Here is a 67,096-nt window from a genome sequence, read left to right on the forward strand (position 1 = left end):
AACAAGCAATTGAAAGTAATAACAATTCTATCTACTCATTTTATTAACTAAGAAAAGGAGTATGTACTAGCAAAAAGACAACAACTCTAAAGAGAGAATGGTTAAGTAATGATTAAAACAAGAAAAGGTATGACTCTCTAACAAATTAGAAAAAGAATTAATCTATTAAATTTTTAAATGAAAATGGGATTTCTAAATTGAAGTTGCGATGATAGATTTATGCATATGTCATGAAAAAGTTGGTAGAACAAGAAATGGATGTATGAAACTAAGTAGATTAAACAAAACACTTGCTAAAATAAAGATCCAAGGAATGCCTAGGTGGATGGTGGTATGCAACTTGAGAAGATGTTGTCTTTTTTATGCATATGAGATAAAACAGATTCGGAGACTCTGAAATGGATTTTCAAATGGTGAGAATAAATGAGCTTACAAAATTATGTTAAAGTCTAAAAGAAAAGAAGATGTGCAAATGAAGACTACATGTTGCGACATGAAGTGGTAAAGGTGTATTTGAACATTATGAACTTTTTCCTAATTTATTTCTTCGGATGCCTTCCTAGTAGAACAACTATAAACATGCAACTATCTAAACCTTGTAAGCCTGACTACTCTAATGCATGAGGCAAGAAGAAAACTGAATTCAGATGATTGAAATTAAAGTGCAATTTTAATTTGAGAGAGATATCGAGTGATTTTCTATGAAAAAACATCTAAGTGGTGTCCTAATGTAAGTTAAAAGTGAAAGTGCCTAATAAATATACATTTATAGAAACAAATTAATAGTGTGTGATCAAAGTGAAATCCTAACAAATTGACAAAGGCTCAAATTACAAAAAGAGAAGATTAAAGAAACAATATAGTAAAATATTCTAAGAAATCTAAATTAACTAATTAAGGCTCAAATATGCTACATGCATGTGTGGTAGGAAAAACCAAAAAGAAGAGTGCTAGCAAGGTATGATAAAGAGCTAGATGGTAAAGCATTGAGATTGGCTAAAGAAGGGGACACTCAAACTAAATAAATAAATAAACTTGAACATGCAACTAAAGAAGAAAAAAAAAGGTGCTGGAGTATTTGTCTTTAGACACTCAGATTGACTAAACCTACTAGACAAATTTAAAAAGAAAACAAGAAACTTAGAAAGAGAAAAAAACAACAATAGCAGTAATCATGAATCATGTGCTGGGTATGCTAACGGGTGTACCTTATGGAAGATTTTAACTAACCGAAATTGCTTTGATCTCCACCGATGCATTCTCTTATGATAGCAGCTCATCTGGAAACACAATGCTTCAGGCATCTATACTGTTAATTCAACATATCACTTCTCCCAATTAGAAAGCTCTAGCTTCAATCCTCATTTCATCTGGAAGTTGGTTTGGAAACTCCAAGTGCCTTTCCATTTCCAAATTTTCCTATGCAAGGTACTATGGGATGGCCTACTTACCAAGGATAAGTGTTCAAAATGGTTAAACTCTTCAAAACAGCTCTATGATCTCTGCAATCTCGACAAGGAGTCAGCCTTCCACCTATTTTTCCAATGCTCTTTTTCAAGAGATATATGGTGTGAAGCGCAAATTGGTTTAAACCCACTATTTCTACAACCCCAACCAGTGCACTTCACTATTACAAAGTGCTAGAAAACTATATGCACTCACTCTTGTAAGTCGCAAGCTCAAGTCTGTCTGAGCAAATTTGCTCTACTCATCTATTTCATCTAGAAAGCACGCAATAAACTGCTCTTTGAGAACCTCATGCCAGATCCAATATTAGTTTCCCTTCAATTCTCTACCCAGAAAATGAACTCTCTACCGCGTGCCCAACAACACGCACACATCACTCCTCACCATGTCACTCCTACCTTGTACATTGATAGCTTGTTTGATTCAGGTATAGGTCATGCAGGATGAGGGTTCATCCTCAAACGCATCGGCACCAATCTTCTCATTACAGAAAACCATGATGGGCCCTCAACAGTTGCCGAAATACAAGCGCTTCTAGTGGCACTTCAAGCTACAGTCTCACATGGTTTTAGTCAATCATCTTTTGACTTTTTCTGACAACACTACCTTAGTGGATTTTGTAAATATTGACCACAAAACTACCCAATGGATCGAGTAGCTACATCGAAGCAATATCATAAGGCTCATCTCCACTTTCTCCTCTACACATTTTGTACATATTAATAGGCAGTACAATTGAACAGCCCATCTTTTTGCTTATCTAGCTTGTAAAGGGCAGCTAAATATATACTACAACACCTCTACCGATGCGCATTTAACTTTCTCTATTATTGAATGAAGTTGTGCCTTTAAAAAAAAATTGAACGGTCCAAATTGACAACTGATTGCCAAAAATGGGAAATGGGTGTGAGCTCCGGGAAATTAATGGCCGGGTCAAAGAGATGAAGTCGCCTCCCATTTTTTAGAGAAAATGGACCCTCATTTTTCAGGTTTGAAAAACTTGATTTAAGTCTTTGATAGTGACTCCGTCCTCCATGGGAAACGCACAAAACCAAGAGATTTCGGGTTCCAAGGATTAGGAGAGGGAAGGTGTTAGGCACCCCTCTATCCGATCTGTTGTAGCAGCCCAATATGAGAGTTATTCAGGCTCAGTTTCCTTTAGAGAAAACATAAATGGTTGCAAAAATTTCTTAAATATGGAGGAACATGCTTTCAACTTCTCCCAAGACCGATTTTGAGGTGATGTTATCGGGTCTTAGGTACTGATTTCCCTAAGACCCTCGCCTCTCTGCCTCTACTCTCAGTGAAGAAGAAATTGAAAATGATGGTTCTCTAACATTTCAGAACGTCAAGCAACCTAGAAAAACTAAACAAGACACTTACCTTTCGTATGTTCCGTGATGGGAGTTTTTCCAGCAGCTAGGGATGCGACAGAACGAAGTTTAGATGGGTTATGAAGCTAGGGAGTGTTTATAGTTGCAGCAATCTCCGCTTGAAGGTGGAGGAGACGAGTTTAGAGTATGATGTTTAGAGCACTTCCGGATTTTGGGAGAAGAAGAGGCAACATATGGTTTAGGAGAAAGCTCTCTTCTCTCTCTCTCTTTCTCTCTAGGAGCCTCTCTTGGGTTTCCTTCCTCTCTTCTCTTTTTTTTTCCTCGTCCCCCCTTGTCCCCCTCTTGGTTTTCCTCTCCTCCCTCAAGCTCAAGCTGGGCGTCTATTTATAGAGAAAATGGAGGGAAATGGGTCCAAAATTTGCTCAGCTACAATGTTTGTGACTGAGTATAGTTCTTTCACTGAAATAGGCAAAGATTCTTCAAAGAAATAGGTGTCCAATCAAGCTTTCCTGTTTGGTGAAATGTTTTCTTTGATTTGGGGGTGGCTTTCATGGGTTTTGTACGACCAATGGGAGCTTGGAGCATGCCAAATGTTGCAGTTTCGTATTTGGGGCTGATAGTGGCAAAAATCATAAATTTGATAAACCTTTAAATGTGGTTTCATCTTTTCTTAGCTTTAAGTGGGGGTCTCTTTGGTATTTTGAGTTTTTTTTAAGCCTATTAGGCATTGTTTCATTGGTCCATATGTTCTAATGGGTTTGACATCAGCCATCACCCTTTTAAGGCTTCAGGTTGGAAGGTGTTGTATTGTCCTAAGCCTTGGAAGGCAATTGCAACTATCAAACAAACACGAGAAAAACATAGTAGTGCCATCCAAAAAATAGCTAGAATTAGTTGGTGTTTGATTCTTTGATATTTGCCTACATATGTTTTGAAGGATTTGATGTTTTTTAATATGGAATGAAGCTTGTTAAGTTTTTTTCATTTTATGGATTTCTAATTTGTTATTTGTTGGATGTCTATAGGTTAGGTTTGTGTGTGTTTGACCTTTTTTCTGTTGTAGCATTTGAATTGATGATTTGATGAAAGCCTATAAATTTTGAATTGATTTGATTTTTGTTTTACTTATTTAGGTTTTTGAAGATCGAATGGGTTATTTGATTCAAATGTTTGATGAAATTTTACTAAGTTGATATGGTTTTTTATTTGAGTTTTTTGTAGGTCTTGATTTTGATTTAAATATTTGATGAATTTTGAATTTTCACAGGTTTAGATTTTTTGAAAATATTTTATTTTTTTTGCGGGTTTCATTTAATTTAAATATTTGATGGACTTTAGCTCTCAATTTTGATTTTTGAAATTGGCTATTTGATTTGAATATTTTATGGTTTTTGAATTTTTATGGGTTTTGATTTTTGAAAATATTTGATTTTTATGGGTTTTATTTGATTTAAATATTTGATGGGCTTTGGCTTTTGATTGAATATTTAATAAATTTTGACTTTTGATTTGAATTTTTATGGGTTTTGATTTTTGAAAATATTTGATTTTTTACGGGTTTTATTTGATTTAAATATTTTATGGTTCTTGGATTTTGATTAACTATTTGATTTGAATATTTGATGGTTTTTTACTTTTGATTTAAATTTTTATGGATTTTGATTTTTGAAAATATTTGACTTTGGCTTTTCATTGGCTATTTGATGGTTTTTTACCTTTGACTTGGATATTTATGGGTTTTGATTTTTGAATTTGACTTGAATATTTGATGAATTTTGGTTTTGATTGGCTATTTGACTTGAATATTTGATGGTTTTTTGCCTTTGATGGATTTTGGATTTTGATTAGTTATTTTATTTGCATATTTGATGATTTTTTAACCTTTGATTTGGATTTTTATGGGTTTTGATTTCCAAAATTTGATTTGAAATTTTGATGGATTTTGACTCGATTTGAATTAGTTGTTTGATTTATGGATTTAAAACATTTGATGGAAATTTACCAACTTAATATGGATTTTGATTTTTTTTTATTTGAATTTTTACGGGTTTTAATTTTTATTTCAGTTTATGGGTTTTTATTTTCCTTTTTTTTTAGTTTGTTTTGATTTTTGAAAACATTTGATGGAAGTTTAATATGGATTTTGTTTTGGGTTTTTACGGGTTTTGATTTTTTTTTGTTTTTTTCATGTATTTTGATTTTTTTTTGGATGGATTTTGATTTTTGTTTTGGGTTTTTTACAGGTTTTGATTTTTGAAATTAGTTATTTGATTTTGAGTTTTTACAGGTTTTGATTTTTGAAAATATTTGATGAAAGTTTAATATGGATTTTGATTTTTTTGTAGGTTTTGATTTTTTATGTTTGATGTTGAAATCATTTTGAAAACTTAATAAAGGTCCTATGATTACTATAGTGCGTGTTGTCATTCTTAGAGGTAATAAGATCCCTTCAAATAAGAGTTACTTGCACATTAAAACTTCGATAATTCAGGAGACGAAAACTGTGTGGTGCAAAGAGTATGATGTTAAAGTAAGTCCAATGTCCCCAGCAATGGTCTGGATTTCATAAAAGGTGGTTCGAGGATGAGGTGGTTTGGTCATAACTTATCAAGCTTTTTGTGCTCCTGTACATACTGCCACACATCGGGGGTAAAAGGATTTTGAGCTCTACAATTGATTTTAGGAGTGATCGAACTAAAAGTTTTTTTTCTTCTTTGAGTGATTTGCCCGAAGGTATCTCACATGAGATTTTTTTTTGGATTAGGCCAAGTGACTGCTTTTGATTGACTCCAAGATTTTACACGAAGGCAAGCTACACAAGGTGATAAATTTTGATGGTAAGAGATTATGCCAAAGAGATTTTGATGAATTTTGATGGGTATTTGATTATGCATGGAGGCGAAGTGCACAAAGTGAGAGATTTCAACGGGTATTTGATTATGCCCAAAGACGGATCACACAAAGCGAGAAATTTCGATGATACTTGATGGGTATTCGATTATGCCCGATGGCCAATCGCACAAAGTGAGAGATTTTGATGATATTTGATGGGTATTCGATTAGGCCCGAAGGCAGATCGCACAAAGTGAGAAATTTTGATGATATTTGACGGGTATTTGATTATACCCGAAGACAGATCGCACAAAGCGAGAAATTTTGATGATATTTGATGTGTATTCGATTATGCCCGAGGGTGGATCGCACAAAGTGAGAAATTTTGATGGTATTTGATGGGTATTCGATTATGCCCGAAGGCAGATCGCACAAAGTGAGAAATTTTGATGATATTTGACGTGTATTCGATTATACCCGAAGACAGATCGCACAAAGCGAGAAATTTTGATGATATTTGATGGGTATTCGATTATGCCCGAGGGTGGATCATACAAAGTGAGAAATTTTGATGATATTTGATGGGTATTTGGTTTTGATGATTTTTGGATGAAAAAAAGTTGGATGATTAATGACTTTTAGATTTGGACGAAAGCAACTTGTTAAGAATTTATGATTAGGTGCATGCCAAAATTTTGGATTTGATGAAAGATTTTTGGATGGTTGGGATGAAAGATTTTGGATTTTCTAGAAAACTTTTGGATGATTTGAAAACAAATTTTTGGATGCTTTAGATGCAAAAAAAAAAAAAAAAAAAAAAAAACAGGATGCTATGTGATGATGAAAGATTTTAGTGCCACGAGGGACTTTAAAACAGATTTGATGATCAAACATTGATTTATATGCCATGGTGTAGAAAATGATATGACTATCTAGAAGATGGATGATTTTAAAAAGCAATGTAAATGGTGAGGACCATTTTCTTCTCTTCCTGTGATGATTTTCCATTTTGAAACATTTGGGCAAGAGAAGAGGATAATGTGTATGATGCCGACTGGGAAGACGATGGCAAGAGGTTGACAAGGATTAGGTGAAAGGTGATGGCTTACTTCCAACAAAACAATGACACTCAAAAGAGCATACTTACACTTAATGTGGTGTGAGATTTGATGACAACAACATTGTTGGTTTCAAAGATATGCGTCTTAGAAATGTTAGATGCCAATTGGAAATTCACTTTGGGAAAATGTTTGAGCAAGAGATAGTTGCCCCTTCACACAGAGATTGAATCTTCACAATTTTACTAAATCGAACTTCTTGTGCTTTGATATGCTTGCCTCGAGTTTGGAATGTATTTTTTTTGTTCTACCATTTTTGCCCTTGGTTTAGTGTTTCCAAGTCTTTCTTTTTTTTTTTACTTGGGGGCCTACACTTGATCCAGTTATTGTTAGCGAAAAAAGGCATGCCCGAGGTCAATTTGCTAATCTCTCAAAGATCGAGGAGGTCTTATTAGATGGGATGAAATGTGGCTTAGGACATGGTTCAGAATCGAAAGATAGGAGGCTCAAATATTCTTTTGACATAGGTTTCAGATGCTTGAATTGACAAATGGGGCCCTTAGCATTTTCTTTTTTGGTTCTTCTTCTTTTCCTTGTTCTCTCTCTCTCTCTCTATGTCTCTCTCTCTTTATTCCCTTTGGATGAGAAATGCTTTTCATGTCATTCAATGCCATGAGCCATACATCTTTCTTGATCCAGAAAGACTTTTTGTTGGTGAAGAATGAATTGGGGTTAGGATGAAATCTGAAACAGATGTTTAGCTTAGCTGCCCCAGTTTTTTTTTTCTCTTTTTTCCTTCGAAATTTCACTTTGTTGATTTTGACTTTATTCTCTTTTTGATTTATTGTAAGGGCACTTGAACATTTGACATTTGTCTCTTGAAACATGGAATTTAGTCAAAGAAGTGGTTCGGAGAATTGGTTAGTAGAGCAAAGACAAAGTGAAATGATTGATGAATGGCCTCCATTCATCTCTTGATTGTATGTATGACTTATGAAATGAAATACATGTTAATTTTGTCCCAAATTGATCATTCAAGGGAGAAGTATTAGTCTTTGACCACGTTGGGGCCCTTTAGTGAACTTGCTCTTAGTTTTTTTTGCCTCTTTTTTTCATGCTCTTTTCGTACTTTTTCTTTTTTTTTTTTGCTTGTTTTTTCTTTGTTTTTGCCCTCTGATTTTTCCTTTTGATTCAAGCACCTTTGAAAACTTGTGGGGTTTTGTCAAAGAAAGATTTAGATGAAAGGCTCAAATGGGCTAACTATCGTCTGAATGAATGATAAGGGACCGAGGGAAATGATTGATAAAAAATGGCCTCCAATACTTTCTTTGATCAATGAGCAATTGCCAGTGGTTTTGATGCCTTGATTTATGCTAACTCAGGAGTAGCTGTTGTAAAGTCGATTTAACGCCCTATTGCCTTTAGTGCTTAGGGTTGTTCCCTTCTCTAAACATTTTCCTTTTTTGAATTCCCACTCAGCAGCCAACTTTTCTCAAGAACATATCAATGAAACTTGTTGCAACTTTTCGATCACCAAATTTGGATAACACTAGAGGGATAAATTGGGCCTAATTGAATTTATTGTTTTGTCGGGAGTAAGAATTTGGGGCACGAACATAGATTGATAAAAGACACAAAACAAGATTTCAGTAAGTAAAAATTGAGTACACTGAGATTTTAAGGCATAAAGAAAAAACAAATGTTAATGCAAATGTTCTTTAGGTGGCAATATGTCCATAAGCTTGAGCCCCAAGGTTGTATTGGCCACCATCGATGAGGCATTCGATAGCATACTTCAATTGCCAGTATCCATTAGTCTCATGTCCTGGTCCTTGATGATAGGCACATCAAGCCTTCTGGTTGAAATTCTTTGGATCCGTAGGCAACTTTCAAGGCAATAAATGAATGTATCCTTTCTTGACCAAGATGGACAAAAGTTGGGAAGGTTGGCAAGGTAACGGGATGAACTTCTTAACTTCTTTCTTGGATGGTTGAGGCGGTAGCATAGGATTCGAAACAAAAACTGGTGGTGTTGCCCCTGTGCGAGAGATTAGCTAATCTACTTTGGAGGTTAACGGATTCACTATTTTTTTTAAGTTCTTCGATCTCTTATTGGATTTTGACTTGATCTCTGGTAGGTGTGGTCATTTTTCTTGCCAAGAGCATTAGACTTTAGATGGAATGCAGACATGCATGGAATGAATGCAAAGATGATGCATGCAATGCCTAGACTATTCGGGTTGGTACCTAGAGGGTGTTTGGGTGAAAAGTTTAAGGTTTTAGGTGTAGGTGCTAAAAGGTGTTTACTTGAGAGTCTTAAAGTTTTATTATTTTTATTTGGTTATCTTAGTTGCATCCAAGTGCCAATGCCTAGGCTGCCTACATACCCCTTGTAAGGGATCAAACTAGTCGTAGTTATTGAATTTGATTACATATTTTAGTTATGTTTTAAGGGATATTCTCTCGTATTGATTAGATTTTGGATGTTGAACTTGAGAACTATGTAATTGTTCATTGAGTGCCTCAGTCCTTGAAGCTCTTCGGTTGGGGATTGGGAATTGGCTTAGGTGATAAAGGTGTTAGATATCCGCTCTCAATCAGTCGAGGAAATAATTGATATTACAGAGGGAGGGGATCAAATTGTCTCTTGATTCTTCTAGTTAAAGTTCAATGTTTCTATGTTAAAGGGGGAGATTGATGTATGGTGGCAACTACAGTAGGTTCTTTGATCTCAACTAGTGGATTTGTTGATGCTAAATGAATTTTCTCATCCTTAACTCCCCATTCGATGCGTGCACCAGCCTTTTGCAATTGATGAAAGTCTTGGAGAGCTTGTCCTATGTTGTCCTAAGGTGTTCTGGATCAACAAAACTTTTGATAAATTGTTCTTCCAATTTTCCCCATGTCCTTTGAGTGTTCAGGTTGAGTTGGGTATACCAATCTAAAGCAGTTCCTAAGTGGTTGGGCTAGAAATAATTCATTAGATTCAGGTTGTTTGTACAATAAAAAAGTATGTGAGCTTTGGGAAAACTACATCCATCATACTTGTGGAATTTTGGGATTTTAACCTAGGAAGGTTTAGGTTAGGGTGAGGGCACTTAATTATTATTATTTTTTTTGCTGTGATGTTCGTATGTCCTTTATGTCCTCCTTCATCTTGGCCAAATCTTGCTAGATGGGAGATTGGTTATGATCCTGAAAGGGTTCTTTTTAGTTATTGGTTTTCTAAAAGATCTATGGGAGATTGGCCAAAATTGGTTTTCTAAAGGATCTATGTTATTGGTTCTACAAAGGTATCCATCTAGGTTGTAAGCATCTAACGGGTGGGAATAAACTAGTTATAGGGATGCAACATGCTATGACATGCGATATGCTTATGCAAGTGATGAAATGCGGGCAAAAACAACGATAAACCACGACAAAACCGATCTACCCCTAGTGTACACCTAGAGCTATCGAGGCTAATAGGACTAAACTCACTAGATCTTTGATCCGAAGCAAGAATGGTTTGAGGTTAAACCTGACTTACGACGGTGTAGGGTGATGTGGATGAGGTTGAGGTAATAGACTAGGTGTGAAGTGCTAGGGTTTATGTGATTCCAGAGGTGCCGATTCTACGGTGGCTACTGATTGGAAGAATACTAAGAAGGATAGATGTGTGGGTGATTAGATATGATAGTTTCCTTGGAGTGGGTCAAGGGAACCTAGCAAGGATATGCAAGAATCTATGGTCAACTAGACTAGGTCATGCAAGGGGAAATGTCTTAAATTAGTGGACCTCTGTCAAAATTTAGAAAAAAAAACATTCAAAAAGTAAAAACTATTAAGCTTGAAATTAAAAAACAAACCCAATTTTGAAAAATATTTTGGTATACTTTTTTTTTTTAATTGCGGAATGTTGATTTTTGCAATTGACTTGAATAATGTGAGTTAGGATTTAATAAAGAGACTTTATTTGATGATTCTTACAATAGAATTCCGTGGTTTAATAATTTTATTTTTCTTCATTTTATGAATTGGTCCTTTATTGTGTTTTTGTTAACTTGATAGATTTCTATTTTGGATGATTTTGGAAATAGATTTTTATAGTGAGTTAGGTGTTGGGATTTGACGCTATTTGGTACATTTGTTATTTTCCCTTATTTTTTTATTATTAATTTTGGGATTTGGGCTTCTAGTGTTGTAATTAGGATTGAGTTCTAATTTAGAAAAAACCTTTGGGTTTAATAAATGGTTAAGACTTGAAGGAAATGCCGAGAGTAGTTAATTCCTATACCATGTTTACGGAACAACAACTTTTTTGATATTGCTCCCCCAAAACAAACTCAATGGGACAAACATGTACTTAGTTTAGAGAATAGCAAGAAGGATATTTGAGCTCGAAAGTTTATGAAGGTTTATGAGAATGTCTTTTTAATACTACTTGGCTCCAAGTGGCCTTTTGACGTTATTTCTCAAGAGTAATTCATAGAGTCAAACATCTACTTGGCCTAAGTTCAGTGAGGGGATGAAGCATCTTTTGATATTGGTCAAGGGTGGGTTAGACTCTTTACCATATATATCTGCTAGATCCTTCTGGAGTTTGAATACTTAGAATGGGTCAATGTAGCATTTTGATAGTGTTAGTACCTACTTAGCCAAGAAATAGTCACAGGATAGAATAGGCCCAAAAAAAAATGACCCTTTGATGCTAATTCTTAAGAGTTGAGAGCACATGACAAATGACGAAAGGGGTCAAAAATGACCTTTTGATGTTGCTTCTCAAGAGTTGAGCTCATAGAGTCATGCATCTACTTAGCCAAGAGATGGACATGAAACAAATAATGAAAGGGGGTGAAAATGGCCGTTTGATGCTACCTCTCAAGAGTTGAGCTTATAGAATCATGCATCTTCTTAGCCATGATAGGGAACCAAAACCTAGAGTCGGACAAATGGTCATTTGAGAGTTTTAGATTTTGATAGTTGTAGTTTTGATTTTGATCTTAATCCCTAAATTTGTTATCCTTCATTTTTTTATTATTTAATCTTACAGAAAACTTGTAGATTTGATGTTGTTTTTTTTTAATTGGTTTGGATTTTTTATCTTACATTATTGTTATTTGGCTTTTGATTTTAGATTTTGATGTGTTGAAGCTTACTTAGGATTTAGCTTAGACTTGGTTAACAATTTAGGAAATTTGACCTAGGTATTGCCTTTGGTGACCTTTAGGGTGTTTTAGTGTCTCTCGATGGAAGATCAAATCACATATTTTTTTTTTGTTGTTGTTTTTCTCTTTTTTTTTTTTCTAACAGGTTGAAAGAATTTAGGCTTCATTTTTTTATCCTACTTCTAAAGATGGAAATCACATAGTGCAACACTCATGGTGTCCTAGTCCTAATTATACTACAGTTCCTCTATCCTATTTTCATCTCAGGCTTCTAGGTATGAGTATTCTAGGTGTGATGCATGGAGTTGTTAGGTGGGTTCTAAACTCTGAGGTTCCAATAAGGTTGCTAGCCTTCAAACCTCCACCCATGAACAAATGGACTTCTTTGATTGGTGGCTAGTTTGAAGGCTTTAGTGGAGCCTTTGAGCACCAAAGTCTAAAGGCACACACCTACTATCCTTCTCCTAACAGGTAAAATGGGATTCTAATTCCATTTACATGAGAGTGTGTGAATTATGAGTGTTCAAGCATGTAGGAGAAATAAATGTAAAAGAAATAAAAGAAGGGGAGGATGCAGCCACATGTTTAAGTTTGCAAACAATCCTACAAGTATCTAGGTGGCCACATTTGGGGATCTAATAGAAGCTAAGTTCTCTTGATGCTTTTTAACTAAAACAAAGAGGAGAAAAGAGTAGAACAAGGAACAAATGCAATTTACTGCTACCAAAAACTAGGCTAATCATGATCAGTTATAAAGAAGGCAAAGACTATAAATTTTGAGAGATTACCAAAGGAAAAGAAGGGGAGGGAAGGAAAAAAAAGCAAGAAGGCTGGTTGTGGTAGACACTTAGTGTGCTACGACAAGGGTACAACGTGATAACAGGGCACAAGAAGGGTAGATGGAGGTGATTAGGCATGATAAGACTGATATATAGTGTGATGGTAGGTCCCAAGGTGCGATGAGCAAGAGAAGATGCGATAAGTAGCTTCTGAGTTGCGATTAGATTGAACTGAGTTGCGATAAGGTTAGACTGAGTTACAATTTTGGGCTTCTAGGTTGCGATGAGGTTGATCTAAGTTGCGATAAGGTTAGACTAAGTTGCGATTTTGGGCCTTTGGGTTGCAATGAGGTTGATCTATGTTGCAATAAGGTTAGACTGAGTTACGATTTTGGGCTTCTAGGATGCGATGAGGTTGATCTAAGTTGCGATAAGGTTGGACTAAATTACAATTTTGGGCTTCTGAGTTGCGATGGGGGTGATCTGAGTTGCGATTTTGGGCTTTTGAGTAACGATGATGTTGATCTGAGTTGCGATTTTGGGCTTCTGAGTTGCGATAAGGTTAGACTGAGTTGCGATTTTGGGATTTTAGGTTGTGATTAGGTTGATCTGAGTTGCAATAAGGTTAGACTGACTTGCGATTTTGGGCTTCTAAGTTATGATGAGGGTGATTTGAGTTGCGATGAGGTTGATAGGAAGCTGTGATTTTGATGATTTGGGCTGCAATAAAGTTACAAGAGGCTACGATTTAGATTTTTGGGTTGTAATGAAGCTGCAAGAGGCTATGATTTTTAAGTTTTGGGTTGTAATGGAGTTGCAAGAGGTTGCGATCTTGACAGAGGTAAGGTTTTGGGTTAAGCTTCAGGTGCAATTATGGAATAGGAAAGGCTTTGGGTGATTACGCTGGGAAGGTCTATCACACCCAGCCTCCTTGAGGTGCGATTTTGAATCACAAATCAACAAGTCTTAAACTTACAAATGCAAAACAAAAGGAAGAAACCGAATCTAAACAACACCAAGTAAAGGTTCCATTCGTCCCTAGTGGAGTCGCCAGCTGTGAGCTCCGAGAAGCTCATGGCCGGCTCAAAGAGATGGAGTTGCCACCCATTTTTTAAAGAAAATGGGCCCTCATTTTCAGGTTTGAAAAGCTCAATTTAAGTCTTTGATAGTGACTCTGTCCTCCATGGGAAAGGCACACAACAAGGATTGGGAGAGGGAAGGTGTTAGGCACCCCTCTCTCCAAGTTGTTGTAGCAACACAATACGGGAGTTATTCAGGCTTAGTTTCTTTAAGAGAAAACAAAAATGGTTGCAAAAATTTCTTAAATATGGAGGAACATGCTTTCAACTCCTCCTAAGACCAATTTTGAGGTGATGTTATCAAGTCATAGGTATTGATTTCCCTAACACCCTTGCCTCTTTGCCTCTATTCTCAATCAAGAAGAAATTGAAAATGATGGTTCTCTAACATTTCAGAAACTCAAGCAACCCAGAAAAACTAAAAACCCTTGCCTCTTTCGTATGTTCCTTGATGGAGTTCTTCTAGCAGCTAGGGATGCGATAGAACAAAGTTTAGATGGGTTCTTGAGCTAGGGAGTGTTTCTAGTTGCAGCAATCTCTACTTGAAGGTGGAGGAGACGGGTTTAGAATCTGATGTTCAAAGCACGTCCGGATTTTGGGTAAACAAGAGGTAGCATATGGTTTGGGAGAAAGCTCTCTTCTCTCTCTTTCTTTCTTTATAGGAGCCTCTCTTGGTTTTCCTTCCTCTCTCTTTCTCATTTTTTTTCCTCGTCCCCCATTGTCCCCCTCTTGGTTTTCCTCCCCTTCTTCAAGCTCGAACTGTGCCTCTATTTATAGAGAAATGGAGGAGATGGGTCTAAAATTCACTCAGCTACAGTGCTTGTGATTGACTAGAGTTCTTTCACTGAAATAGGCAAAGATTCTTCAAAGAAATAGGTGTTCAGTCAAGCTTTCTTGTTTGGTGAAACGTTTTCTTTAATTTGGAGGTGATTTTCATGGGTTTGGTGTGGCTAATGAGAGCTTAGGGCGTGTCAGACGTTGCAGTCTCGTATTTGGGGCTAATAGTGGCAAAAAACATAAATTTGATGAACCTTTAAATGTGGTTTTGTCTTTTCTTAGTTTTAAGTGAGGGTTTGTTTGGTATTTTGAGTTTTTTTAAGCCTATTAGGCATTGTTTCATTGGTCCAGGTATTCTAATGGGTTTGACATCAGCCATCACCCTTTTTAAGGCTTCAGGTTGGGCAAGATGATGTGGCACTTTCAATCATCCTGAATCTAATGGAAGTGATGGATCTTTGATCAGAAGTGTATATTGATTGATTTAGTTCAGATCATGGTCGTAGCTTGTGGTTTTCCAATTAATGAAAGGGTTCGAAATGGAATCTTACTTTTCAATAGTCAAACGGAGGTGTTTGGTCATGAGATTTGACATGCTAAGGTTTTTTGGGTCTCTGAACACAGTGGTAAGGTCTGATTTGTCATGTGAAATTGGGATGATGGATGGTAGGCTCTAATTAATAAGATTTGTTGGAATAGGATATAGGCTTGATGGAGGGTTAAATTAGGAAATTTTGAGCTACAATTTGGTAGGTAGGCATGGATTAGGGTGAGGAGTCAAGTGAATGGTTCTAATCTGAGAAATATATGGTCAATCTTGGTAATCATTCAGGGCCATCCAAATGGGATTTTGATGTTTTTGCGATTGGTTGTTGAAGATTCGTAGTGGGATTCACTAGTTGATTATTTCCTAGTGATCTTGGGGTGATGAATTTTGAAGGAGTTGGAATTTGGATATCGCATAGATCAGGGCCGTTAGAAAGGAATTGGTATGATGAACGATGGATCTTTAGAGTTTAGTCATGAAAATTGAAGTGTAACTAAGTTATAGTTTTTCAAGTCTGGGGATGATGTCTGATCAATGTTCTTGTTTTTCTGGTGGATTGTGTTAAATGAGGGTTTTTTGGGGTTTGGAAAGTCTCAAGTTGATCTAGTTGTGTTTCAAGTTTTTGGAGTGCAAAAGGGGAGTACGAATAGGTAGGGTGAAGGGACCAAGCAAAAATTGGGTGCTAACAATGGGAAAGATGAGAGAAAGGAGGAAAGAAGAAGGAGAAAGAAGAGAAGATAGAGAACACCTATCTTCTGGCTTGAGTAGTGGGATGGTCGCCTCCATTCCCTTGTTTGCAACATTCCAATGTAGAATATAGAGGGCTAAAAGTTTAAAAAGGATGTTGGGAAAAACCCTAGGACTTCTCTGGTTAGTGTTCATGGATACCCCGAAGGCTGAATCCAAAACCCTCGTTCATAGTTGTAGTATAAAAACTCTCTCTTATCTCAACTCCTTTGGATCTTCCAATATTTAACACTAGCCTTAAGCAGGGGGAACTGACAATGTTTTTTCATGAGGACTTTCTCTACCGATTGTATGAAGTCTTCAAATGGAACTTGATCACCAAATGCATGTATGGAAGGCCTTTTCTACTGGTGATCAAAGATTTTATCTCTCATTCTTTTAAACTTTCATTGGAGATTTGAGTTTCTTACCTTTACTTTAAGCATATTGTAATTATATATGTTTGCCACTGACATAGGTTTTCTTGAAGTTTGGTTGTGTGATGCCTTTAAGGTTAAAAGTTTTCTTTACAAACTTTTCAAATAGGTCTAGAGTTTGAATTATGGTGGGAACTTTTGGTTGTTCTAGTCTGCATTAACCTTCCATTTCTTCCTGTTAACTTTTATATCAAGGGCTTTCTTTGTCCAATTGCTTAGGTTGTTGGTCTGGTGCTCAAGATCAACTCTGCTACAACTACATTATCCTATACCTCTACAACACAAATTTGTGTAAAATTGGATCTATTGAAGAAGCATCCACAACATATCTACATTGGGACCGGTAAAGATGGCTTTTGGCAAGAGGTAATCTATGAATACCCTCATCTATACTATGAAAATTATTTTAAGATTGGCCATGGTGCTTCCTCGTGTAAGCACAACAAGGTGAATAGGAGAACTATATCAAAGAAACCTAATGAGGGTATGGTTGCGACTATTACTCAAAAGAATAATAAGAATAAGGAAGTTTTAATAGGGGATCCCTCTTCTTCAATTATTGCTACTCAAATCCATGATCTTGTTGTTGAGAAAGTTGCTCCAACAGTTGTAGATCTGATTGTCTCTGATAGAACGAAGAGAATCTTGGAAACACAAGAGACAAGATATCTACCCTTGGAGGCTTCGGTTGTCTATGATACCTAGAAAGAAACAATGTTGGTGCAAGACAATGACTCAGTTACTCCGGTTGAACGCACAGATGATGATGACAATCCAAGCCTTATGTTGAAAGCAAACACCTTGGTACATGAAGTTGTAGTTTTAACTTATCATACCACAACTACTATTGAAGCAGTTGATTCATTTGAGATTGAGAATACCATTATTATTGAGAAAGATGGTGGAATTCCTAAGGCCGATTCGGTTCATTGTCAAAGTCCAAAAGGTGTTCAGAAAAATACCAACATAGAGTCAAGAAAGAGACAAGAAGATCAAAATATAGAAAAAAGTTATTGTTATTGGTGAAGGATGTTCTGAAACAACTGAGGTCCCAATTGTTCTCAATGAGGACAATCCTAATCAAAATCAAGAAACAAAAAACACAAAGAGGATCAAAACAAACAGGTGACCAAAAGTTGATACTTGTTCAACCCACCATGGTGGAATTTGGCTGGGATGATTTAGTGATTGGTGTTTGGAAAAAAGGTGCAAGAGAAAATTAGTAGGTCTTGTCATTACAATGTACAAAGTGGCCCCGAAGTGATACATACAATGGACATTGGTTATGTAGCTTCCCATGTAAGAGTAGGCAATTGCAATGATGAGAACCCAATTGGAAGTGATGCATTCAAAGAGAACAATGACCCAAATCAAGATTGGATGACAATGGAGAATAAGAAGAAAAAGAATCTCAAGTCTAAGGAGGTCCAAAAGACATCTCAATCCGAACTATTAAGATTGTTAAGAACAAACAAAGGTTACCATCCCTGTTATTCTTGATTTTTCTTTTGTTATTCATTTTTTCTCTTGTTAATTTGTAGGGCTTGCTACTGGTTGTATAGTTTTTTGAGGGTTAAGTCTTATTGCCCCCACTTGTATGATCATTAATAAAGTCTTTTAATAAAAAGGAATCTTAAAGTTTAGGGGAGTCAATGTCATAAATGAAAGCTAGGGGGGTTAACTGTCACCACCTTCAAAGTACAATCGTACTATGTGCATTCAACAGATGTTAACGGCAACTTAACACAACCCCCAAAGTTGAGGGTACTGTTCAGGAAATTTCCCCTTTTTATCTAATACTATGACATGGGATAACTCCAACCAACTTTTGAATCAACATTCAAAGGATTTAGATTTGATCCTTAAAAAGTCGTCAGCTTTAATTATTAATGGGCACTTGTTTTAGAGTTTTGACTAGACTTCACAGGATCCTTAACCTTGCACATGCTACTTTGTTCTTGGAGTCAAACTCAACAAAATTACTTCCAAAATGTTATTAATTAAAATATATCATTTTTATATTAAATTACACTTATATATATATATATATGTCAGATAAATAACAATTATAATTATTATGGCTATGTTTGGTATAATTGTTGTTTCTACGTGAAACTTCAATTTGATGTTTCTACAAATAGCCTATCATGTACATGCATTGAGAATGTGCCAATTTCAACTATAAACAGACTCAAACAACAGTAGTATGTCAATTTGCATTGATTAAGCTAAAACGTTTGACGTAGAAATAGCAATGGTTACAAACTCAACCTATGTGAGGGTATTGATCACTACAACATAGACAATTTTGTTAATTAGTTATATATTGATGCCCTAGATCATCCAAATGCAAGGCTATCTTAATAAAGAAAGTAAAAAATTGGCCCTCCTTTCCCTTAAAAAAGGGAAAATTCCGGAATAGTACCCTGAGCATTGGGGGTTGTGCCAAGTCAGTCCCCAAACTTCAAAATGTGTTTCTACAGTATCCTGAACTTTCAAATTGTATCTAATAAGTCCCTACCATTAGTTGACCGCTAGTTAACACCATCATGTGTTAGAAGAAGGAAAGAGTAAGAAGGGTTATGAAACCAAACACCGATCAACTGTTGAAGCTCCCGCTCCCAGGCCTATTGGTCAGACAAATATCAGAAGGGTAATTTTTCCATTTTGAAATTATTCAATGCATACCCGATGTCACATGATGGTGTTGATTAACAGTCAACTAACGGTAAGAACCTAGTAGACACAATTTAAAAGTTCAGGATACTGCATAAACAGATTTTGAAGTTTGTGGACTGACTTGATACAACCCCCAAAGTTCAGGAATTTTCCCAAAAAAAACATAAAACAAAATTTGGCCCTTTTTTCAATTCGACCAAACTCATATAAAAAGGATTTCTGTTAAGATCCACTGTCTACTGGGTAGCCGAATACTATCATGGAAAGCATAGGATTTTCGCAAAGGCCATCTTAGAAAATATTGGATTTAGGTTTCTGTTGTTTTTCTTTTTTTTTTTTCATTTTTATCTATTGGTTTAAATTGCCTATTTCTTTCAGTTTGTTTGGACTGCAAATGAAATTTGAACTGGTGTGAATGCATGGCAGTGCAAATGGGCCAAGTGTAAATTCTAGATTACTTTTAATTTGCTTCACATTTTGACTTCATTTTGTTTGATCATGATAGTAAGATGGGAAGTAGTGATACAATGTGGTCTAAACTTCATATGAAGGATATGCAGCAAAAAAAATCATATGGACAGTAGGAGCATGAAAGCAAGAGGAAGGTTGTTTATTTAGGTTGATTAAAATATTAAATAAGATTATGTAGTCCCAACTTTATGTGAGAGGAAATCAAGGTAGGAAGAAGATGGTGCAGACATAGGATGCAAAGTTTGCAATGCCAATGAGTACTATTGAGATAAGTGTATCGGGAAAGCATGCAACCAATAGTTTTAAACAAAAATATGTGAATATAAATTGGGTGAAAGTTTGACATCTGCTTCAGATTCGAACTGTAAACATGCAGAGTACAAGCATCGGTTTGAAATCACTAGAGCCATTAATCCTGCCTTTGAACCCTATTGATTATTCCTACTTCTGTCCTGGACTAAGTTGAACAGCTGAAATTCCTACTATTGTCATGGGCTTGGGTACATTCTCTACAACAAGTTCACAAATGGCCTGGGCACAAAGGAAATAATAGATTAATAGGTGGACTTCAGACAAACAGAAATCCATCTTAAGCTCAGTCCAATCTAACTGTTGGACTCAACCCTTGTTGACAAGAGACAGGAAGTTGATTCCAGGCCACGTGAATAAAGTGACAGTACTCTAAACCTGTCCAATTTGATAATTTGGAATTTGGATTTGGCACACCTCTATCCTCCATATCAATGAAATAACAGTCTCAGCTCAGCAGAGACCTATGCCACCATTTAGAAAAACCTGATCTCTTGGAAGAGAATCAAGAGTTGCATCAACACGCTTACTAGAATTCCTCTTGTAATAAAGCTCCTTGGAAAAAGAAGCTAAGTATCTTTCTCTTTCTCTACAATCATTTTATTCTTGGAGGGTTCTGATATATAATGGTTTATAGACTTACAGTTAATGTATCAGTAAGATGCCTGGTTTGGTTGATGAACAACTGTGATTTGGGCTATTGGTGCGAGCTTGTGAGTTTGCTCATTGTAATTGTGCGAAATGGCTCTGATAGATATGATTGAGTGTGACTTGACAGTTGCTGTGCAACAAAGCGCATTGTAGGCCGTGATTCAAGATTGGCGTGTCCACATGCCAGTGCAATTGTAACAACAAAAACTACTGCTGCTGCCAATTGACCTGTGGGAGGTGGAAGTCTTTGATCTAATACATCCTTCAACAGCAAGTCATCATCACTGGATGATGATGATGATGATGATGACAGAGAAGAAATGAGCTCCCCTGGGTGTCTTCCCATCATAACTTCCATTGACACCACTCCAAAGCTATAAACATCACATTTTTCTGTGACCTTCATGGTATATGCAAGCTCTGCATTTGGAAAAACATAGCCTATTAAGTTTCATAGAAATTGTAAACCCACTAAACATGTCCAATAAACTTGGTAGAAAATTTCATTTTGACTTAGAACTGAAAATACATGAGGAGCTAAGGCTCAGTTTGGAAGGAATACAAATACAAATTTATAGAGTGCAAAATCTTGTACTTCGTATTATTTTGTGTATTTGCACTGTACATATTTGTATTTGTACCCTTTCCAAACTGAGCCTAAGTAAATAATTCATGATTTCTTCATGGAGCCATTGTTCAATTCAGTGGGTTGGATCAGGTTCAGTTTGATTGACAAAACTGAAAAGCTGGGCAAGTCAAGAAATAATAATACCATGTATTATATTAAATCTGAAATTAAACCACAATCTCAAAACAAAGTAATTCAAATATTAATAAAAAGTAAAAAGAGAAGCAGAAAACTTTTCTGTCAAATACTTATACAGAACTTAGTTAATGTCTCCTGGGTTAAACAGAGTATTTTCTGGAACAGATATGTATATGGTTTATGCATATCTTTTACATAAACTCATATTCTACTAGAATCAAAAACTGACTGAGAATAAGGCCTGTACACTTGCACCAATAATCGGACATGCATCATGTGTAGGGTTCAATCAGGCAAGTGCTGACTGCTGAGTGGACCCAATACCGCAGAGAAGTTTTTCCCTGGTGTTAATCAGAACTTACATTCATATCTGGAAATGGCACCTTGGTTATCTAAAAACTAGAATCTAATTCTTTAAATCTGCAAAACATTTTGTATTCTGTTTTTATTCCTTACTCCAATGGAGCTAGAACAGTAGAGAACAATTTCTACAACTAAAAATGATGAAATGTCAAGAAAAGTTAAAGGACATGAAAACATGGCATACCTGGAGCCATATAACCATAAGACCCAGCAACCGTAGTCCAATTGGATGAATCAGAGCTCAACAATCTGGCTGTTCCAAAGTCTGAAAGCCGAGTTTCAAACTCTGAATCAAGCAAAATGTTGTTCACAGATATGTCACGATGCACAATAGCAGGAGAACAGTCATGGTGCAAGTAAGATATGGCATGGGCCAGCCCTTGAATCATCTTCACCCTTGTCCCCCAGTCCAACTCTCTTCCCCCTTCATCACCATACAAAACTTTTCTCAAACTACCTCTCTCAACATATTCATACACCAAATACATGCATCCCTTCATAGAACAGAACCCATACAACTTAACAATATTTCTGTGCCGAACTTCTGTTAATGTACGGATTTCATTCTCAAAACTTCGTCGTTTTGATGCTGGAATGTCACTAGAATCTGACATATTGAGCCTCTTAACAGCAACAATGTGTCCAGTTGAAAGCACTGCTTTGTAAACAGACCCAAATCCACCTTTGCCAATACAGTACTTCTCATTGAAGCTGTCTGTGGCTTCCGTGATATCACCAAAAGTAAATCTTCCTTCTCTTTCCCAAATGAATGATTCAGGCCTCCACTCATTTTTCATCATGCTTTTAGTGTCTTCATCTTGTTGTCCTAATTTCTTACTTAAGATCAAAACCCCAGTTATGATGGCTCCCAAAAGTAAAAAACAGACAATGGGAAGAATAATGGCAACAAGGATTTTCTTCTGAATTTTGGACTCTCTGGGGTGAGGATTTGGGTTGCAAGGGGACAAACCATGAAGAGCAGTACCACATAATTTTGGGTTTCCAAGGAAGGCTGCGGCAGGTGCTTTTGGAAAAATGCCACCAGTTGGGACCTCACCACACAACTTGTTATATGAGAGATCGATAATTTGTAGGCTAAACATGTTGGATAATGATGTTGGAATTTTTCCCGAGAGATTGTTATGGGATAGATTGAGATTTTCCAATTTAGTCAACTTCCCCAAGTTCTGAGGGATGGACCCTGAGAGGTAATTTCTGCTGAGATCAAGAAATGACTGCAAATCATTTAAATTCCCCAGATCAGATGGTATTTCACCTGATAACTCATTGTTGCTCAAGTTGAGCTTCGTTAGCTTGAAGCAATTTCCAAGCTCTACAGGTACACTGCCATTTAATTCATTTTCTGACAAGTCCAGTTCTTCTAGCTCCTTCAAATTCCCAATGTTCTGAGTGATTACTCCTGTTAACTGATTATTGCTCAAATTAAGCTTGAACAACCTTCCCAAGTCTCCCAACTCTTTTGGAATTTGCCCCGTCAGTTGATTTGAAGACAGGCTTAGGTCGCTTAATTGGGTCAATTTCCCAAGCTCAGCTGGAATTTCACCAGAAACATTATTTCCATCAAGGTGCAAATATGTGAGATTTGCACATTCCCCCCAAACTGGAGAGAGCTCACCAAAAAACTGATTCCTACTAAGATCTATGTACAAAAGATTAGGGTGTACTCCAAATGCTTTAGATATGTTACCTGTGAATCCATTCCCATCGAGGCGGACTCTAATTAGTTTAGAGCAATTCCGCAAGCAATCTGGCAATGGTCCTGTAAAATCGTTGCCATTTATCGTGAAATATTGCAGAGCTTTGCCCTTACATAGATCTGGTGGCAACTCACCGGAAAAGCTGTTGTTGGAAAAACTGACAAAACTCAACTTGGAACTTTTCTGCCCCAAATCTTTTGGAATGCTACCAGATAAATTGTTTGAAAATAAGGAGAGAGACTCAAGTCGCTTAAGGAGAGAGATGGTATCTGGAACCTCTCCCTGCAACTGATTCGTGTTGAGATCAAGCATGGTAAGAGATGTCATCCTTCCAATGTCTGGAGGAATTGCACCTGTCAAATTGTTGGAGAAAAGCTGTAATAGTTGAAGCTTCGTTAGGTTTCCCAGTGTGTTAGGTATAGAACCATTGAGCTTATTCACGGACAGATCTAGCTGCACCAAATTTTTCAGGTTTCCAACCCCCGGGGGTATGGTACCTGAAAGTTGATTCCTGTAGAGGAAAAGTGTATTGAGCTTTGCTAATCTGACAATCTCAGGTGGAATCATTCCTATGAAGGAATTATTCTGGAGTTGCAAGGAGATCAATCGTGTCCAGTTTGTAAAGAAGTAAGGAGAAATCTCTCCAGAAAGCAGGTTATTTGAGATACCCAGTTCGGATATCTTTGTGAGTTTGGAGAGGGACAGAGGGAGCTCCCCAATGAGAGAATTCACTGCAAGCGCTAGAAAGGTGAGGTTACTACAATTGCCAAGCTCGGGGGGTATCGTAGAGTTCAACCTGTTACCATGGAGATCAAGTCTCTGAAGCATCCTGAGTTGGCCGAGAGAAGAAGGAATCTGTCCACCTAATGAATTGTTATATAATTCCAGAATTTCAATTCTGGAAAAAGAACCAAACTCTGTTGGTATTACACCGGTGAACCTGTTCATCCCTAGATGTAAATCTTTAAGATGAACAAGTTTGGTCAGGCTTATGGGTAATGGTCCTTGAAACCAGTTACTAGTAAAATTGAGATATTCAACCTTCCGTAGATTGGTAGCTAACTGTTCTGGTATAGGACCAGTCAGTTCGTTGTTGGATAAGTCCAGATATATCAGATTCGGGCAGTTGAACATGAAAGGTGGAAACTCCAGGTTAAGTGAATTATAGCAAAGACGAAGGTCTGTAAGATTGAACATTGCAGAGAACTTTGACGAGTCGGGTGACTCCAAGTTGTTTGAACAGAGGTCTAAGTTCTGTACCTTTTGAAGATAGCTGATCTGGTATGGGATTGGACCCTTAAGGTTGTTTTCGGAGAGACTGAGAAACTGGAGCTCCGACAACCTTCCGATCTCTGTAGGTATGGAACCGCTGAAATGATTGATGCCCAGGTCCAAATAAGTGAGCATAGAGAGGTTGGCAATGGCTGACGGGATTGTTCCATAGAAGTTGTTTTCACTGAGATCCAAGACAGCAAGATTGGGTAGAGATGCAAAACTGAAATTGTGGAGTGTTCCGTTGAGGTTCAATCGGTAAAGGGTGATATAGGAGACGCTTCTGGCGTTGTTGCAGACAATGCCGGTCCAGTTGCACAACCTTCTAACATTGGAGAGGGACCAAGAATTGAGAGCAGCAGAGGAAGTTAAGCTGTTCTTCCACTTAACCAGAGCTTTAGCTTCTGTAGCTGTTGATAACGATGCCTTCAGCGGAAGAGAGGACAAAAGCAGAGGAAGGAGGAGAAGGAGATGATAAGGTTTTGGAGCTTGCGACGACATATCTCTCCAACAATCTGATCTCTCTTAGTTTACCATTTGTTCTTGCGACATGTATCACTCTTTCTGGATTGATTTTGCTGCATCTTTGCAAGGGCATATAAATAGAAGTAGCAAGAGGACGAGAGGAATAGATTCAAAGTCAAATTGGATTACAGTACTACCATGGAGTGACTCTGGAGTGTGAAGTAGGGGGAAAGCAATTGTTGGAGATTGAAGAAGGACGTGTGCATGCATGAATAGTATATATTTAAGGGTAAAATACAAAAACTTCTCTCAAAGTTTCTGACAATCATAAAAACCTCCCCTCGAGTTTCACTTTAAGAAAAACCTCCCCTGAACTTTTAAAAAGCTCAACATAAACCTCCCCTCCATCACTATCCCAAACGGCAAACGTTTGATTGATGCATTAGTTTTCTTAAATGCCCATTTTACTCTTTTTGTATACGATATCACATAAAATGAAATAAACTTTAAATTGAGTAACCCATTTGCTACCATTTTTCTCCCTGAAACTCCATCGAGTTCAAACTCATACTCATACTGCCCATTTTTCTCCCTAAAACTCCATCGAGTTCAAACTCATGCCTCCCTTTTTCTCCCTATAGCTCCATTGAGTTCGAAATCATGCCGCTCTTTTTTCTACCTGAAACTTCACCAAGTTCAAACATATGCCATGGAGATGGTATGCAAACCCGTGACGGTAAAAGCAAGTAGTTCTTAATGTTGATAAATCAATTTGGTAGAGAGCACTCCATTTTTTTTACCTTAACCATGTCCACTAGTTCATTGGAAATCAAACAATTAATACACGCTTATAATGCTTATATAGAGAAATATGGACAACAGATCTCAGATCTCATGTTCAATTTCAATCTAGGCACCAGAATAGTCATGAAGAAAGAACTTCACACTCATGCATGCACAAAATGCTTTAGGTTTGCAACAATTTCCTCAAACACCAAAAGAATTGTAAGGGTATCTTTAGATGAGGAGGAGAACATGGTGGAATACTTTGATTTCTCATATTCTACAGTTGGCAGCCCATGTAGTAAACAAATTATAAAAATATACAAAGTTCTATAAAATTATCCAGCCGGAATTTTCCATTCTTCTTCTGATATAAGCTCTCAGACTGTATAAAAAGAAAGAGAGTCAAGGGAAAATCCAACCTTTATCAAAGCCTCATAAACATCATCAGGAAAAAGAAATCCACAACCTCTTTCTACATCTGAAAAAGCTTGTTGAACCTTAAGAAGAAACGTGTTAAAAGGAACAAATTCTTCAATGCTCATTGTTCCATTTCGATCAAAATCATACATTCTAATCATCTGTGGACAATGTAGAGAGGGAATTCTAGGTTTCCAACTGCCAGAGCTCTCTTGAGCTGAAGGGCAATGATGTTCCCTGTCTTGTTTGAATCAACCAGTTTGAACCACAACTCCTTTAGAATTGTCATGTTCTCCACTTTACGCGGAAAGAGGAGTGCATTGTGCACCCTTCTCCTTGGTTGTTTAACAATTTAATTATACGTAATAACCACTCCAATTTCATTTGCATTCGCTTGAATTCAAGACACTGTTTATCTAGTAAAGTAAGTGCTTGGATGCATCTCTTATTCAGAGATGGAAAGTTAATATAACACCCATGCAGTACTTTTAGAGGTTGCTAAAACCGATAGCAAAGGAATACTTACCTGTTTTTTCTTGCGTAGAGAGAGAGAGAGAGAGAGAGAGAGAGAAAGAGAAAGATTATAAGGCATGTCTGGCTACATCAAGGGGGGGCATTTGAATTTAAATCATATGTGAAAGGCCAAAAAGAACCTCAAAACATACACTAACAGTTGGATCTTGTTCGTTCAACGCTTCAAATGTGTTTTGAAAGCTTAGTTCACTTTGGGTTGGACGAGCTTAGCACTGTTGCTGTCACAAGTAGTTGAAGATCAGAATTTGAATTCGTGGGGAGCTTGAGAACTTCCTCTATTTGATTGCATCTTTTCGAGCTTGTTAGTTGATGATGGCAGATTTGGCCCTCCAGTAAAATTGTGACACGTGGCACCCCGTGACAACTAGGAAAACACCCAGCCAACAAACTTAGCCGAAAACGGTTACATCATTAGTGATGAAGAGACACCAAGTTTGCCCTTTTACTTTCTTATCCGAAGCTTCTTGCTCAAATGCGTGTTCTAATGGTTCTTCACCATTTATAAAAGAAGCACCAAATGTCATGATTTTACCTATTTTAAACCAAAAGAAGCATCGAAGTCCATGATTTTGCCACCGGCAAAAGGGTAAAATGGGCATTTAAGAAAACTAATGCATCAATCAAACGTTTTTCCGTCTGGGATAGTGATGGAGGGGAGGTTTATGTCGTGTTTTTCAAAAACTCATGGGAGGTTTTTGTTAAAGTGAAACTCGAGGGGAGGTTTTTATAATTGTCAAAAACTTTAGGGGAGATTTTTGTAATTTACCCTATATCTAATTTAAGATAGGTGAGTTTAACAAATTACACATTACTACCCTGTTTGGGGTAGTGGCAATTACCTTTTTGAACTTTTATTTGCAAGAAAGACCCCCCCCTCTGGCATTTGGTCATTTAACTTTGAAAAAGATCTCATGTAATTGTTTAATTTTTTTAAATCTCCAAATTACCCTTTTTTTTTAAACGATTTTCTAAAGCAAGTGTTGGGGTTCTATTTAGCTTTTTGTATTTGCATTTGTTACTGGCTCAATAATATTAGATGGTATTAATTATATTGCATGTTGTGAGTGTTGCAATTCTAGGTTTTCACATAAGTTTCTTGTTTTGTTAATTGCAATTTTCATTTTATAGAAGTTTCCTAAATGGATATTTTATGATGCAAGAAATATATAATATGGAAAGAGTTTTGACAAATCAAAATCCATCTATAAATTTTGATAAATAATACATTTATTATTTCAGTCTATTGGTCAGTTGTTTTTCAGATGTCATATCTTTTTCATATCATAATCGAACCCTTAGGGGGTAATTGCCACTACCCCTAAAATACAGGGTAGTAATATATAATTTACCATTCAAAACATCCATTCATGCCGAGAAACACAGAGGAAGTTGTTATCTCAAGTAACCAATGTGAAAACCAGCTCAATGGCTTCACAGTTTAGCCAAACCTAGCTGTCTTTGCTTTGTCATTCTTCTTGATATAGAGCGCAGCTTTCAAAGAAGCTTCTCATCAGATTGCCTTACATAGTTAATTAAGAAGTTAAATACTTGTTTGGAGTGTTGACTGGACTTCCTAGGATCTTTTGCAAAGAAACGTTACATGTTATATACTTGGTTCTTGGGGTCAAAGTCAATCAAATTATTAATTAAAGTATATTTATTTTATATTAAATTATACTTAAGTAGATATCAGAGATAATAATTATAATTATAACGTTGACAATTCTGTTAATCACTTATACATTCAAGACCTCCTAGAAGAGAGAGAGAGAATACTCTACATATATCTCTAGATGAAATATAGAAACCCCTTTCTTCTATAAGAAAAATATAGCATTTGTCTTGCAAAGAATTAAAAACACACACAAAAGAAAGAAAAACCTCTTTTACAAAACCTAGATTCCTGGATTGGTTAATAGGTTCTTAATCACACTGTTTCTATATAGTACCCAAAAGGCATTGACCCAAGAGAAATGGAACCGGGCTTAAGCCCATTCCTTTCTGGTAGGGGTGTCAATTGGACTGGATTTGGTCCAGTCTAATGTGAGTCCATTATAAATGGATCAGGTCCAATCCAATCTAATGAATGTTTTGAATCAATTGAATCGGTCCAATTCAATGTCTGGACCATCCAATCTGTTAAAATTCATTTTGATTTAGATTGGGTTCAACTCAAATCCGGTCCATTGACACATATATTCTCATCTTATATCAATGGATTAGATATTGGCTTAATCCAACCCAATCCAATATAAATTTATTATGAATGACCAGGTCCAATCTAATCTAATAAATATTTTGGATCAAATTGGTCTAATCTAATATATCTTGTTGGTTCATCCAAATTGATTTTGGATTGGATGAACGGTCCATTGACACCCTTACTTTATGGTTGCTGGACTCTATGAAAGAAACATACGTTGATCCCGTAATGATCCAATCGTTTTAATCTGTTTAATATTATGTCAGATCCATTATTCTATTTTCTTTTTTTCATATTACTGGGCTCTGCCTGTTTTGATCTCTTTGCAAGTGAGGCTACGCCCATCAACTCTTATCTAACCCTTTCTATAATATTTATCCTTTTCCTATGTTATAATGCATTTTGGTAAATTGACCAACAAACAAAATAGAATGATGAAAAATGAATTCATATATAGTCTATCCTATATAATTGAAATAAAGTTTTGATGATGATGATGACTGAATAAATAAAAGATTTTTTGATGGATTAGACTATAATACCAGAAAAAAAACTTATAATCATCAACTGACATCGAAAAAGTGATAGCCAATCAGATGGGTCACATCCTTTTTAGTACCATGTAGTTTTGATATCATAAATTTTCCCTTTCTTTTAACATGCATTCCCAATACCATAACCTCGCATTTCTGGAACCATGAAATAAGCAATTGGATGCAGATTCCTAGCCCAGTCTCCTATTGAAGCTGAATGGCAAGCTCTACTACTGGTAATCAAGACAGCTATAAAGTCACACACGAAGAAACTAACGATGTTTGGTGATACAATGTACATAATCCATCTCTTGATTCATCCCCAACCCCAATCAAGAGACACATCATACATGGCGTTATAAAGGAGGAAATCTTAGACTTCATTATTTTGACATGTGTAATATAACTTATATAAATGGACAGCAAAATGAACTAGCATATATACTAGCTTATAAGTCTCGGAGGGAATAACTGGGTTTCACTATGATGTGGAAAAGATACATATGATATATCTGAAAAACTTCTAACCAGTAAACTCAAATCATAAACTTGGTGACCAATCAGGTGTTATTTATCAAAATTTATGGGTGGGTTTTGAACTTTTGATTGATCAAAACTCTTTTCATACCATGTCTTTCCGGCATCATAGATTTTCTCAATATAACTATCTTTCAGCCTTGATGACCTAAAAAATAGAGGTACTCACTTTAGGGTCTAAACTTTCAAATGTGTCATTTTAGTATCTGAATTTCTAGAAATATAATTTTGAGTCTAGCTCCATTAAATTGACATTACAATGATGGATAAAATTATAAAAATGCCCATGTTTTGATTCTCTTTTTTGCATTATTCATCTTCTTCTACATACGGACTTCATATGCAAACCAATGGTGACCAAGTTCACTGAGGTCTATATTATTTAATTAAATGTTCATTTGAGTTACCTTTAATTACAGCATTTAATATGTCATTAAATGTTATTTAAGTCAAATAACTTGTTAAAAGTTATTTGCTTACAACAATAAATAATTAACCACTATGTCAACCTTAATTGATATTTTTTATGCTTAAAGTAATCTTTTTTACCTTGGGTGGATGTTTCCCAACAAATGCTAAAATTTGATTATTTCTATTTATATAATAATAAAATGAATACAAATTATATTTATTCATTAATATATAATAAATATTAACTAATGAATGGATTCAAAAAACATTAGTATATATACACACATACATTTTAGTTCTTCTATTATTTTTCAATGGTTACAAATTATATCCCGATACTTTATATAAATCATTAAAGAATAGTTTTTATATTTAAATAAATTAATTATAATTACATAAAACTCATTTTTATTGTTGTTCATATTTTTTAAGAATTTTGTTTTGGATTTTTTAGCATATCCATGCGTATCTTGATTTTTTGTCACGTTTTCAAATCATTTCTCCATAGTACATTTGAAAGTTTAGGCCTTTAAAAGGGACATTACTCCAAAGTACATTTGCAATTTAACAAAAAAATCATACCAACTTATGTAGATCAATGAATATCCAATTCAGTCATTTGGACAAGAATGGAGATTTTATATGTGGAATTGGCAAAGAGCCTGGCAGTAGGGAAGTTCCCGGCAGATGAGGAGCAGAAGGAATTTGCAAAAGCAAGAGCTACAGCTGGAGAGCTTCTCCACTATACTCTTCTTCCCCAAGCATTCTTCTTCTAGGCCGATCAAGTATCCTTTCTGAGTAGAGGGGATATTGATCCCTTGATCACCTTTGTTATAGCCCTACAGCGATAGAACCAAAACCCGAGCAATTAAATAGGTTGAATTTGATAGGTCTACAATCTCAGTAGGAAAAGGAAGTTAGAACTTAGAAGTAATCTAGTGGGACGAGCGAGCGCAGAACAGAGGAGGTAAGCAGTGAACAGAACAGTCAATTTGCAATTGATTGCACGGTCGGTGGCCTCTAAAAGTACCAAAAGAGAGTTTTGTTGTTCCTTTTGCATTTGTGTCATTTGAGTAGTGATGGCATTAACTATTAACAGTTTCCCTTCGACTTCAATTCCCCTCAACCTATCGTAAAAGAATAATGATCTAAGAGTTTTACCCTCTGGGTTGGAGAAGTTCATGAAGCTCCTCAAGCTGCAATCCTTCAGGTTCAGACAGCACGAAGCCCATCACCAATCTTTTCTTGTTACAATACCTGGACATCTCTAACAAGGAGCAATGCCATGAATGGTACCTTCCCATTTGATTTTCCACCTCTCCTTTGTCTCAAATTCTCATATCCCAAATAAATCACCCTTGTTTTAATACCAAAGGTATCCCTGCATTTTCCATTTATTTAATCCTTCTAAGCTTCGACCATCTTAAGCAACATGGATTCCCAACAATACTTCTACAGTCTATTCTTCCATTGGAAATTGTCAACCCAAAATGCATAAATGCATATAAGAAGCATGTACAGGATAGCCAGCCATTGACCTCATGCATAGATTGTGGGCCACCTCTTAGAAGGGCCATAAACCATTTTGATCCATGATTGATCCCTGCTAACCAATACGGTCAACACCAGTTGCCCTGTCCATTCATCACGGAGCTTTTGGTGTTGATTGAAGGGGCTCAGATGATTGGTAGCGGCACCAGAGTCCAACAATCTTAACGCTGCTTTACCACAGTATTATTGCTTTTAATATATCGGCAGTTCCTCTTCAACCTCTGTCATTCCCGACCAAAAAAACCATCGAACAGCTCTGCAACTGCAAGAATTCTCCGTTCAGATTCTAAAGGTAATGTTCCAATTACTGTTATTTGCTGTTATAGATTTCGTCCTCCGTTACCTTAGAATCGGGTGATGTGATGCACATTTGCTTTCTCTTCCATAACAGAAGAGAAGGAAGACAAAACTAATGAGTTCGTTAGCAACACATTTCTCTGCGTTTATTTTTCTCTTCCCGATAGGAATTCGTCGCCTCCTATGTTCCTTCTCTCTCTATCTCAGAAACCCATCTCTCTACAGGTCCAAAACATGGTATTTATCAGAACCTAGATGGAAAAACATCGATTTGTACTTCCTCCTCATTGCCCTACCCATTGCCTCATTTTCCTGGATTTTCTTGTTCTTGACTTTTTCCGGTCACCCCACGTACCGATTCACTTTCTTCAATCAAGCCGCAGTGACTCTGATCTTCTGGGTCTTCATAATTTTGGTAATTCTGCGAGAAAATTTCGACCCTTTTCTCATAAATGAGGGCATGTTATTCATTTTCGCCGGAATTGCGTTTCTTATTGAGTATTCCTTCGTGGGTAAGGGATTTACAGGTCTCGGGAGCCATGTTTATGAATTGTTAGCTGGGTTGACGCTTGTCTGTGCTGCTGCTTGCTTTTATCTATCGTTCAGACCAACGGCCTTCTTCGCAGAGGTGGTGCTATCCTCGGGTCTTATTTTCAAAGGGACATGGGTGTTGCAAGCTGGGTTGTCTTTATACACGGATACATTTTCCTTGAAGGGATGCCATAAGATTTCGTTGTCTCGGTCCCTTGAGAAGATCAACGAACAGTGTGATCTCGAAGAGGATAGCTTGAGGGGGGTGGCTCTGATGGATCTCTTGTTTGCCTGGCATGCAGTCTTAGTCTTGGTCATGAGTTTCACGTTGTTTGGTGTCCTATCTTGCAATAGAAACTTGAGATGTGGGGAAGGCGCTGCTCCGTCATTGGAAGATATTGATTCAGAGAGCATGCTCAGGCGCCCACTTCCAGAGTTTGAGGTCGAGTGAGAATTGTTTGTCTTTGTTTTCTTGTATTGTGATATAAAAAGGTGGATATTGAATAGAAACTATCAGTTTGAGTTATCAAAGTTCACTTGTTCTCTACAGGTGGGCAGTGATAGTGTTAACTTCTTTCAGTTACTTGATAATAATATAAGTTTTGTTTTCTTACTTCCCCTTGTCAGTATTTGTAAGCTTCTGTTAGTTGTATTTAACTTTTAATTTGTAAGCTTCTGTTAGCTACATTTAACGTTTGATGGATTCCCAGAGAACTCAATGCCATAGCAGATAAGTGTTTATAGGCAAGATTTGTATAGCAATGATGTAATGCCCTGAAATTTTTGTGGGCTCGTTAGTCTTTTTGCTTGTATAATCTCTTTATTAATATTACATCTTGTTATTTCTCTCAAAAAAAAAAAAACTCTTGATTAAAAGTTGTTGAAGGATGATGGTCATGCTACCATGAATTTTTTTAGGATTGATTTATGGTACATCAACTACTATAATGACAGTACTACATTCAATGATGAAGTCACAATTGGTACCAAATGTCTCCAACATGTTGTAATTGTCAGTTACTACAAAGTGCAGCCTTTTTCTTGAGACTTGAGAACCTTTAGTTGTTCTCATTGTTATATTTGTGTACCAGTAGTCCTAGCCCTGAATAAGATCTTAACATCTATCTGCGCAATAGTTCCGCTAGTTCTGAAAGCCATCAAAATGACTTCTAAGGGCAGTTCATGCAGTGATTCGTTATAGAGCATAGTTATATTGCTAGATTAGATCTTGCAGATTCTAACCCTGTCATGGACCCTTACCCCAGTTCTGGTGGAGATTTTAATCTTGCCTGCGAGATTTTAACATTGCCTACCTTGGCACATCCTTCAGTGCTATGATACACCATTAATAGGATATGATTCTCCTGCATCTCACAAAACATACTGGAGATTAAGACCTCACCCATTCAATTGTTGATCCAGAGGACATTCTATGATATTTTGATACTTAAGTTTTTGGGAGTTCTGATCCAAGTCAAGAGTACCTATGTTTTTCAACACAAATGGGATTTACTAAGACATTATGTTAAGGCATGCTTGCATTTGTCCATGTTTCCAAAATACTAGAGAATCCTGTAGGATTTGTTCTTTCCCATAAACCAATATTTCCATGACCCATTACTCAAATTCAATAGATAGGATCCTCACTTGTTACAATACAGAATGACATTGTACATGAAGCATGAGCTATATTGATCACATCTTTGCAGTTTATGGCATATATTATGAGATATTATCTCTAATGATTTATTTCAAGCAAGTTTACAATAAACAAAGGATTATCTGGATGAGATAACAAACATAATGATCATATCAAAGGCATGCAAACAATGCCTAAGGACAAAAGATAAAGTCACAAATAAAGTTTTGACTGGATAGAAGAGTGAGGTCATCATGTCTGCCATGTTAATGCAACTTGATTGAATAAAGTGTAGATTACAGTTACATGCCCTTTCTTCATCAGTATCTACATGCATATATATGCTATTGAAGCATGATAATGTTTGTTTAGGTTTTCTGGGGTCTAACTATATCACTCAATTCAAAAGGACTCATCTCATTATTTGTGCTGGCTGCATGGATTTTTTTTTTTTGTTTTTGGTCACGCTCTATCAAGGACCATGTTTTGTTAAAGTTGAGTCCTAAGACCTGTTTTAGCATAACAACTTACATTCTTTTTGGTCTCTGCTTACCTCTTTAAAAACCACAACTTGAGTCAGGTTCTCAACTTAACCCAACTAAGCCTTGTCCTAACTATTTGGTCAGCTGCATGAATCTTATTTCATCATTCCATTCAGTTCAGTGCCAACTTGAGTCAGGTTACTCTTTCTTATTATGCAGTAGACGCTCTTATATGCAGATGGAAAAACCATCTTCTATATCTTGCTTCATTTTTCCCATAGGGACTACCCTAGGTTCCCATAGATGCACTGATTTTTAATTATATCTTTTGTAACTATACCATCATCTGTCTTAATTGCATCATGTTCACTTCACTCATTCTTATCCATATTCCTGTATAGGCTATTCTTTGTATTCTTATACAAAATTTGATTGTATACCAGACCAAGTGTTTTCTGTATAGGATACTAATTAGGAAGACAGTCTTTTCAAAGTTGTATCTCTGAAACATGTTGGATTAATTACACAAGCATTTCAGTTAACTGGATTTGTTTGGAGAAGTGATCTTTTGTGGCTGTGGAATGCATAAATTTAAATTATTTGCATATCATCAATTTCAGTCACAAGAAAGAATCTACTATTATTATAAATTTATTAATAAAATCAAAATCAAAAGTAAGAGAAACTCTCCGGGTTCTTTACTGTTATCAAGATAACATTGGTGTAAACTTAAATTTTAGGAGTAAAAGGAATCCATCTCCCAATTTCTCCATCTGATCAGACCTATCAAAAAAAATTCTCCATCCGATCAGAGCCATTATAGTTTTTTTGGTAACCAATCAGAATTTTATTAATTATGGGTAAAGAATAGTAATAATTAGTTAATTAAAGTTAGTGCAATGCACTCTTTGGTTAAACTTAGGCCGGTCCTTGCCACCTAGAGTGCATTATGTATTACTAAGACACAATCCCCAATCCAATTAACTCTTTTAGCCAAGATATTGCAAGGGCATTAGCTGATCTTTGAGTCCAAGTAGACCTTATACCTGTTTGTGTAGATAACTAGGGCTGCAAGTTGGGTTACCCAAATTGAATAATTTCAACTACATCGGGCTTGGGTTAGGGTTCAGGCCCATTGAAAATTTGACAAATTCCCAACCCAAGTTGCACCCCCCATAGATAACCACCTTGCTTCTCTTATGAGATGTTTGTATGGCCAAGGACCTTGACTATCATTTAAGAACCATATCTTCCATCGTTAATTTTCTTAGAACAGAAACTCCACTTGACCCAGAATGAAAACAGAAAATAAAAACCCAAAAAAAAACATATCTTCCATTGTAAATTTTCTTAGAACAGACTCTAAGGATTAGAATCCAGTTGTGTTACTGCATGGTACAAGCTTCAGGCATCAGTTCAGTGTAGTTTGATCAAATTTTACATTTTCAGCCTTTTATAATTGAAAAAGAATCTTGGTTATTATTTAGTTTCCAGAGAACTTGATTGTTTATTTTAGCTTTCATTGAGTATGGTGTCTAAACAATCCAATATATAGAAACTGAACATGTGAAAAAGAAAATGCCAGCCTGCTAACAAAGAAGGGCTTTTTGGTGATAAATAAGTTTGATGGGATTGTATTTCCCTTCAGATATATCTTGGGAACCAAGACTCCACAACATCTCTTTCAGTTCTGATGCAGGATCTGAAGAGTCAAAATTGGAATTTTATGAAAGTTTATATATTTCTATATTTTTGGACAGTAGGGGTATTTTTGTCATTTTGAAATTTCTGTGGGGTCCAATGATAAGGTTAAATTTTTCTAATTATTGTTTGCTTATGTTTAAAATTTCAGAGTCATCGCATAAGTAGGATTAGAGTTATTGAGTCTTCTTTGAATTGAAATAGGATATGACAGTTTAGTTTGAGTCCTACTAGGGTAGTAGGATTATCAAGTCTAACAGTTTGACTCCTAAGACTATTATGAGTCTAACAGTTTGGCTCCTAGGGTTATTATGAGTTTAGAATCTATAAATATGTATGGACGTTTTATACAAAGGCAATGAAGTTTATTGAGTTTTCTTCAGCTTATGCTAGCTATGGTGAGTGACTCCCATGCCCTAGAGTGATTCTAGGCACCCTGTGTGTGATTCCAGATATTTTCTCTCTTCTTTCTCTCCTTACTTTCTCCCTTATTCCTTCAAGAATCCATTACAACCATCAACATCCATAAATTTCTGATCAAGAAGACCATTCAACGCTCTTTAAGGACTAGAACTGAGCTGGTTCTACATCAGTTTGTATCAGAGCTAATGGTTTATTCACTATGTTCTCACTAAGTGACTGATTCTATAGGCCTGGGGTATCTTCTATACAATCTTACAGGTCTAGAATCAATGACGATGGGTTTCTGAACCATATGAAGGGTTTTTGGTTGACTTATTTGAGAAGATGGTGGAAGAAAACAGATTTAATAATGTTGGCTATGGGAGTAAGGTTTTCAAACATGTTAGAAGAGAAAGGGAAATACCAGATTTCAAAGGAGATGATGATCCGCAAGCATTCTTTGATTGGTTACTGAACTAGAAGAATATTTTGATAGGCATGATATGTTTGACAAACAAAGGATTAGATTTGCATGCATGAAGTTAACGGATCATGCAAAAGTACAGTGGAGAACTCTTGAGCAACAACTAGAAAATAGAGGTGATGATCCAATTAGTACATGGGCAGAGATGAAGAGGTGTTTGCAAGAAAAGTACATCTCACTAGACTTCCATGATGATCTATATATGGAGTTGACTAATTTCAAGCAAAAGAGGAACTTGAAGTCAAGGGGAAGAAGGTATAAAGTTGAAAAGAAAGGTAGATGATTCCTTACATGTTGATGTCTATCCTAGAGCTGAAGTTGAGGATGAACCTAAAGAAGAAGAATTTCAAGCTATAGAAGTTGTAGATATTAAAAATCAAGAGGGTGTGGGCCAAGGAAAAATATAAATTACTGGAGTTTCCAACACCCATGGTCAGCTTGAGGTTAATGATCGAGAAGAAATAGAAGTGGAGCAAGTTAAAGAAATTCAGGTGCAAGATACAAATGTGTTGATCATAGTAAATGCTGGTAAGGAAGTAAATGATTTTACCTTTCAAGTTCAACTAGAACTAATTCAAGAATTACAACCTAACATAGCACAAGTTCCACCAACATCAACAATGGAAGGAGTCCTAGAGTTTGTTGAAGAACCAAGGATAGCAGAACGCATAGAGATGTTATTGATGAATTAAGTGTTCATGAAACTAATGTTATTAATGATTTAACAAAGATGGTTATGGAAGGCAGTGTTTCAGAAATACATTTCTTTCAAGATCCTTTTCTAGTTCAGTGTGTGGCCTCTACTCTACAGTCCAAGCATGTAGCTGTGGGAGGTCCTACTCCTTTTGTAATTAGAGCATATCAAATTCTTCAAAACTCAAGGACGAGTTTTTTAGAACCAGGGGAGAATGATACACGATCTGAAGAGTGGAATCTTATGAAATTTTATGTATTTCTGTATTTTTGGACAGTAGAGGTATTTTTGTCATTTTGCAATTTCTGTGGGATCCAATGATGGGATTTAATTTGTCTAGTTATAGTTTGCTTATGTTTAAAATTTCAGAGTCATTGCATAAGTAGGATTAGAGTTATTTTCTTTGAATTGAAATAGGATATGACAACTTAGTTTGAGTCCTATTAGGATTATCAAGTTATTCCTAAGACTATTATGAATCTAACAGTTTGACTCCTAGGATTATTATGAGTTTAGAGTCTATAAATATGTATGGGCGTTTTATACAAAGGCAATGAAGTTTATTGAGTTTTCTTCAGCTTATGCTAGCTATGGTGAGTGATTCCCATGCCCTAGAGTGATTCTAGGCACCCTGTGAGTGATTACAGGTATTTTCTCTCTTCTTTATCTCCTTATTTTCTCTCTTATTCCTTCAAGAAACCATTACAGCCATCAACAGCCATAAATTTCTGATCAAGAAGACCATTCAACACTCTTTAAGGACTAGAACTGAGCTGCTCCTACATCAAGTTGAGCTCATTATCAACGCTTGCACCAAGGAAATGTCTATATCACCTTGATGCACTCTAAAAGAACAAAACCAAAGTATAGAAAAGGAAACGATGTTATTATCACATACACTGCTTTTCATTTTTCAAACATCATCCATGATAGAGTGCGTTATTTTTTTCTTTTATTTGAGGACTAAAATAATTATTTTGGAGAAGTTTTAGAAAGCGAGCTGATGCTTTATCCACTTAGAGGAGATTTTGAAGACTAGGAAGAGAAAAGCAAACGGTAAGGACTAAGGAGATCTCCATTTTGCATTAATTTCTCACATTAATATAACTACATGTTTACCACTTTTTAGTGGAAATATTACATGCTGAACCAGAGGTCCTTATCTTCCAAAATTATTCATATTGGAAAGTGACTGGCACTGTTCTTCAATGGGTCTTCTGAAATCCCCTGTTCATTGGAAGAGATTTTAGGTAAGATAGAAACTCGTTACTTTTGTTGCTAAGGTTCGAATGGAAAAATCTGAACGATAGTTCAAGAAATATCAAAGAAGTTACCAGGTTTCAAGAATAAATTTGTTGCACTTTCTACTTTATATGTTGGGGTTCTATTTCAGAGTAATCGTCCTGCATCTCATGTCACTTTAGGAGAAAAATACCAAGTTCTACCTTATTCTGTAGGTTGCTAAAGAAAGATCCTTTTCATGCATGATATGAAGATTAGCTGATCTCTCTTTAGGTTTGCCAACTATTTGGAGCATAGTGGATAAAATAGGTGACTTGTGAGCATTTGCAGTAAGTGGGTTCTCTGCAACAAGAAAAGTGAGACCATGTTTTGTATTGCAGTTTGTGTGGACTCAAATAACCATGATGGGTAAGCATGAATACTATCAAGAACACAAGTTTCTCTGTATTTGATGGGTAAATGGTATTCACAAGTAAAACAAGAATTGTTTTGGAAACTGACAACGTTGAGAGGAATTTGAACAGCTATTTTCCCAATGATGGAGCTGAAAGGCATGGTGGCTTGGTGAGCACTTAGCACAAACATCTCTTATGGAAAGTGAATGAGAAGCCTCAAACTGCAATCTTCTGCAGGCGAAATTGCACCAACTTTGCTATGCATTTGACATCTAGCTTTGTGGCTCCTCAATGTGCATGAGTGGATTGACAAATAGATTGGTGAATGGTGATGATTGCTTTTACTTGATGGAGAATGCAGTACCAAGTTACCAACCACTAGAAAGAGTTCAACAGCAGTGCAGCACCCTCCAATATACTAACTCATTACTCGGTTTTTATGTCAATTACCCAAGCATTTAATAGTACTCATTAGAACATCAGAGCATTTGCGGAGTCTGCTTGGCAATAAGAACAATGTTAAGCTCCTACTAGCTTAAACTTCAGTGCAACAGAAACGGATTGAGTGCAATGAACTATAACTGGGTTTGGTTTGGTCAACCCCGTGTTTGATGAAAATTGAAAAACCCATGAGTCCGTGACCGTGAAGCTATTGTTAGTAGCTTTTCCAAAGCGGCTCAATCAACGCTGAACGCTGAAGCCCTCTCAAACGGGCTCTAAACCGACCAAGGTGAGAAGTGTGCGTCACTCAAACTGAGTGAGTGAAAGCAACTACTTGCCTTAATGGGAGGGAGGGAACTGCTTGCTAGAGTAAAAATAAAGAAATAAAGGATTTGAGTAAAATGCACGTTCAAGAAGATGTTGGCATCCTTGTGAAGCAAGTGAACACTTGCGGTAATGCATGAATAGTTTTGCAGATAACTGCCCAGAGTTTTCAGAAAAATGTTCTTTTGTGGTGTTTGGTTGTACATAAAGTTGTTGTAAAAAAACATATTTTTTTTCAAATAGTCGTTGGAAAATGGATTCTGCTTCTGAATTTCATATTTCTGCATAAAGCCATAAAGGATAGCCCTCTTGATTCATGCACTTAACAAATGTATTCTGTTGCAATGGGTATAAACATGAATTACAAAACCGGATCAACTAACAGATTAAGTTCTTTGGCTGGTTGTAGTGGAGCTAACCCCTTGGTTTTGCTTAGTGCGTTCTGCTCCGTCTGGATTGGTCGTCCTAATTTCTAAAATAGCTATACTACATTACTACCCCATGTAAAATAAGCACTTTTTCCCCTAAATACTAGGAAGTTGAATAAACACTTATTTTAACAATAAGCACCCAAACTGAGGCTAGCTTGATTTGGATTTTGGACACATAATGGGGCATGGGCAGTACACTAACGCTGTTGGAATTGTGTATTTGTTCTAAATGTGATTATGTGACCCATTTACAACAATGGCCATGAATAACCTACAAGCTCACAGGACCCCTTTAAGCCCATTAAGATCCAAACAATCACAGATGGATGGAGGATTGGGCTCCACTTTGGAGAACTTGAAATCCAATCTCCGTGAGCCCGCCCCGTTTTAGGCTTTCAGTTTCAGGCTTTCAGCTTTGATTTGCGTTGCGTCAACTCATCACAGGGGTAGACCGGAGTGGCGGGTCAAGCGATCGTATTCGCGTCCAGCTCGGCTGGCGGTGCTCCCGTCGAGCTATTTTCATATTTGTATTTTTGTAGCAGAAAATATCAACGTAATTAACTTTGGTAATCTTAGCCGTAAGATCTGAACTATCAAATTCCCATGGGACCCACTATTTTAAGCACATACAAGACGTGCCGTTGAATCGAAACCATCAGATCGAAATGTCTGTCAACGCGTACTTTAGCAAGCACTCTTTTTTTTTTATTATTCTTTATTAAATAATTAATTCAAGCTCCCACGCCTCCATCAATCAACAATCGATCAATTATAAGTAGCGTCAGCCGCGTTAGTTGTCTGGTTTCGATTCCGTTTCTTCTTTCTTGTCTCTTGTCCTTTGTTAAAGAAGTTGAGAGCATCCACTTTTCAATATCTTATTTGTTTTATCAATGTTTCGAGGTTGACGCTTCCGTTGATTTCAACAAAACCGTCTTTATATGTATCCTTCTGTTGTGAGTCGGTCGGAAACTCTCTTTTAAATGCTTGCCTTTTTTTGGAATCATTTGTTTCGGTGTCAGGCGTGTTCTGATTCAATCCCCAAACTGTTTCTCCCCGTATCGATCGTCGAGGTGTCTGTTGAGATAGGTGGGGATAAGTTCCATGTTGGTTGGCAACCTCAATTCGATTCAATCCGCAATCATGTTTGAATTACGCATTGGTGCCGTTGAAGGATTTTGGAAATCTGTCGTGAATTGAACGAACCATGGAATTGATCCCTTGGCGCCTATTCTCTTTTTGCTCGAGGTGATGCTTCAATCCAGCTGCCACTCTTGGAATCTGCGGTGAAATATTGATATGGAAATTGCGAACCCTAATTTCTGCAAAAATAAGCCCTCGAGGACGGTAGGGTCCCAGAACGTAGTAGGTAGTGCTGATAGGAAAGAGGACAATGAGTCTACCCTTTTGCTACCGTGTCGAAGAGGTGCAATGTCGAAAAAGCCCAAGAAGAAGACAGGGCAGAAGGTCCAATGGAATGATAAAAATGGTAACAAGCTCGTGGAAGTTTTGGAATTCGAACCAAGGTAATCATTTTCATGGTACATTATTTTGACTCCATTTCTTGGATAGCAAAAAGTAATTATGATGTTTCTGTTTCAGGTTTTTTGACTTTTAGCTATAACCAATTTATTTTATTTGTATGCCTGTACTTCGAATTTCGAAATTTTATCATATTTCCACTGTTCATGAGATCTTGTGATTAACTGATTATACACCCACACTTGAATTTTGTTTAAGAGAGCTTGGTCAAGTAGAATTGGCTTTGGCTGTATGGAATTTCATGACAGTAATAAACGATGATGCATCTTAAATGCTTAAAATTTGAAAACTTGTTATATTGAAAGGTCAGTTGGAATGTTGGATCAAGTCTTGGGAGCATCAAGCTTTTGGAGAATGAAACGTGATGATGGTTGGTTTTTAAAATCTCATCCTGTCGTCGTTGCTGCTGCTACTATGAATCTATGACATAATTTGATTACCAAGGTTATTGCAGTATTTTTCTTTTTCTTTTTTGTTTTTTTGGTCGAAATAAGGAAAATGCACTAAACAAGGCATGGTGTAGTGCCGTCTTGCATATTCTTAAAGAGGATTCTAGACTTCTAGTTGTACCCTCATTGATTTGACTATCCCAACTTTTGAAATCCATACCATGGCCAAGGTTGGCAATATAGCAGCTTGGTTTCCCTATTTATGTTGTTGAATTTCACCTCCCCCCCCATTGAATTAAAAGATTAAGTTTTCAGCATCATCAATTACATTTGACCATAGAGGTTTAACTTTGACTTTTCCTATTAGGCATTATATGACCAATACTTCAATCTCCATATTGAAGTAACCGCAGTTGTGTCATTTTTTGTATATTCCAACACAGCTTTCACCATACGGCAAGGTGCTTTATGCTAGACCTAATTAGTGGATTAGTGGGGTTAATGACAGCTTTCGCCCTCTGGCACCTGGAGGCGCGCCTCCAGGCATATGCCTCCCACGCCTTTTAAAACACTGGCAATAATTTTATAACTCGAAACCTACCAGAGAGCTGTCATCATGAGCATCCATGGCTATGCAAATTGTCCAGTTTCATATCCCCATTTCTGCTTCTTCTGCTGCTGCCTCTGTACTCTGTAGTTCTTCTGTTGTTGTTGCACATGCACTTCTTTTTCCTCAACTTGTAAAGCTTTCTCTAGATGCTCAAAGAGGAAAACCGGTAAAAAAAATGTTGGAAACTTTGGCTTCTGCAAAACCTCTCTCCCTTAGATGGAATTTCCTTCTTCCATTTCCTCTACAAATGAATTAACCTTCCTAGCACTTTCATTGCATTGTTGCTGGGAATTGAACAATTTGTAGGGTTTTCCCAATTATTCTCAATGGATTAGGCATGTTTTCTAGAAACCTAAAAAGAGTTTGGAGCTTCTTGAGTTCTTGTTGTTGTTGGCAAGATCAGCCACAGATTGTTTTAGGTCCTCTCTGACTATTTGGTGAAACAATATCTGAGACTTCATATTTCATATCAAACTCTATATTTTCCCTCATCTATAAATCAAAAATCTATTCACAAAATTTGGATAGCACCTCCAGCTTATATCTCCTTATATTATAAGATTTGATGCTCTTATGCTCTATGTTGATGTATTGGCATGAGTTTCAGCCCAACAATGCCTACCACATGGAAAACCAGTTCTTTCTTCTTGGCATTGTTTAAACTAAAAATATTCAAATTGTAATAACTTGTCTTACTTGGAGAAAAGTCCAATTCTAGGTGGCTATATAGTTAATATGGGCTGGGACCAAACATGTGGCAATGTAGCCCTATGTCTTCTTGGGTCATTCCTCCACCTGATTGAAACAGAAGAATCATCAAGATAAGAGATCCTAAGTGATCCATTTTGCTTCTCACTTTGGGCAATTAGCAGTAATTTTCCTATGGACTTCTGCATATCTGTTTCTTGTAGCTTGGCAAGGAAATTTTTCAGCATGGGTAAAGGATCCCTAGATGCAATTTGGGATTCAAAGAAATTCTGACCAGTGGTCAGAATCATTTGTGGATTGCTCACAGCTATAGTGACTGAGCCTAACAAGACAGCAATAATGACAAAGAAGTATACTTGGGCATAGACTTGGAAGCCTCCTATTTGCCAATACAAATGTTGGCCTATGGATATATCACATAACCCTTTTAGAGTGTCCATGAAACCTGGCAGAGCAAGCGTAATTAGTTACCAATGAGATCATGTTCTTCCTGCCAACCTATGTCCAAATTCTTGTTCCTATCAAGTTTGATTTTTTTTCTGGTTTATTTGTTATCTCCTAAAGAGTCATCCACTCAAATTTAACTATGGAAGAAAGATCCGCAGTTCATGGTAAATCTCATTGTTGTTGATCTCTAATTAGCAATTTCCCCAATAAACAACATGGTAAAGATGCATCTCTATTTCTTGTGGTGGATCAAATTCTATAAAAGTATTCTTTTGTCCTTCCTAAAATTTCTGTCTTACACTATGCTATTTAAGGTTCCAACATTTGATAAATCCTTCTTAGACACAGTTAATTTCTTGTTTTCTTGGTTCAATGCAGAAAAGCTGGAAATACATGCATGTCTTGTTTGGTGGAACAAGAGTCTGAGCCAGATCGTGGCCTTCATAGAACTGGAACTTAGGTCTATATGGATTAATTTTAATCATCAAAATGCATGACTATGGTTCTGCCTTGAGTCATTTAATCTTTATGATCCTACTTTGCTTAAAATTATCTGGAGCCCAACCTTTGTTGGTTTTGCTGCCACAAATTTCAAAATAGGAAAATTATCCTGATGGAGTTATTTCTTTGCACCTAATTTTTATTTTATCCTAATCCCATTCATGTCTTGTATTTGTAATTTCAGTGATACAAGTGACTCAGATGATGAAGACTCAGATTCTTGTATCTGTAAGATAATGTAGATCACATCCAATAAGTGATTTATTGGAATAATAGAATCACCACCATGATGTTGCATGTTCATTGTTTATGGCTCACCTACATCAAGGGATAAGCCTTTCATTCTCCTTTTCAAGCATTATCTTTATTTATTGCACCAGAGAGAAGGTTGTTTCTATTGTGAAATTGGTGCTTATGTGGTCAAGCATATCAGCAGATTCCATATGTATAATTTGACCTTGAAATGGAAGCAGCTACGAGCCTATGACAAGGTGTAAACCTATGATGTACAATACATTAGATGTTTTAAATACATGTAGTCTTCACATTCCAGCAAGATACCATGTTCAATGATGCAGCAGCTTCTATTCTATTCACTCTTCTATGGCCTTGGGAGAGGTGGATTTGTATGGACCTAAGCTTGGCAATTTTTTGCACAATGAGACCGCCTTTAGACTCTAAAGTCTAAACCCACATTCACAAGCTTGTCAGCAGGAGATTTATCATTATACCAATTGATGGATGGCTCCTTGCACAACTTTTCTTTCTCCTCTGGTTCTTTTGGAATCACCAAGTCGTCCTCTGTAATGAAGTAGTGCTTCATTGTATCATGCAATACATATTTGTACAGGTGTATTTCTAGAATGTTGAACAATTTTCTGTAATTTCACTTTCATCCAGTCAATCCTTATTTCTCAGCAGGTTTTAAATTGTCTTGGTCTTTATGAATTTGACCACTAAGTCTCAGTTTGGAAAGAGTACAAATGCAAATATGTACAGTACAAATTATACATACAAAATGCAAACCTTTGCGCTCCACATATTTATGTGTACTCCTTCCAAACTTAGCCTAAACGAATATATAGTGATGCAATAAGCTCAAGGACTGCCAATGGGCGTCTAGTTTGAACAGTAAAATTTCTTTTTTTTTTTTTTGTTGAAAGGAGAAGCAAATTTTCATTAACAAAGAAAAGATGAGCAAGGGAGAGGTTCCCTTCTACAAAGGCTTCAAACACCGCAACCAGAAACTAAAACAGCAGAGTTACAAAACAAAACAAAGTCATCGTTTGACCACTTGAGGCCCATGCTAGCCCATTTCACGAACAGCCTTTCCGCCTTACCGCATAACTTCTCGATTGGTAAGGCTTGATTTTGAAAGGTTATACCATTTCTATCTTTCCAAACAGACCAGCATACACCAGGTAGTCAGGCATCATGTTCCACACAACTTTGCCTCACTCTGACAGATCCCGGGTTTCAACGTCTGGCCGCTCCACCCAAACTACACCAAACAGAGTAATGATGTGGGACCATTTTTTTTTCCTCCGCCGCACCACAAAAGACAGCAATAGTTAACAATAACCACGCCTCCGGAGTCTGGACTGCAGGACATCAATGGTTTGTAACCTTCCTTTTAGCGCCAGCCTCAAGAAAAAGATTACCTTGGATGGGATTTTCAGCTTTCGAATCCAAAACGAAGGCACCTCTACTTATGAATCTGGATTAGCAGACAGGCTTGTGAACACCTTACAGATTTCTCCCCTAACCAGCCAAGACCTACATCCACATATTCCAATCATCTAACAGTTGCAGCATGTTTGACAAAGACTCAATCTTCCAATCTGGTTCCAGACTTGCATGCCACCAGGGATTCATAGCAGTCACTGACCTTGGCCAGCCAGCTGCCAGAGAATAGATGCTTGGAAAAGCTCAACTGAGAGAAGAAGAAGAACCACACCAATTATCCTTCCAGAACAGTAATTCTTCCCTATTTCTAAGTTTAAAACTGACCTGGTTGAAGAAGCCCTCTCTCTTCTGCACGGTTCCTTTCCAGAGACTAGTGCCATAGGGCTCCTGAGCAGCATTTGTTTCCAGCATTTGAACAGTTTGATATTTGGCACGCTTTGACCTAAAATTCAAAGGGTATACCAGTCTTCTAATAGTTTATTCTTCACCTTTGCAATCATTGTGTTAACATATGTAGCTTTGAGTATTTACTCTGAACATTTTAGTAGTCTAACAGTAAGCACTCTGAGTGATTCCCATGAACAATTCTATCAACCCCACTCTACCCAGGTTCCCATGAACAATTCTTCTTTTCTTTGAATTCTCTGCTCTAATTAGAAAAATGTGAAATTCAGCAAATCCAAAATGGCGAAAAGGTCAAAAGGGGCTTATGATTCAGTGACTGTACTCGCACTACTAGGAAGCCTGAACAGGTTGAGTTATATAACACCCACCACCTTATATTTCTATTGATTTTGCCGATGTACCAGTTGTTTTCCAGTATTTGATTTGAAAAACAAAATTGGAAAAGACCACCTTATGTTTCCTACTTTTCCTCAACATCTTTTGTTCAGAAATTCATCCCTGGCTCAAAACAATGATGATTGATATGCGCGTTCTTTTGAAATCAAGTCCAACGGTTGCCCTGCTTCAAAACCACCAATAAACAGAGCTTCACCCAATATGCAGGGGACAGATCATATTTCCTTTGCACCAGAAAGAACAAACCAATAACAGAAATCATTGAGAATGAAAATAAACGACAAAAGGAATTTCTTCTTTTATTACTATTATATCTTAAAACCAATAACAAATAATAACACAACCAAATCATAAATCCTTTGCAGTACCGAAAACAAACAACATCCTTTTTTCTTTATGAATAAATAACATCCTTCACACACTCCCCACCAACCCTCATTATCTCCATACACACAGAAATATCCTTCACACAGACCCATACTTCCTGTCTAGAACACTTTAGGAGGATAACTTGAATACGCTTCAGCTGAACCTGTGTTCAAAGCTCTCTCCAACCTTGTCTCAAATGGAGTAGAGTGCCAGTTCACTCTCTTATCCTGCAATGTACAAAAAACTTCATATCAGTTACAGGCATTATCTAGTCTTAAAACATTCATGTCAGTTACAACCTGTGTTCACTCTCATATCACTTCAAAGATACCTCTCTGTATTTGCTGGTTGTATTTGGTATTCCTTTACAAGAAGAGCCTGAGCTGGAATCCATGGCCTGGCCTGTATGATTCCAGTAACTCCCAACAGTGCCTAAAATGGGCATATCTTCTGGGCTACGACTTGGCGACCTTCTTGGAGATGACGATGCTGACAACTGTTTGAGCTCCTCCATGGTTAATGCACCTAAAATTGGTCGATCTTCATAACTTCTTGGTGAATTTGATCGTTGTGAAATGCTTTTCTCAGATTGCTCAGAGCGGACAACATCGGTGCTGGTTTTGGTGATGGGTGTGGTTCCGGATGACCCTAGCCAGTTAGAAAGGCTGGCATCAACTGCGATTTCGTGTTTAGGTGGCTTTGAATGATTGAAATTTGAGTATGGTTTGAGAGGCAATGGTTTGAAAGTAGGTTCTGAGCTGAAGGGTATTTCTGGTTCTTTTTCAAAATTAATATTCTCCTTCGTCTGATGCTGTTTTAATTGTGGCGCTGTTCTTGCCTTAACAGCTTTCCACTGAGTGAGATTTTCAACTGGATTCAGTACGGAATTAACATACTGGCTCCTGTCTCGAGTGTTTTGGGTCGGCCGAAGTGTCTTGATCTCCCGACCAGGTGAACCACAGGTCGGCATAGGGCTGTTAACCTCCTTCTCGAATGGTGGAGTTGGGCAAGTATGATTCCGCGATTCCATCGGCAACGAGAAAAATGACTCGGAAGATTCTTCTACAGGTACTCCTCGGACATCGTCTTCCTCATCATCGTTATAGTCTTCGTCATCGTCGTCGTCGTCATCCATATCGCTTTCATCAGATTCTATTCCATCAGCTTCATCGTCGTTGTCCCTGCAATTCTGGTATCTGTGGTTTGAAGGGTAAGATCCCAAGCTGGAAGTGACTGAATCATCTTCTGAGAACGACGATTGCTTGGATTTCCCTGTTTCTTCTTCTTCTTCTTTTTCTTTGTTTCCATTGTCTTTCTTGTCATCGCTCTCTGATGCATAATTTACAGTTTCATGTGTTACAACCTCCTCATAGGTTTTCACGTTCAAATCAAAGGTAACTTTCTTTCTGGTACCCAAGCTCAATTGCTCCTCGGGTTTACCTCTACAAAGACAGATTCTGTAAGATGACTACAGAAAAATTAAAAAAAGAAAATCCAAAAAAAAAAACTAAATTGAAATCGGTAACAGACTGACCCCAATTCTGAAACAGAGCTAATGGGTTTTGATGCAATGTCCTGCATTAAACAGACAGTCGGTTGCAAGGGTTCGTAAGTTCCATGTCTCTGCAACAAAATTCAAGACCCCACGAGACAACTTTGCTTAACCGACAAGATTAATGAACTAATAAAATCAAAAGACGTTATAATAAAAACCGAAAAATTACAGAGCTGAGAGAGAGAAAGAGAGAGAGAGAGAGAGAGAGAGAGAGAAAGAGAGAAAGATTACTTGGTCTCCGGGAAGAACTCTCTTCGCCGGCCTGCGGCGTTTTCGATCCTTTTTAGTACCAAAACAAGCAAGAAAGCACCCCATTAGAGAGATCTCTTCTTGACTTCGGAGACGTTGAAATTCCCTAGTGAGGAAGATCGGTTAAAGGGTCTTCATGGTGAGAGAGAAAGAGAGAGAAGCCGAACAAGAAAGCTAAAAGAGGAAGACAAAACGGTCAAGAAGATATCAGGGTTTGGGATAGGGATTTTGAAAATATGACCGTTGGGAATTACAATGATTGGACTTAATGAACAAGACAAGTGAACAAGCTGTGTCTGTATGTAATCATAATATCGTGTTTTGTTTTGCTTTAGGGAGCGTCGAAGCGAAGTTATTGTCCACGTGTCATGTTACGATGATGGGGATCCAATTGATGAGGAGATTAAATGGCCCCCATTTGAACGACTGACTGGCCCAGATCGATGAAATGAAAATCGTGAGGAATCGACTGTCACTGACGAGTCCAGATTGATGATGATCCATGAATTTGAATCGTGTGAGAAAGAAAAGGGGAAGGGCCAGTTGGTTTCTGGTTCGGACGGGTTCCCCGTTAAACGCGCCCCACTGCCTCTTACACATTCAACCGTGCATGCGAGGCCGCGTGTGGAGCACGGGATTTATTTATAAGTAAAATTGAAGATGGAGTTATATGACATTTCTAATTAAGTAATGTTCATCTAAATTTAATTCAAGTATTATTTTTTTGGGTTATGTCTAGTTTATCTAATTATAATTTAAGTTGTACTTTAATGAGAGTGGTCAATTTTTTATTCTCTGCATAAATTTAAAAAATAATTTTTATTAATTATTATTGTATTATTTTTAGGTAAAATTATAAAAAAAAGCATCCGCTTAAAACAATTTTATAAACCACCCTTGTGTTTTGACCATAGGAAAAACCTATCTCTAGATACATTGAAGTCTTATTATTATTAATGCATTATCATAAATAATTTAAAGTTCCAACCTTATCCTTTACTAATTTATTTTTTCCAATAAGGTAAAAAGGTAAAAAGGTTGAAGTGGAATAGAATTAATGCATTACATTACATCGACATTTTTTTTTTGGAATGCTAACGAAAGGAAGGCATTTGCATCTTTTTTCAATATAATAGGGGAGGTTTTGTTAAGATCAAAACACTAGGGATCTTCATAGGATTGTTAGAAAATTCAAAGAGGTTTTTATAATTTTCCTTATTTTTAAATGGAATTTAAATTGACTTTAAAATAATTAAACTATATTTAAAATTAATATTTTTATTAATTTTTAAGATTAGTACAAATTGAATTTATTTAAGTATATTAAGTTTTTATTAAATTTAAATTTCATATGGAATTTATATAAATTTTTATTTTTAGTAGAACTTACGTTGGTTTTAAAATATTAAAATTTAGGGAAAATTTCTTAAACTACCCTTGTGGTTTAGCTAATTGACTAACTCTACCCAAAGAAAGTAGATCATTGCTCCATCTTCGTCTCCATTTTTTGTCTCCATCTCTAACTTTGCTTCTGTTTTCGTCTTCATCTCTACCTCTGGCATTGTATTGTGCCAGTTGTGCGTATTGACACGATACGACATCGTATTGGTGTGTATCGTATCGATCGATTGATATGAGCCGTTATGCATTGATACAAATGGATATGTGCACAACTCCAATATTAAAAATGCAAGTGACACGATTCAAACCCAAGTTTAAATGCTAAGTGCTTAGCATCTTAAGGCACTAAATCACTCTCTAACTTATAATTATAAGTGAAACATAATTACTTTTATTATCTTAATTGTAATCATGCAATCTAAAGAAATGCCATATTAAATATTAATATGTTCAACAATTTTAACTTGAAATTAAATAAAATAATATTAAAAATTAATATTTGTAATTATAAATGAAATAAAAATCCATATACATGTATTTCCAAAGCATATACTTATCTATATCACAAATTAAAAAGTGGCATAGTGGCTTAAGATGATAAGCGCTTAGCATTTAAACTTGGATTCGAACCGTGTTAGTTGCATTTTTAATATTGAAATTGTGTGCATATCCATTTGTATCAACACGTATCAGCCTATATCAGTTGATATGATGTAATACGCATCGATACAATGTCATATCGTGTCAATACACACGACTGGCACAATACAATGCCAGTTGTAGAGTATCCAATATCGTTCACTAATGATACTGATATAATATGCCTCGTATCAGACATTGTATCGATATTTTTATCCTTGGTCCTTACACCCACCCATCATTTATTAATTCATGACACACTGAATTGAAGGGTGACTTCAAAAAACTTGTAGAGAAAAGGAGCAATAATGAAATGTTTTGAATATTTGATGTTAGCTAGTTTCCACCAAAAACGGTTTACAAATGTTAGCCGATTTCAAAACTTTGTCAGAGAGAGAGAGCTATTGAAAACATTGCAGCACCAGAAAAGGTTTTAACGATAGATCAATATCGGTAAAAAAAGGACATTATTGTCATTTTCTTAAAATATAACAGTCATGTGGTGTGTCATGTAAATGAATTGTGATGGAACCCTAATGTTAGGGAAATACTTAGTCAATTGTCAGAAAACTTGGGGGGTACTTCAAGACAATATATAAACGGTAAGGGTAAAGTTGGTCAATTAGTTAAACCATAAGGGTAGTTTGATTATAAAACTAATAATTGTTTGATAATTTTGCATTAATTTTATATTAATTATAAATTGATATTATTTTTTTATTTATCTTATTCCTTTTATTAATTAAATTATTTTTATTATATTAATAAAAATATTTTTATCAATAACAATAATTAATAATTATTTTATTTTATTTAAGTAACTTACTAAATTATTTATATTATGGTTGATTAACTTTATTATTTTCAAATGGAATATAAATGAATTATAATTTTGAAAGGAAGTATATTATTTAGTGTAATAATATATCATATTGAATGTCTCAATTTTAATATAATTAATCTTTACTAATAATTACAGTTTAATGCAAATATAACTGTGTGTGTGTGTGTGTGTGTGCAATTGAAATGAATATTAGTGGCATGAGTTATTGAAGGTGATTGGTCAATTGAATTATTTTGTTCAATTTTAAAATTATAAAGTTCAAAATAAACCAAAAAAAAAAAAAGATAAATAACTTTAAGAATAAACCACAAAATAGAAAAGTGTCAGCTTGGCACATTCCCTTTTAGATTAGTGGAGCCCATTTGATGTATGGGCTTTAATAAAAAGATATATTGATAAGAGCACAATTGTTTTATATTTTACTTTTTTAAATAACTAATAATTATTTGTATTCTATATACTAATTTTAAAAATTTTCCATAATATAAAAATAACAGTAATTAATTTCAACTAGGATTGTTCATCAAACCGATGAAACCAATTAGCCCGACCCAACTTGATCCGAGCTAGCCGGATTTCTAGTATTTTTTATTGGCTTTGGTTCAGTAATTTTCCAACCCGACTAGGTTGGGTCAATTTCAGTTTGGCCATTTGTAAACCGAACTAACCCATATATAATATATATGTATATATATTAATATTTTAAATATAATTTTTAAGATAGTAAAGTGGGAAAATTCCCATATTTCTTAGTAAGGGTGCTCACGGTTTGGTTAAAAACGAACCTTGGGGTAATTTTTTGGACCAACCGATATGTTTGGCTTTTACACTTAACCGAACCGATGCAACCGATGGACCAATTAACTGCAGTTTGGATTTTTTATTTTTTATGCCCTTAAAATTAAAAAGAAAAAAGAAAAACACAGTTGAAGAGAACTAGGAGCACCACTTCGCCAATGTCGCCGAGATGTAGTAGAGCCTCTAACCTGCAGCAAAGCCTCTAGTGTCGCCGAAGTAAAAAGAATCACCAGTGTTGGAGGTCGTCGGTGAATCAGTCGGAGGGCGGAGAGTCAAAGGCCAAAATCCAGAATTGGGAGAGTGGGAGTCTAAAAGAGTGAGTGAGAGAGAGAGAGAGAGAGAGAGAGAGAGAGTCCGAGAGGCGAGAGAGAGAGAGAGAGAGAGGGAAAGAAAGGGATGCACGGTGGGTGTCAGATGATTCAAACTATTAAACTAGTGAAACTGAAAGTCTCAGACTCTCAGTTCGACATTTTGAACATTACATTTAAAATAATAAAATAAAAATATATATATATATAAATAATATATATATATATATATAAATAATATATATATATATAAATAATATATATATATATATATCGGTCGCTTCGGTTAACCGTCGGTTTTTTAAATGGTTAACCAAAACAGAACCAAAACTATGGGTTTTTTGAAAACATCGAGCCGAAACCGAACAGGCCAATTTGGTTAACCAATTTTTCAGTTCGGTTTCGGTCGGTTTTTTCGGTTGGTTTGGTTTTTTTTTTGCTCACCCCTATTTCTTAGTCTAAAATATTTCATATCATAAATTTACTTTTTTAGTTTTCAATAATCCCACTATATTTATTTTAAGTTCAAATCTTTTGAACCAACTAACCAAACCAAAAATCAACCTAAGCCGATACAACCCAAGTTGGCCGGTTTTCACTAGTGGTCAGTCGATTTTGGGTGACAAACTCCCTCAACCTAACTAGGTTGATTTGGGTGGTGTTCAGCACCGTGTTCATCTCGGTTTTGGTCCCATCCACGGGATGAAGACCCATTCGGTTTGCCACACCCCAATATAGCGTGGACCGATCCCTTCCACACCCCAATATAGCGTGGACCGATCCCTTCCACACCCCAATATAGCGTCAACGAAAAACTTGTGGATGCGTCTCCTCCACGATTTATTTTTTATCCCATGCTTCTCGAGTTTCTCTTAAACCTATTGTTTGTTTCACATTACTGTTGGATCAAAACCCTATTTTTGATCCCATGCTTCAATTGTTTAAAATATTATTTTTAATATTTTTGTCAATAAAATATTAATTATTTTACTTAATTTTTTTATTTTTTATTTTTTTATGTTTTATAAATAAAATAATATTTAAAATATATTTGTAATCTTTTATTTATTTTACTATTTTTTTATAAAAATTTTAATATTTGTTGGTTAATATTAATTCATTGATGCATTTTTCAAAATATTTTTCATATAAAATGCAAAAATAAGATATTTTATGATTAATTGTGAATATCATTCATAAAATGTATATGAGATACATGGAATCAAAAAAGTGTGGTGTGGACTGGTCCACACCATGCTACAAAACACCATTGTGAGTGTGGACTCGTCCAGGCCACACAATTTTTCCACATTTAGAACAGTTGTGGACTGTAGTATGGTGTGGATTGGTTCCTGCCACAGAGTGTGGTGTGGACCAGACCACACCCACCAATTTCTCATCCACACTACAGAACACCCCCTTGGTTGTCGAAATGGCTTACAACAAAATCGAATTGACCTATGAACACTCTTAATATCAGCTAAACTAATAGTCTAACTAATAAATGGAAATAACTTAATCTCCAATAATTATTGAAAATTTATAGCGAAAATACAAAATTATTGAAATAAATTTATAATGAAAATACAATAAATAAATAATAAAATGCAATAAATACTAAAAATATATTAAATTAGTCAATAAATAGTGTAATCTCAAATAATAGTTTAGTCTCTAATAAATATTAATCAATAAATTATAAAAAATACCTAATTACTAAAAATAAATTTATAACAAAAAATAGATTTATACATAATTATTGAAAATATACTTATAAAAAATATAATAAATAATGACTGAAAATACAATAAGTATTAATTTTAGTATATATAAATATATATTAAGATTGTAAAATTATTACTAATAAGTATCAATTTTTTGAAAGTTACTTTCTAGAATTATTAATTGATATAAGTGAAATTTGTTATTTACAATATTATTTAGTTATTTAAAAAATATCATTTATTTAAAATTTAAAATTTTAATTATTTATTAAAGTTAATAATTCATAAAATTATAATTTATACTATTATTACATAAAATTTTAAAATATTAAATTATTATTTACGAAATCTATTATAATTATTTTTCTACTTGTAAAAAAGTTTTTGAATTTATTACATAATTTCACTATCTTAACTATTTAAGATTTAGTTATGTTAAATATTTCATTATTTAAAATGTTTAATTATTTAAATATTTAAAATTTGTTGTTATTTGAATTTTCTTTATTTAAAATTTTTACATAATATTAAATATTGTATTATATAATTATTTAGCTCTGTTTAAAGTATGGACACAATATGTCCCATAGCGGGTGTACTATACCATATCGATAGGGTGCCAAAATATATTTTTTTAAGGATAACCCCAAAACCTCTTATTTTATACATTAAACCATGTTTAACCCTCCCCCCTTTCCATATTTTTGAAAAAAAAAAAAAAGTTATGCACATGATACAAAACCTCTTATCAATACATTAAGATTTTATGATATCATCGGCTACATTAAGGCTGAATAAAAGTGGCAACCAAAAGGCCCCTTTCTCTGACTGTAGGGTTAAGAGTTAAAGGAAACTAACATGCCCTAAAGTATAGATTAGCGTCCTATACTTTGGGGTTATTGACACCTATCCACCCAAACTTTCACTTGCGATAAAAACCCTTGAATTTTCATACTCTTAACACTTTGCCCCTCATTAACTAAATTGACGAAATAAATTAATTTGCTAAAATGCCCTTTCAAGATTTATATGGGCAAGAGTATTAAATTTCAAAATGACGAAACAAGGACAGGGCAAAGTACATCATCTCTTTCTCGCCCACCTTGGGCGAGTAAGAAGAAGAAGAAAAGAACATAAATAAATGGTTGACACAACTATGTGAAAGAAAGAGTAGAATAAATACAAAATAAGGAAATGGGATCTGTAAAAACATCAAACAAAAAGAAGACAATCCCAATGTCTATCAGAATTGAGGATTGAAAGCTCCGGTGCAAAATGGTTTTGTAACACTGCATTTTCCCAATCAGGTTTAGGTGAAAGACTTGGCAAAGAACATGGGATTTGGGTGGGTGATGGTTAGGTTGGGTTGGGTTAGAGTTAAGTGCTGGTGGGTTGCAGCTCAACCCACATTAACCTGTCCAAAACCACCCAATTGCCACCCTTGCTATGTTCATTCAAAACAAGCATCAAAAAGAAGATTCTCTATTTCACCTTGAATTGGGGCTTTCAATTTGTTAGTTTATGAGGGAAAACCTGAAATAATATATCTATATATATATGACTTTGTTTGATCAGGTGGTAATTTGCATTTAGTAAGTGTTATTGTCAAGGATGGCCGAGGGTAATATGGTAAATCTGCTTCTTTAGTCAAGGTCAATGTGTCTAACCTGAGAGCAAGAGATCACATGTCAGAGGCCCCATGTGTTATCCCAGGGGCAAAGACTCCGACAGTCAAGTTAGTCAAGCGTGTATGAAGGTTTGGTTGGGGTTCGGAGTGAGAGCTCAGACGAGATCACTCGAGAGCAAGAGAGCTAAAGAGTAGGGACACCCCTATTTATACTTGACCTTGCCTTGGGAGTGGTTGGCAATGGGCGGAACAAGATTGCATCCAGTCGAGGCCACATGGCGCTAGCCTGATCCTTGCCACATGTGCCTACATCATTTGCCCCCCACTCTCAAGGTCGTAATGGACGAGGTCCAATGGAGGATTGATGAGAGACCTTGGCTTCGACTGAAGAGAGTGCAATGATATCACTAGGAGGCGTTGGATGGCGCGTCAAGCAAGGACCTCAGCTTGGTTGAAGAGAGTGTCGTCTGGAAGCGTGGAGGCGTCAGCCTCGGCTACGGGAGCTCCCCTTGGTCGACCAGTGGCAGTTGCTTTGTAGTTGATTCTGCCTCTTAGGAGGATCATGGAGGGTCGAGGGTGCGGAGCCGTGCCTTGTACAAGCGTGAGGCGTTCGCGTTCTCCGATCGTGCCCTTCATGGGTGCAATTGTGGATCTGTACGTAGGACGGGCGTCAGCGTCGACTGATCATGACTGTACATGAGACAGGCGATCGGGTTGCCCGGGTTGGATCGCTTTAGACCTAGGGTTGACAGGCGAACCAGCTGACTCGCTCAGCATCGCTTTATATTCCCGAGGTCGACGACATGTGGCATGCGTCGATTCAGGCTGTCAGGTCGACTATTCTGCGGCCATTGGATCAAAGTGATCTAAACCATTCATTCTTCTTTAAATCGGGTCACTGGTTGAGGTGATCGCTACCGTTTGCTTGCTTCTGCTCAAGTCTTCAGAGACCTTGACCACCTTCTAGTCGATCCCTTACCCTTCTTCTTTGACTTAGACTACTAGGTGAAGGACTTCTTCCATAGCCATGTCGTACTCTGACTCTAGTCCTGAATGCTATGAACTTTTTGAACTTTCAAACGCTAGCACACCCCATTCTTCCAAGTCCAATAGTGAGAGTTTTAGCAATGGGTCCGAGGACTCGCCTCAGAGGCCCGAGGTCCAGACACTAAGAGAGAGAACTGCTCCTCGAGGCCACCCAACGTGTTTGTTTAAGTCCATTTGAAAACTTGTGTATGTTTAAGTTGATTCAAGAAGCTACAAAGTATAGCCAATGTTGAGATGGCTGAGTTGGTCTAAGGCGCCAGATTAAGGTTCTGAGATTAAAATTTTTGGGCCCAAGCCGAACCTCTACACAGAAGTTAGGCCCAACTCCCAATCCTGAAAATTTCGAAATCGGGCTGCACTAACATATAGCTAATGTTGAGATGGCCGAGTTGGTCTAAGGCGCCAGATTAAGGTTCTGGTCCGAAAGGGCGTGGGTTCAAATCCCACTCTCAACAATAAAAAGGTAACCTTAGGACTTTGCTTTTATTTACTTGCTAAAATGGCTCATCAACTTTTAAAGTCATAATAGATTTAGAGATTAAAATTTTTGGGCCCAACCCCAAGCCGAACCTCTACACAGAAGTTAGGCCCAACTCCCAAGCCTGAAAATTTCCAAATCGGGCTGGACTAAGATAGAAATGATCACCCTTACATAAAACCCTAGCTTCCTTGTTTGCTTTTTTTAGATCCGATTAAGGTTCTAAGGTAAATAATCTAAACTAACTCCTACCAGAAAGAGTGCTATGAGCGAGCCAATCCACTGCTTGACTCCTCCCGAAATGCATGGCGGAAGGTGACGATAGAGCTAAAACATGATGAAAGGTTGACTGACGCACTCGTTCATGATGGAAACTAAATTCCAAGGAACCTTCGTTTTTCTTCTCAGACAATCGACGGCGAGCTTTGAATAGCCTTTAAGAATGATTGGGGAATCCTTTTAATTTAGCGCTAAGTTAATGGCTTCTCAAACAACCTAAGCCTTGAAATCAATAATATAAGTTTTGAAATCAAGAACTGAACCCAAATGGTTCCAAGCAACACCCCCAATTGAACACCAATAATCCGAATTACGGAACGCATCAAAGTTAACCTTGATGGTCCCAGGTCCTAGTTTACACCACCCAATCACCTTCTAATCTTTGTTTCATAAAAGCCTTAAATCGCTATTATTTTCTTTAAAACCATATTTATGAAAAAAAATATATACTTTCACTCTTAAAAGTAGACCAGGTTGACAATGAATTATATTTGATGTTGTTCAATCCAAGGTGATGCACGAATTGAGGAGAACAATTAAATAGTCATTGCCAATAGGGCGGTGCCAGGGTGGATAGATGGAACCGCACTTCAAGACCTATGATCAAGAAAGATGCCAGAGGCCCGAGGAGTTATTCCCGAGTATGTACTCCGACGCTCAAGTTGGTAGGAGGTGGTGGATGGTAGGGTCGAGTAATAAGGGTGCTGGTCCGAGCAGAGTAACAGTATGGGCGTCAGAAGTTGGAATCCTTTACCTTGAGCAGGGAAAAACTTTTTATAGCCGAAGACCCGTGTCTAGGTTGGATTAGGCTTCCAAGGTTGTCGGGATGAGGTTGACTGCCGAGGTCCTCGGGATAGAGTCCTATTCCCCAGCGGAGTTCTCCTTTTCCCTCTTATCCGTAGTTGTGCTCATCCGTGTGACGTATAACTGATGTGGTTGAGGGGATAGGATGGGGGACCACAGTAATAGCGTAACTCAGTCGGGCTATGACGATGCAGCCAAGCTATGCCGACATGGTTGGGCTGATCGGGCAATGACTGGGCGACCACATGTCTCCTAGGACCAGCTCATCCATGACCCGATCACCACTCCCCCAGTTCTGAGGTCGAGGAATGGAGTGTTCCTGTCTTGTTCCTTGGCTAAGGGACTTTCTAGTTGAAGTCTGGTTGAGCGACTGGTCCACTGGTGTTCCTTGGCGTCCCTCGATGTTTTGCCAAAATCTGGGATTCGCACAATGTGGGTTGTGGCCGAGAAATCCTTCAATCATCGGCCGCAAAACTCTAAGAATTTTGACTTCGGAATCCAAACACCACTCCCCCAGTTTTGGAGCTAAGAAGGGGGAGTGCTCGACCGAGGAGTTGCGTGGTCATTTAGCCCAGCATGGCACTGAGGTGTTGAGTTGAGCTTCGAGGTCTAGATCTTCCTGATGCTCGGTGGCGCTGTGCCAAGGAAGGGCTCTTCGTTCCTCGGCTAAAATGCTACGTGGTCGCTTTGCTCAGCCAGGTACCGAGGTGGGGTTGAGCTTCGAAGTCGGGGCCTCTCTGATGCTAAGCAATGCTACGCGGAGGAAGGTGCGGCAATGTTGCACTGAGGAAGGTGTTGAGGCGTTGAGTTGGGCTCCGAAGCCTGGAACTCTCTGATGCTCGACAATGCTGTGCCGAGGAAGGTCCGAGCTCTTTGATGCTCGTCAATGTTGTGCTGAGGAAGGTGCCGCACTTCAAAGGCAGGGCCCTCAGATGCTCGACAATGTTGCATTGAGGAAGGTGCTGAGGTGTTGAGTTGGACTCCGAAACCTGGGCCTCTATGATGCTTGACAATGCTGTGTTGAGGAAGGTGTTGAGCTCTGGAGCTGGGACCTCTTAGATGCTCGGCAATGCTGCACCGAGGAAGGGCTCTCTATTCTTCGGCTGAGGAATTTGTTCTTGAAAATTTGGAATCCGAATACCACTCCTCCAGTTCCGAAGTCGAAGTGTGGAGTGCCCGTTTGAAGTGCAGTGTGGCCTCCCTTAACCACTCCTCTAGTTCCGAATCCGAATACCACTCCTCCAGCTGGATGTCATGAGGAGACCCGATAGGTTGGTTGGACCGGTGGTCTTGGGTAGGCCTCGGGCATCTGCGCCCCGCGGAGTTCTCCTTTTCCTTCTTATCCGTAGTTGTGCTCATCCGTGTGACATATAACTGATGTGGTTGAGGGGATAGGATGGGGGACCATAGTAATAGTGTAACTCAGTCGGGCTATGCCGATGCGGCCGAGCTATGCCAACATGGCTGGGCTGATCGGGCAATGACTGGGCGGCAACACGTCTCCTAGGACCAGCTCAGCCATGACCCGATCACCACTCCCCCAGTTCTGAGATTGAGGAATGGAGCATTCTTGCCTTGTTCCTCGGCTGAGGAACTTTCTAGTTGAAGTCTGGATGAGCGACCGGTCCACTTGGTGTTCCTTGGCATCCTCGGTGTTTTGCCAGAATCTAGGATTCGCGCAATGTGGGTTGTGGCCGAGAAATCTTTCAATCATCAGCCGCAAAACTCTAAGAATTTTGACTTTGGATTTTGAACACCACTCCCCCAGTTTTTGAGCTAAGAAGGGGGAGTACTTGACCAAGAAGTTGGGTGGTCATTTAGCCCGGCATGGCATCAAGGTGTTGAGTTGAGCTTCGAGGTCTGGATACGTGGTCGCTTTGCTTGGCCAGGTACTGAAGTGGGGTTGAGCTTCAAAGTCGGCGCCTCTCTGATGCTCAGAAATGCTGCGCCGAGGAAGGTGCCGCACTCCGAAGGTGGGGACCCTCAGATGCTCGACAATGTTGCATTGAGGAAGGTGTTGAGGTGTTGAGTTGGGCTCCGAAGATTGGGCCTCTCTGATGCTTGACAATGCTGCGCCGAGGAAGGTGCCGAGCTCTGAAGCCGGGACCTCTTAGATGCTCGGCAATGCTATGCCGAGGAAGGGCTCTCTATTCTTCAGCTGAATTGCTAGATGTCCTGAGGAGACCCGATAGGCTGGTTGGACCGGCGGTCTTGGGCAGACCTCGGGCATCCGCGGTGTTGGTTGGATCGGTGCTTTAGGGCAGATCGGGGCAATTAAGGTCCTTACCACTGCTTGTGAAGATCGTTGCTTCGGCTCCCGAGGCCTTGCACGTGCAGTGATAGTCATGTCGATTGGTCTTCCCGAGCTTCGTCAGGGCGGCGCTTGATCCCCACCATTGATCTGGCTTTGATTCGTGCTCCTGGGGATTATAAGAAGGGGTGGATGGGCATTTCTCCTTTGCCATTTGTGAGAGGGATTTCTTAGATAGCTCGGCAAAGGATTGTCGCATTGCTCGGCTTTTATTTTTTGGTTCTACAGCTTTAAGTCCGGTTCGATGTCTCCCCATCTTCGTGTTCCTCTTCTTCCTCTTCTGATTCCTCTTCGAGTTCTAGTGGCTTTGATTATGAGTCTGAGGTTGGGGATTTTGAGGTTGCCGAGGTTGGTCCCTCTAGGGTAGAGGCAGAGCGTTCCTTGTGGTTTGGTTGCCAGTTTGGGACCACCCCCGGGGATATGGCTTGGATCTGAGCTACGTACGACATCCCCAAGGAGTTCGGGATGAGGTGTCCGCAGCCTAGTGAGATGCCAATAGATGCCCAACCAAACAAAATATGCATGTACGAAAATAGTTTAGAAACTGGGATGAGGTTTCCTTTGAATGAAGGGATCGTTGGGGTGTTTGGGTGGTACCGAGTATTGCTGGTGCAGTTGATGCCGAACACCTTTAGATTTTTGTTGAGCCTTATGTCTTACTATGCAGTCCATGACATCGAGTTGACTCTGGGTTTGGTGAATTTCCTCCTTTAGTTGAAACATCACCAGTAGAGCTACTATTACTTCTCGACTAGGAAGAGCATCAAGCTATTAGTCAGGGCCCCATCTTCTGTGGAGCATTAGAAGGAGGCTTTCTTCTTCGTGCATTGCCCCGGGGGCCTCCCCTTCTCGGCTGTGTTGCAGCTGCCAAGGATGAAGTGTTGCAGCCCAGTGGTCTGCGCTCACCTGGGAGGAGAGGTTGGTCCTGAGCATGATTCATGAGATAGACGTAACGGTGTATACATGTTCTAAGGTGTTTGTCGCTTCAGTATACTTGTCGAATCCTTATGTTTTCCTTTTTTGATCTTGTGCTTATCGTTATGATTCCGCGATGCAGGTGTGGAGATGGCGAGTGAGAAGGAGATTGTCCGCCGAATGAAGGAGAATTGGTAGAGGCAAAACTGGGCTGGTGCATAGCCACAAGTCCGCCCAAAGGTAGTCTCTCCACCGAGGTCTTCCGAGGGGGCGTCCCGTCGCCAAAAAAGGGTTCGGCAGTGGGAAATGATGATGAGGATGTCGTAGTTGTGGATCCAGAGGATGTTCATCAGACTGTCGTTCCTTTGTATACTGAAGTCGAGGGTAGCAACTCGAACATCCATATGTCGCGTTGGTCGGCCCGTAGCAAGGACGGGCTAGAGACCCTTGGGGTTCTCGAGCAACTGCTCCATGGAATGATGATGGCGTACATAACTGAGGAGGCTAGGAGTACTGGATGCGGCACCATGGAATGCTCACTTATTTGGGAAGTGGCTCAGGTAAGCTTGTACTTGCTTTCGTTGCTCTAAGTAAGTTTCTTTGTGCTAAAAATATCTCTTATGTCCGCAGAACGAGTACTCAACAATTGCTTTGATTAACCAGCTTCGGCACTTGTGGGGAACGTAAGAGAAAGAACACTCCGAGTACCTACAACTAAAGGTGAAGTTGGTTGAGCTTCGAGCGGTCGGAGAGCGGACAACCGTGCTGGAAGCGGAGGTGGTCGATCTGAAGGCCTAGATAGCCGAGCAAGCGAACGTGGTGCGTAGCCTGAAGTAGGAGATCACCGAGCTGAAGGCGGAGAGGGAGCGGCTAAAGCAAGAGGCTACCAAAGTGGCGGTGATGCAATACATGGGTTTGGTAGAGCTTCAGCAGGAAATGGATCAGTACGCCTCGACTTCCTTTAAGGCCGAGTTCAACATTTTTTGGCAGAGAGCGTTGCGCCACTGTCCCGAGCTAGCTAAGGTTGCATAGACATGGCATACCTATGACAACGAAACACCTCCAGCCTCGGATAATTTTGTTGATGAGGAAGGCGGAGGGTCCGGAGATGGTGAGGAAGGAGATGAGGCCGTTGATCCTCCTGCCAAGGATTGTGTCGATGTGGAGTTGCTCCTTTCTTTTTTTTTTTGTTCTTGTAACGGCTTGGTGTGCTAAGCTTTTGGACTATGTACCGAGCATACATAACTTAATGAAAAATTGCACTTTTTTGTTCTGAACTTGTGTGCCACTTCTCTCTCTCCTTTATTTTCCTTGTTGGGTTCCTTAGTCTTATTGCGACCGAGGTCTAGGGTTGGCCGAAATCTTCAGTCTCTGGTTAGCGAGATTGGAGTATGTTCTGAGCCCTCATCTTTAGGGTGCTCGGTTACTGGTCTCGGGGGCTTTTTGGCTCTTCGAGGGCTGGTTGTTGCTCGGTTAGCTCTAACTAACTATTAGTCAGTGGGTGTATAGAGTGCAATGACCATCCTCAAGCCCTGATGGGCAGGGGCGTTCTTCTTCACTTTAGGCTCTGGCCATTGACAACCAAGTCGGTTTACTTGGTCGTCGATACACTGTCGAGCTACGCACCATGGGCTCAGGCTGTTCGAAGATTGGTCGAGTCTGTGAGTCATGTCGAGCTACGTATTTGTCGTGTGGCATGACCATCCTCAAGTGGGTCGCACCATGGGCACAGCTTGTGTGATGTGCGGTGGTCATTGTTCGATTAGCTCTAACTGTCTGTTAGTTAGTGGGTGTACGGAGTGCAATGACCATCCTCAAGCCCTGATGGGAAGGGGCGTTCTTCTCCACTTTAGGCTCTGGCTGTCGACAACTGAGTCAGTTTACTTGGTCGGCGATACACTGCTGAGCTACACATCATGGGCTCAGGCTGTTCGAAGATTGGTCGAGTCTGTGAGTCATGTCGAGCTACGTATTTGTTGTGTGGCATGTGTTGTGCGGTGTGTGTTGCACAGCTTGTGTGATGTGGGTGTAGTGTCGCATCGTGTAGGTTGCGTGTGTGCTGTGTGTCGGGCAATCAACACAGCTTGAATAAGGTGCTCTTCATTAATATTGAATCATTGATAGTACATTCAAAGTTTTCCTGTGTTCCAACTCCATAGTATTGGTTGGCCGTCAAGGTCTTTGAGTCTGTAGGTGCCTGGTCCGAGAACACTGGTAACGTTGTATGGCCCTTCCCAGTTTGGTTCGAGCTTGCCTTCTCCTGATGTAGGCACAATGACTTTGTAGAGGACAATGCCCTTTGTCTTGAATTCACGTCTTCTGACTTTGGAGTCATAGTATTTTTCCATCTTCTACTACTGTGCTGCTATCTTGACATGTGCTCGATCCTGGGCTTCTTCCACCAGGTCTAGCTCTATGTAGAGATCCTCATCATTCTGGTCTTCATCATAAAGCTCGGTCTAGAGAGTTGGGGATCCTATTTCCACGGGTATCATGGCCTCGACCCCGTAGGTCAAGCTAAAGGTTGTCTCTCCGGTAGCCATCCACGAAGTAGTCCTGTATGCCTAGAGTATGCTCAGCAATTCCTCGACCCACCTTCCCTAGGCCTGATCGAGCTGTGTAATAAGGTTTGGTTGGTCACCTTGGTCTACCCATTGCTCTGGGGTCGATGTATGACAGTGGTTCGGTGGTCCATCCTTAGGTTAGTGCAGAGAGCTTCAAACTTTCGATCAGTGAACTGCGTCCCATTGTCTGTGATGAGGACCTGTGGAATACTAAGCCGATAGACAATACCTTGCTAGAAAAAGTTTCGTGCATTGTGCACGGTAATGCATGTCAGTGCTTCGGCTTCCACCCATTTGGTGAAGTAGTCTACTACCACTAGGAGGAACTTCTTCTGTGCAATCGTAGTGGGACCGAGGATGTCCATGCCCCACTATGCGAATGGCCACGGGCTGGTGATCGGTTTCAAGGGGACTGCGGGCTGATGATGGAGATTGGAATGTCGCTGATAACTGTCGCATTTTTGAAGCTGCATCTTGCGGACGTAATCTACCTCGGTTGGGGAGAGACACTTCAGGTAGGGGAGAGTGTGCGAGCGGAGGTAGAGCTGACTTTGGATAAGTTAGTACCGGGCTGCTCTATGCTAGAATCTCTTTGCTTCTGTTCGATCTTCTGTATGTGTGCCTTCCCGAAGGTACTACGTGATGGGGTTCATCCAGGATGAACCATGTTGTATCAGGAGGGTGAGAAGGGTTGTCAGTGTGGTGCTCGGCTGAGCCAATGTGTCTAATCGCACTGTCACATCGAGGTTAATTTTCAGGGAGCTAGCTAGCTTTGATAGTGCATCGGCTCATGTGTTTTCGGCTCGAGGAAATTGTTGGATGTTGAAATGCTCAAGCCGATGGGTGAGCTCTTGCACCTTCTGTAAATAGCTCACCATCATAAGTGTCCACCTCTCAAACTAGTCGAGGATCTAGTTGACTACCAGCTGGGAGTCACTGAAGGCTTCGATTCTCTGAGCTCCCAAGTCTAGGGTGAGGCAAAGTCCGGTGATTAGGGCCTTATACTCAACCTCATTATTGAATGTTTTAAACTCAAAACTAAGAGCGTGCTCTAACACCATGTCATCTGGACCAAGGAGAATGAGGTCGGCCCTACTGCCATGCTGATTTGATGAGTCATCCACATGTAGAGTCCATACTTATGGCAGTGGGGCAGGATCCTCGGTGGTGAATGTACATTCGGCCAGGGACTGAGCCTTGATTGCGGGATGTGGTGCGTACTTGATGTCGAACTCACTCAGCTCTACGCTCCATTTAATTAGGCAGACAAAAGCTTCTGGCCTTTGGAGGACCTACTTGAGCGGTTGGTCAGTGAGCACTCAGATGCTATGGGCCTGGAAGTATGGCCTGAGCTTTTTGACCGAGGTGACCAATGCCAGTGCCATTTTTTTCAAGTTAGAGTATCAGGTTTCTGTGCCACTGAGGACTTTGCTGGTATAGTAGATCGGTCTCTATACCCGATCTTCCTCCTTAACCAACACCGAGCTGACGACCTCATCCCTAGCCAAGAGGTAGAGTAGTAGCTCATCCCCTGGGCTCGGTTTGGTGAGGAGAGGCGGCGAGCTCAAGTACTACTTCAGTTCTTGAAAAG

The 67,096-nt window shown here is 38.0% G+C and overlaps 2 protein-coding genes, 2 long non-coding RNA genes and 1 other non-coding gene across 6 annotated transcripts; 3 read left to right on the forward strand and 2 right to left on the reverse strand.

Annotated features, from left to right (window-relative positions):
• Window positions 1-20,157: 20,157 nt before the first annotated feature.
• Window positions 20,158-24,913, reverse strand: LOC148878712 (uncharacterized). The gene is made up of 2 exons (XM_088973168.1): window positions 21,607-24,913; window positions 20,158-20,713 (listed from the first exon to the last, which is right to left on the reverse strand). The coding sequence occupies exons 1-2, from the start codon at window positions 24,911-24,913 to the stop codon at window positions 20,340-20,342; spliced, it is 3,681 nt and encodes a 1,226-aa protein (XP_088829294.1). The 3' UTR covers window positions 20,158-20,339.
• A 6,281-nt stretch (window positions 24,914-31,194) lies between these two features.
• Window positions 31,195-33,290, forward strand: LOC148878713 (uncharacterized). Its single transcript, XR_016103576.1, has 2 exons — window positions 31,195-32,141; window positions 32,674-33,290. It is a non-coding gene; the product is annotated as an uncharacterized LOC148878713 (long non-coding RNA).
• A 7,791-nt stretch (window positions 33,291-41,081) lies between these two features.
• Window positions 41,082-46,035, forward strand: LOC148878714 (uncharacterized). Its single transcript, XR_016103585.1, has 2 exons — window positions 41,082-42,435; window positions 45,291-46,035. It is a non-coding gene; the product is annotated as an uncharacterized LOC148878714 (long non-coding RNA).
• A 1,832-nt stretch (window positions 46,036-47,867) lies between these two features.
• Window positions 47,868-49,999, reverse strand: LOC148878715 (uncharacterized). 2 transcript variants are annotated; one of them, XM_088959013.1, is made up of 4 exons: window positions 49,749-49,999; window positions 49,497-49,585; window positions 48,294-49,404; window positions 47,868-48,189 (listed from the first exon to the last, which is right to left on the reverse strand). In XM_088959013.1, exons 1-4 carry the CDS (start codon window positions 49,830-49,832, stop codon window positions 48,082-48,084), a joined length of 1,392 nt encoding a protein of 463 aa, XP_088815139.1. In that variant the 5' UTR covers window positions 49,833-49,999; the 3' UTR covers window positions 47,868-48,081. The 2 variants fall into 2 exon arrangements, with proteins under 2 accessions (XP_088815139.1, XP_088815146.1); XM_088959020.1 differs by having other exon boundaries at window positions 49,497-49,537; window positions 49,749-49,951.
• An 8,529-nt stretch (window positions 50,000-58,528) lies between these two features.
• TRNAL-AAG (transfer RNA leucine (anticodon AAG)) lies at window positions 58,529-58,609 on the forward strand. The gene has a single exon. It is a non-coding gene; the product is annotated as a tRNA-Leu (tRNA).
• Window positions 58,610-67,096: the final 8,487 nt, after the last annotated feature.

Source organism: Nelumbo lutea, chromosome 1 (assembly GCF_056320005.1).
Source record: "Nelumbo lutea isolate HS-2025 chromosome 1, American lotus-T2T, whole genome shotgun sequence".
Taxonomy (NCBI): Eukaryota; Viridiplantae; Streptophyta; class Magnoliopsida; order Proteales; family Nelumbonaceae; genus Nelumbo; species Nelumbo lutea.

Excerpts from the sequence above, each read along its gene's own strand:
- LOC148878712 (XM_088973168.1), bottom strand. The coding sequence starts at position 24,913 with ATGTCGTCGCAAGCTCCAAAACCTTATCATCTCCTTCTCCTCCTTCCT. Across the intron at positions 20,714-21,606 it reads TTATGGTTATATGGCTCCAG|AGCTTGCATATACCATGAAG; the intron begins GTATGCCATGTT and ends TTCCAAATGCAG.
- LOC148878715 (XM_088959013.1), bottom strand. The coding sequence starts at position 49,832 with ATGGGGTGCTTTCTTGCTTGTTTTGGTACTAAAAAGGATCGAAAACGC. Across the intron at positions 49,586-49,748 it reads GAGTTCTTCCCGGAGACCAA|AGACATGGAACTTACGAACC; the intron begins GTAATCTTTCTC and ends ATTTTGTTGCAG. Across the intron at positions 49,405-49,496 it reads AGCTCTGTTTCAGAATTGGG|AGGTAAACCCGAGGAGCAAT; the intron begins GTCAGTCTGTTA and ends CTGTCTTTGTAG.